Here is a 72,089-nt window from a genome sequence, read left to right as displayed (position 1 = left end):
TTGATCGGGGGAGGTGAGAAGGAATCGTCAAGTTTGGGGATAACTTGGTGCATGTGTGTTGAGGGGAGGGGAAGGAGGCCTGACCTCCAGATTGGGGGAGGAGAGACTGAGATGTTCTCTTGGGAACATTAGTGGGGAGGGTCTTTAGTGGCCTACAGCAGGTGGGCAGAACTGACGTAGGGCACCTGTAGGTATCCCAGGAACTCAGACCAGGTGCCGAGGGGCACTAGGACACGAAATCTTGCATCATCGGGACGCATGGCATGCTCCAGAAGCTGCAGAGGGGAGACCCCATTTGGGAACCTCACTGAGTGAACTGGACTTTGTAACCCTAGGAGGTAAGCCAGAAAACACATGGTTTTCAAGCAGAAGACAGCTGTACCAAGAGAAATAGGCTGTTGGTTGGCAGACAAACAAGATCTTGCTACATCACTGCCCTGTATGCCACAGAAAAATAAGTACTATTCTGGCAGTCCTGTGACAGCCGTTCTGTTATGTTGCTTGTGCGGATTAGGGGGCATCTCAGAAGTGCACCGCCATTGGGCTCACCCTTTTGAAGATCATATTATTTGTTTCTTTGTTTTTCAGTAAATGAAACCCAGGGATGTTGAGCCTATAGGGAAAGAAAACCTAACAAGGGTTGGGAGGAGGTTCGAAATAGAGGGGTGGGGGAGGTAAAAAGGGGATGATGTTAAGAAGCCAGGAAGAAAAAGTATGTTTGGAGACTGATTATGGAAGCAATTGTGCAATTACATTTGACATGATCAAACTATGGAATGATATGACATATGCATCATTGCCCAGGTTTCAGCAAATTAAAGGGAGAAAAAAAGCATTGATTCAGGAATGAGTTCTGGGCTCTCACTAAATCCTAACTCCAATTTAAGAACAATCAGTTCTTACATCATGGCCCTGCTTGGCATTCATTTTCATGAAGTGATCACTGAAAATATGGTGCTAGAGCAAAGTGTGGTGAGGAAAGGAGATGGTGACTGGCTGTCAATCAAACGAGTGTCTAGGGTAAAAGGCTTGTTTCCAAACAGGCAGACTTCTATGGGAGGAGTTAACTTAGTCCACACTGAAAAAGTACATCAGCTTGTGGGATCCAAAGATGACAATTACATAATTCAAATATGGTGAAGAGAAAATTATCAGAGCTAAAATTATGAAAACCCAATTTGGAGAAGGCTATGGAGGACAGTGGGAGCCCCAAGCCCATTAATGGAGTATCTATTCCGACCGAATGCTGGCAGATCTGCTCTACCCAAAGGCAATGTTCCCAAACAGCCTACTATCAGACAGAGACCATTATGATCCTGATTATGCGGGATCAACTTGGTATTTGGCGAGTTGACCTCCCTACAGACATGACCTGAATTTGCACTGGGTGCAAGTATCTCTCAGTTGATCCATTACAGGAATTTCTCCCCTGGCTTTTTGAATGTTGATGGGGTCTTCTCCCTCTTACGCATTATTTGTATTTTTGTCTTTATATTAATATGATCTTATCCTTACCACCTTAGTGCGATTTGTTTGTTTTCTCTGGGGTCTCCCAGCCGTGAAGCACAGGAGGAGTTGATGTGTAATGATAACTGCTACTAGGTGTTATAGGGAGTTCAGTGGTGGGGAGTGGGTAATGGGGAGGGAAAGGGGATTTCGGGAGTCAATAATGAAGGCAGGAGGGGGAGGGGAGCACTAGAATGGATTGAGATTGCACAACTCAGTTTAAAGGTGATTTAACCATGGCTTGGGGGTGCTGATGAGGGAGGCTCTAAGGTAGATGTGGTGGTGATTATACTACTTCCCTTGATATGCTTGAATGATTGAACTATTCAACTGTATGATATATAAATAACATGACTGAGGAAAACAACCCTTAAAATTATCAAACATATACAATGGAAACAAAAAGATAGAGTTGAGGGCTGGGAAATAATACAGATTGATGTAGACGAAGCACACCTGCCTGTTTAATCCATGGATTCTAAATGATAAAATTCAAATCTGAAGGAGGGACTGGTATCAGAGGTTAAAATTGTGAACACCTGGTTTGCAGAAAACAATGGATGGCAGTGGAAGCCCCAAATCCATTTGCAGGGTCCACACCTGGAGTAAGTCTTGTGTGAATTCCCTTTGATCATAGTCCAGGGCTATCAGACAGAAAGCATTATAAAGTAGATTATGGCAGATGTAGTTAAAACGTAGTACCTGATTATTTCATCTCCCTTTTTACCTATTTTAACTTTTTAAAAACTATTTTCACTTTTGAATATGTTTTGCTTTATGTTTTAGTGATATTTTTCTGTTTTGTCTTGTCATTGCTGTTGGTCTTTGTTTGATGTTTGTATGTGCTTTGTATGATTTTTTTCTGTATGTGAAATCCAATTTAGAGACAGTAACTGGATTGATAATTGCCTACAAGCATGGCAGAGGACGGTGGGGGTAACTGAGGAGCTAACTACTAATACCAGCAGGAATGTTCTGAAATTTATTGTGGTGATGATTGCACAAATCTTCTTATATTATGAATGATTAAACTGTGTGATATGTGAAGTAGATGCCAACAAAGCTATTTTAAAGACAGAAAAGACAGATTTGAAAAATGATTGCTCTATAAATGAAAAACATATTTATTGAAATTAAGAACTCAGTCAACAGTTCAAAAAGTTGATTTTATATAGCTTAGAAAGAATTAGTAAAGTTGAAAAGGGATTTGAAATTATTTTGCATAGCTAAGCAGGGAAGAAATGAAAAATACATCAGAGGAGTTAAGAGACACAGAGAAAGGGAAAGGTGGTCCAATAGATGCTTACCAGCATTCCAGAAGAATAGAGAAAGTGAAAATAGGGGTGAGAGAGTATTCAAAGAAAAAAATGGTTGAGAAGTTTACAATATTAGTGCAAGATATGAAAACTCATATTCAAGAGGTGCACAGAATATTTTAAGCAGGATAAAACATTTTAGATATCTCAGATGATTGCATTTAAGCAATTAAAAGAGAAAAAAACAATGATTTTGAAACCAGATGAAAGAAAAAGATAAATTTCCTACCAAGACATTGTAATTAGGCTAACAGCTGACTTTGTTAAGAGACAATGAAACCCAACAAAAAAAAAACCACAATGATATCTGCAAAGGACTCAGGGAAAATAATGCCATAAAATTGGATATTGAGACTCTCATTTAAAAAATAAGTATAAGCCTCCAGATTCTTGACCCATCAGGCCTAAACATTTTTGAAGTGCCCAGAAAAGGAGGAAAAGCAAAAGTGAGAATGACTTGGATTATTTTGTGATATACAAATCAGTCTAAAAAACAACCCCCCAAAACCCCATATAAGTAAAAAATAATGATAAATGCAAAACAAGACTTTTCAAATAAGATGGAAGATCTAGCTATCTGGAAAAAAGAACTCTCATTGAAAAAATTGAAAGACGCATTGAAAGACTTCTATAGTATCTTAGGAAGAAGGAAAATTATACATGATAGAAGATACCAAAACTCAATCAATTGCTGTTGAGGTGATACTGACCCAGGGAAGCCTCATCCTCATGATAGAAGGATGTGGCGCAAAGGTATGCCAAATGAACAAATGAATGAGCAAACAATAAAATAACAATTTTTTGAAAGAATTAAAATTGAATTTAATGTTGACATTAATTCCCATAATCATGAGAGAGGTTTAGCGTTCCTGTAGAGATGTTGTAGGATTCACTTGAAAATTCCAAAATGAATGTGAGCTGGACATTTTTTAATTGACCCCTTCGGTCCTTCTTGGTAATATTTGCCCACCGTTCTCTGTGCCTGGCAAGCTGCCTGGGGGAATTGCTTCATAAGTTCATTTGCTTTGAAGTTCAGTTGGCTTGGTTACAGGAGACACGTGGGTGCAAGGACTGTGAGGTTGAAGTAATGATTCTCCTGCTCCTCTGCCAGCAGGGTCGGGTCAGCTGGACGGTATCTCCTTTCCAAATTCTTCTGCTTTCTATCCCTTTTGTGAGCCCTTACAGGAACAGTTAGGGTTGTTTTTTTCATTGTAAACCTTTCTACTTCGCTTGCTCCTTGAGGCCCAAGTATGATAACAGGCCACAAATCTCACATTGCAACCTTTACTACCACCTTAGGAAATTTATTTTTATTAGATGCTCATTGACGCTATTTTTTTCCTATGAGGCCCCTTATTTGTGTAGCACAACAAAGTTGTTTCAGTTCTTAATAATTTCTGTGTTCTTTTTGATTGAGGTTTCTCTCAATTCTGAATTTTATGACATAGGAATTAAATTCAAATAAAATTATTAAAATATATATATCAATAGTCACAAAAATATAAATAAACCAATACCACCAGTGATAAGGCAAAACATAGGTATTGATTGTGGATCCAGTAAAAATATAATCCTTGACAATTTAAATCTTTTCTCCACTTTTTATTAGTTGTTTATGGGTTCAATTGTGAGGATTTTTGCTGCTTTTACTGAGGAATAAGCCATACTGAAAGCTGTACTCTTTTATCAGTAAGTGCGCCAAATGCTTTTTGCTTTCAGCAAGCAAGGTTGTCTTATCTGGGCATTGCAGCTTGCTCAAGAGCCTTCTTTCTATCTTGATGCTGTGTTAATCTTCATATAGTCCAGCTTGGCTGATTTTTTGTTTAGTATAAAGATTGAATAAGTATAGTGAAAGGATACAAACCTGACACATACCTTTCCTGATTTGAAACCAGTAAACATCCCCTTATTTTGCTTGAATGTCTGCCTATTGTTCTATGTATAGGTTCTATGTGACCATTATTAAATGATCTGGGTTTCTCACTCTTCATACCATTATCTGTAGTTTGTTATGATTAACACAAATGAATACATTTTCATAGCAAAATAAAATACAAGGAAGTATCTCTCTTGTATGCTCTGCTTTCCGCTAAGATCTACTTTAAATTAGCAATGATATCACTTGTTCCACATCCTCTTCTGAATCTGTCATGACTTTCTGGGAAGACTCTGTCAATGTAGTGCTGCAACCATTTTTTTAATGATCATCAACAATATTTCACTTGTATGCGATACTAATGATTAATGACAATAATGATATTGTTTGAAAATTTCTGTGCAATTCTGTAAAGTGGGCACAGATATAGAGCATTTCAGTTGATTTGGCAAGGTAGTTAGTTGCTCTCCAAATATCTTGGCATAGATGAGTGGGTGCATAATTTGTTTAAACATTTTAATTGGTATTTATTCAATTCCCAGAGCCTTGCTTTTTGCCAATTCCTTCAGTGCAGCTTGGACTTCTTCCTTTAATGCCATCAGTTCTTGAGCATATGGTACTTCTTGCAATGGCTGCATGTCAACCAATTCAGCTTAGTACCGTGATTCCTTCCATCTTGTTTTTACCCATAGAACCCTTCAGTGATGCAACATATAAGATTTAATTTTTTCTTCATTAATTTACAGTTCAGAATTTCCGAGTGTGGTCTTCCCTTTTAATTTTCTAGCTGCAGGTTTTTGCACATTTCGTAATCATACTTACTCTGACTGATGGCACTGCCTTTGGGTATTTCCTATTAGCTCGTTGAAGCCACTATTTCTTCTACTCATGTCAGCTTCTGTATGTGGAAGATCAAATGTCATAGTCTCTTCAGGCATCCACTTTGGTATTTCCTTTCTGTTTTCTTAATGCCCACTTACATTTTTATGTATGCATTTTTCCTTAGTATATCACACTGTTTTATTTATTATTCATTTACGGTTTCATTGACATATATTTTACATGTCTTATAATTCAATTGTGCAATCCTATTAAACTAAGTAGTCCAAACATCACCACAATCAAGTTTAGAACATTTTTCTTCCTTCTTAATATTTTCTTTCTTCTTATTATTGTTATTAGCTCTTGCAATCAACTATTTTCTTGCAAGAAACTATTAATCCAACTACTATCTTTGTAGATTTACCTGTATTGGATTTCACATAAGAAAAAATAAAGCAAACAAAAATAACAAAATAAAACAGAAAAACATCCATCAAAAAGGAGGCATGAGATATTTGAAACTAGATCAAATTTGAAGTGAGCCAAAAGGGAGTTCAAATGATACTTGTTAAATTTTAATGTAAGGACATCTTCAATAATCCACCTTCCCATAAACTCTGTCTGGTAGCAACGTTCTCACATTCCAAGTACACAGTTGGAGATGTTCAGCAGCCACCTTGTTCACTTGGGGATACTGCAAATTGATTTTGAGCTTTCCTTGCCATCCAGGGTACTCATAATTTAAGCCGTACTACTATTTAAGACTATTCACTCTTTTGTCTTGGATTTTATTATTTACAGTCCTTGGACCACATGGACTGGCATGCTTCTTCTCTGTGGACTTAGCTGATGGTTATCCCCTAGAGGGCCCTTGTTTCTGAGAAAGTGTTCAAGGCCCCGGGTGGTATGCTTCCTGAGAGATGGGCAGCAGCCTCTTTCTGCTTGACACTTTGCTTTATCATCCGTATCTTCAGTGATCTCTCAGTATCACGGAGGGACACATCATAAAAACTAATTATTCTTATATTAGGGCTACAATTAAGTGTGAGCTCCAAACCCATTCATGTATCTATGGTTTATGGGAGTCCCTGATTCACTTTAGGGAAGTCATCATCCTCTTATTGGGGAATTTTATAATCATTCCCGTGGGGCTGTGAGGACACATCTGTCTCAAAGAAGGTTATTTCTCTTCTGTTGTAAGATAAACCAGGCGAGGCAACCTGTCACTGGGAACAACACTTAATATTGCTTATAAATACCTCCACATTTAGGTATTATGTTCTTAGTTGGTCACATTTGACCTAGGTTCTATTTGGTCCTTGGTGGCCCAGGTCACATGCCACAGACCACTGGGACATTAGACTCTGTGAACAAACATCCTCCATAGGCCACATCACAAGAATCTGTTTTGGAAACTCCACTAAGAGAACTGGACTTTGCCTTTCCCTTACCTGTAGCAGATTGAAGGAGCAGAAGTACTCCCTTGGATTTAAAGCTGAGAAGCCCTAGTGTGAGAAGGGGCAGGTGACTACTGTCCCAAAGTTGTAGTTCTGGAAGTCACTGGACTTTGGTTCAGATTTCTTGTTTATTTGTTTTTATCATTTTATTGGGAGCTCTTACAGATATCATAACATTGTATAGTTCAATCATATCAAGCAGTGGTGTACAGCTGCTACTGCATGCAGTTTCAAAACATTTTCTTTCTTGACCTCCTTGATACCAGCTCCCCTTTTAGACTTGCGTATGTCCATTTGTATATTTAAGATCATTTAGTAAATGAAAGTCAAGATAAATGTTTCATCAGAAGCAGTAACAGGAGTGATGGGTGCCTGCGTGTGTGGGAAGAAAAGGGGGATCAAGGGGAATGAGGAGCTGAGAGCACTGAGTCCTAGAAGCACTCGATGGGACCAAACAACAGAATTGTATATGAATGGATATATTGAATTGTGTAAGATATGGCAAAAAATGAATAAGGGTTTCTGGGGAGGGGATATAGAGGGGGCGAAGGAGAGGATAAAGGGGAACAGATCCCTTGTTCTGAGTGTGTCCAATGAATGGTGGCTCTGGACTAGCATATATTCTATTTTCATGCTCTCTGCTTTTTTTGTTTAACGACATGTCTTAGTCCAGCAGGTTTGGTCTTAGTCCAGAAGGTTTGGTTTGGCATTTGTTCATGAGCGCTGTGGAAAATTTTCTATTTTCTTGTTGTGTGTGTGAATAGTGTCTAGTTACTTATTTTTTAATCTGTACAAGTGAACTATTCATATATTTTTGGTATATAAAGCTGTCTTATACATGCATACCTTCCTCTCTTAACTGTTTATATTCTATACCACTGGCCAAATTAGTGATACTATCAAAAGATTTACCATGTGTCTCACATATGATGTTTCTGATGTTATTTTACAATTCCTCTGGGGTTTTTTTTTGGCCAGTAGTGTTTAATGCAACACATATATTCTAGAGAAAGTGCAGGGCAGTGGCTCTTCTACTCAAAGTCTCTAAATCCCACAAAACTACCTCTCTCTGCATGGGTCTGGTAAGAAGGTGGGGGGAGATAGAGGACTCATCTGTGAGTAACTGTGAACATTTCCTGAAATGCCATGTTGCTATGTATAAATGAGCCCTCTGACAAACAGGAAGAGGAATCTTTCCACCAGCAAGAGCCAGGAGTGGAATGCAGCCTCTGCGCCCAATATCTCTGTGCAACGAACCTCCTGGACCAAGAAGGCAACTGTGCCGTCAGTGGGGTAGTAACCAAACCAGGAACCAGAGCATGGAACACAGTGGTGGGCTCCCCGGTCCAAGTGAACCCTTTGGTGCAGGAGGTTGACGCGACGCCGGTGCCGCTGGGCATGTAATTGGGGGACCTGAGCTTGCTGGTGCACAGAAGTAGAGCTGAGTGCCTTTGGGCTGAGACTCACGAGAGGGCAATGACTTTGGCCAATTAACTCAGGGAGCTGGGTTTGCTGAGCTACAGAACTTGTGCTGAATGCCTTTGGGTTGAGACTTATGGCAGAATGGCATGTCCTTTGGATATCTATTAGTATGTTGGTCCGGGTGGGCTAGAGAAACAAATCCATAGAAACTCATATGTGTAAAAGAGAGAGTTTTATTCACAGGAACAGTTGAATATGGAGAAAACGTCCCTGCCCAGTCCAGATCAAGGCCACAAGTCCGATATTAGCCCATATGTCCAATACCAATCGATAAAGTCCTCTTCAGACTCACGAGACACACGCAATAACACCGAATGCAGGATGTTCACAGGTCAGTGGGTAAAAAGCTTTTGGATCCAGTGGCGTTGTAAGCCTCTCAGTGCTGGCAGGGGTCTCTATGTGGCTTCTCCGGTTTCAGAGGCCTGGTTGCATAATGGCAGGTCTATGTGGCTTCCACATGTCTTTTTAGCTGCAAGGTCTCCCCAGAAGTGAGCAGAGAGAGTGTCTCCAGCCTCCGAGAAGGAATACAGGATTTCCCAGAATTCTCAGGAGAAGGCCACGCCACGTAGAGGCCTCATTGGCTATGACCCAATTGACAGCCAGGGGACCTCAAACTATGGCCCACGGGCCACATTCGACTCACTGAGGACATTTATCTGGCCCGCCGGGTGTTTTTGCCCCATTTGTTTTATACTTCAAAATAAGATATGTGCAGTGTGCATAAGAATTTGTTCATCGTTTTCTTTTAAACTATAGTCTGGCCCTCCAATGGGTCTGAGGGACAGTGAACTGGCCCCCTGTTTACAAAGTGTGAGGCCCCCTGGGACTCTACCCCTTCAGTCTTAATACTCTCAAGTCCCAAACTGACACTAGATTATGCAACTACCACAATTAGCAACCCCCAAAACACTTCGTAACACGTCCTGAACAACTCTGTGCTGAGCCTCTCTCACTTGCCTTGTAATATCTGAACTTCCTTAATGCACCCTTTAGTCATGAACTTAGTCTGTAACTATAGCAATGGATATTAGAACCTAGCTATAAAGTAAATACAGATGGTTTCTAAATTTAGGCCGGATCACTTAAAGTCATATTTTGTCTTTTGTGCTATTGTTTAATTATCCTTTAACTACAATCTGAACCTACATATGCATAATTGAGGTTCTGTTTCACAGTGGGCCAGTGGCCTTGTTTAGGATGATTATATTGAACTTCTATGTCATGTCTTCCCACAGATTTAATCAATTTCCAAGTATTGTATTTGGTGAGATCTACAGATAGAGACACCATTTACGTTGTTGGGGGAAAACGTATTTGCAGTGGAGAAGTCATTGGTCGACAAATTCTTCCTGTGATATGGAACATCGTTTATTTTATCAAGGCAGTGGATCCTCCAGACTAAGACTAGAAAGAAGGGTCAGGCCAACCACTTTTGAAACACTGGCCAATAAAAGCCTTATGAAAATCAGCTGAATAATATCTGATATAATTCCAGAAGATTAGCCCCTGAGGGTGGAAGGAACTGAGGAATATGACTTAGGAAGAGCTGCTTCCTCAAAGAAGAGCTGCCTTTAATGGGGCAATGCCTTGAGGACCTCCATTTGCTCTCGGGGAAGGACTCAACAGGAAACAAAGCAGCTCCAAGCACCCATTGGTCATCACAGTGTATAATGCGTGAATTGAAATTCATTGAAAATGAAAATAAATGCATGATCACCAATATCCTAGGCATTAATGAGCTGATGGACCATTACTGGCTGTTTTGTATGAAGCAATCATTTAGTTTACTATGCTGGTAATAACAGATTGAAGAGGAATATAATTACTTTTAATCATCAAAAAGAGCATTTCAAGATCTTTCTTGAAATTCAAAGCTATCTGTGACAGGATAACACCCACATTTCTAGAATACACCAGCTTCTATTACGACTGCTCAAGCTATACACCAGCCCCTAAAGCCAATGATGAAGACATTGAAGAATTCTAACAATCCTGCAGCCTGAAATTGATCAAACATGCAGTTAAGATACATTGAGAAGGATCAGTAATTGGAGAATATGACCCTGGTGATGCTGGATACTTCACAGAATTTTGCCTTTCCAGGGAGCATCGCCTCGGTAAGAAAGCGCTAACAAAGGTAGAGGGCAATAACACTGAATATTGAGAGAAAGGGGGCAGCAAGAGCAGGGTCACAAGGCCCAACGGCAAGACAAACAGCATCTGGACCCAGAGTTTCGGATGGTAGAGGAATAAGGCCAAATAGGCTTGCAGAGCAGCTGGAGATGAAGGATGAAGCCAAGCGGCTGCAAAGGCAGTGACGGTGGAATCCTTGGCGGAACTGACAGCTGTAAGTTAAAAGTTCAAGGACCCACTTTGAGCACAAAGGGCCTCTCTGAGTACAGGCAGCACACCAGACAGCACAAGTGGCCCTCTTCGAATATGGGAAGACTGTCTGAAGTAAAGTGAGTCCACTTGAAGTACAAGGGGATATTGTGCAAGGGTTGCCTGCATCATAACTTTGCTCATAGAACTGCCATGTTTGCCTGGAACGAGGGATGTGCTAGGGTTTTCCTAAAGCTACTGGTTCACAGCTAGGCTAGTCAGCGACAGAGGCAGAACCAGCAAAGAGGAGTGTGATAGTTAGGTTTATGTCAACTTGGATGGCCCATTATTCTCCCATGATACTATCTAACATAATGTGGCCATCTTCATGAAGGGATCTTCTGTGAAGCAGTCAAGCGTGTGGGAGAATGTTGCCGTTAGGTAATGTTGAGCTTGTTCTGACTTCATGCATCCCTGTGTACAACACAATGAAATACACCCAGTCCTTCACCATCCTCACAATTGTTCTCATGTTTGAACCCAAGGTTACCGCCACTGTGTCAGTCCATCTCATCAAGGGCCTGCCTCTTTGCTGCCATTCCTCCCCTATTTTACCAAGGAGGAAAATATTATTTCTTTTCCCAGAGACTGGCCGCTCCTGATAACACGTCCAAAGTATGCGACACGCCATCTTGCCATCTCACCTCTAAGGAACATTCTGGCTGTATTTCTTCCAAGATGGATTTGTTTATTCTATTGGCAGCCCATGGTACTTTCAATATTCTTCACCAGCACCATAGTTCAAATGCACCAATTCTTCTCCGTATTTCTGTATTCAGTGTCCAATTTTCCCACGCTTATGAAATGACTGAAATTAACATGGCTTGGTTCAAGTGTATCCTTGTCCTCAAAGTAATATCTTGCATTTCAACCCTTTAAAAAGGTCTTGTACAGATTTACCTAATACAATGTGTGAGAAAAACAGACGTCCTTAATCTGGTCACAGCCTGATACTATTGAGGAAGGTTTCATTCAGGGTGTGGCTTACTCTTCCTGTAAATTGACAGTGTGAGAAAGCTGGGGCGGTGACAATGGACATGTGGGAGACCTCATTTATCCGACAGGTTGACTCAGACATTTATTGGTAAAAAGAGAAATTTTTGATCATTTATTCAAATTGACCCTATACTAGGCTGTGAAAAACATAGGACATTTCCATGATTTGGATATAATGCATACCACATTCAAAGATCAAAATAGGAATAAGTTAGGTATATATTTCACTATATATCCTATATATGTAGGTTCCTTGATAGAAGGAAATAGATGATATAACATTTGTTATCCTGCCATAAAAAAATGGTTCAGTGGGGGAGTGAGGGGGGGAGCAACAGCACTAAAATGAGACCGCAACTTACAGGCATCAGAAATCATCTGATTCATAGCTATTATCCTAAACAGAAAAGAGGCACACATTTATATAAATACTGAGGACATGTTTTCAGGTCATCACTGAGGCCAAACGAGACAAAGAAGGGAGCAATAATCTTGCTGGGTAGACGAGGCAGAGAGCAGGGCTCTAAGGTGATTGAATTTGGTCTTAAGAGAGCCAGAGATGTTGAGCCACAGAGAACCTTAAATGTGACTTGAAATTCTCCAGGTCCTTGGGTGACTCATACTTGTGTGAATACGTACAAGAAAGAAATTACTATGAGACTGAGAGCAAAGTAAAGATTCTGGAGAACATATATTTCTAGGAACACATAGAACTGAAGCTTAGGTGGAGGGATATTTGGAGGAGGTCTTCATCTCTGGAACCCTCGTCGTATAGTGGTTATGCACGGGGCTGCTAACTGCAAGGCTGGCAGTTCAAAGACACCAGCAGAAAGAACAGGCTTTTCATTCCAGTAAACAGTTATAGTCTTGGCAACTCACAGGGGCAGGTCTACCCTTCCCTATAGGGTCACTATGAGTCAGCATCCACTCAATGGCAGTGAATTGAGAGTGCTTTGTCCCGGGACTGTGGTTGAGACTCCAGAGATCAGGCCTTTGGAAAAAGGATAAAATATTTTCAATAGAGCCTATGTCCTAAAAATAAACATGACACAGTTGAGTTGTTCAGCTCAACAAGATATCATCAATCTACTGCCAATAATTTAGCTATGTGTCAAAACAAAATATCCCTCTTTTTTTTGAGACAATAACATCATTCATCCACTACTTATCTGGATACCATACTGTAGTGACTTCTGAAAGCTCAGACATTGGTATTTCAAATACTGGAAAAGTCACTCATGGTGGGCAGGTTTCCGTGGAGCTTGTAGACTCCGGCTTAGTAGGAAGGAGGAGTTGGCGGTCGGATTACTTCTAAGAGAAGTGGCCAGTGCAAACCCTATGAAGAGCAGTGGAGCCTTGTCTGATCTGGGGCCCCAAAGGAGGCTCCTCCATTTGAAAGCACTAAGATTGTGAGTGGAGAACAACTGCCTCATTGAGGTAGCCAATGCCTCTCACCGTCATCGATCCTGACCCCGTGCGACCCTATAGGACAGAGGACAGCTACCCTTGTGGGTTTCCAACACTGGAACTTTTTTCAAGAGTAGAAAGCATCGTCTTTGCCCAGAAGAGAACACTGGTGGTATCAAAGAGCTGACCTTTCAGCTAACAGCCCAACATCATCAACGCTTCCTTTGTCAAGGGAGAGTAGACCTGAAGGGTGTGGACAGAGCAAAGCTTTGGGACCTCTATTTTCTGGTGTGACACAACTCAAAGTGAGAAGAGACAGCTGCAGACATCCGTTTATAATCCAAATACTGAATAAAAAAGGTGTGAAACAGGAAAAATTAGAAATTGTCAAAAATGAAATGGAACACATAAAGATTGATATCCTAAGCACTATGGAGGTAAAATGCATTGATATTGGTATTGATGCACTTTAAATTAGAAAATCACGTGCTCTACTATACGTGGAATGACAAGTTGAAGAGGAATGTTGTCCCAATCATTGTCAAAAATAACATTTCAAGAATAAACTGAAGCATTATTCTATCAATAGTGGGAAAATATCTATTATCTCATATAATTGCAATTAAGCCTAGTTTATTTGATTATTCAAAATTTAACATCAAAAGTGAATACAAAAAAATTTAAAATTTGAAGTTTTTAATCAAATTTTGCTATCTGAACTTGATCAAAAATGAAATAAAGATGCATTTCTAAGTATTGGTAATCCATGATTGGAATGTGAAGGCTTGAGAGAAAGATGGAGAACTGGAAGTTGAAAAACAGAGGCTATTGTAATAAAAACAATGCCAGATATTACATGGTTGAATTCTGTAAGAACAATGACTTATTCGCTGTGAATGCATTTTTCAACAGCATAAATGGAGAATACACATATGAGCTTGGCTAGATGGAATAGACAGGAATAAAACAAACTACATATGTGGAAAGATACAATGGAGACGCTCAATATCATTAGTCAAAACAAAGCAAGGGACTGATTGCAGAATAGAGCATCAGTTACTCATAAACAAGTTTAAGATGAAGGTGATAAATATTAAAACAAATCCACAGTTCTGCTATGGGCATGGCCTTGAGAAGCTGAATTTAGAGACTATCCCAATAATGGAATTAACTCATTGAACACAAATGACCAGTTATCAGAGGCATGGTGGGATGTCATCAAGGGCATGATACATGAAGAAAGTAAAACTCATTAAAAAGTAAAGAAAAAGGGGCCAACAGGGATACTAGAGGAGTGTCTGAAATTTACCCTAGAACATAGATAAACTAGTGAAATAAATAGGGTAAAGAATTAAAGTGGTGAGCAGAATATTTCAAAAGCTGCTTCAAGAAGAAACAATGTGGTATGATAATGAAATGTCCCAAACCTGGGACTAGAAAACCAAGATGGAAGGAAATGCTTAGCATTTCTCAAACTGAAAGATGTGAAGAAAAAAATTAATCTTCAAGTTGCAATACAGAGAGATTGTATGGGCAAATTAGTGAATGATGCAGGAAATCTCTAAGAATACTGAAAGAATAGAGAGTTACGGTACAAAAACAGTTGAGATTCGATCATTTTAAGAAGCATCATATAAGAAAGAACGTATGGTATTCCAGGAAGAAGTTCAAATTGTACCAAAGGCATTGGCAAAAGTCAAAAACAGAAGAACCCCCAAATTTCCTGGGATTGACAAAATATGAATTTGTGTGTTTCAACACTAGATGCAACACTGGAAGTGCTTACTGGATTATGCCAAGCTATTTGGAAGACAGCTCTTGGACAACTGAGAAGAAGATGATTACACATGTATTTTACACTTTCCAAAAGAGGTGTTCCTGTGGAATACAGAAATTATTGAACAAAATTATTAGTATTACATGCTAGTGAACATTTTTTGATATCTTTTAAAAAATAATGGCTTCAACAGTACATTGGCGGAACTGCCAAATTCCAAGAGTGATTCAGTTGAGAATGTAGAATGAAATATATTCCTGTTGATGCCCAATGGATCTTGCCTGAAAGCAGAGAATAACAAAAAAGATATTTACCTTATTGCCTATGTAAAGTCATTTGACTGTGTGGATCATAATATATTATGGGTAATATTGAAATTAATGGGGATTCCAAAACATTTAATTATGCTTCTGCAGACCTTGTGCATCAACTAAGAGGCAGCTGCTCAAACATAACAAGGGGGTGCTACATGGTCTAAAATCAAGAGAGGTGTTTGTCAGGGTTGTGTCCTTCACCATGCTTATTCAATCTACGTGCGGAGCAAATAATCAGAGAACCCGAAATATCTAACAAAGTACACATCATCGAGATTGGAGGAAGATCGGATATGCAGATAGCACAACCTTGCTTGCAGACTGTAGAGAAGACTTAAACCACTTAAAAGTGAAGAACAGACTACAATCGAGTATGGATTAAACCTAAGTATAAAGAAAACAGAAAGCATCACAACTGGACCAATAAGCAACATCATAATAGATGGAAATGAGACTGAAGTTGTGAGTGATTTCATTTCATTTAGAAAAGGCAAATGAAATTTTTCTTAGAGCAAATCTGCTGCAAAGGAGCTCCTTACAGTGTACAAAAGCAAAGATATCATGTTGAGTACTAAGGTTCACCTGACCCAGGCCATGGTATTTCCAATTGTCTGAAAAGTGCATGATAAGCTGGCGATTGAATAAGGAATGCCAAGGAAGAATTTACCCATTTCACTTCTGGTATTTGCAAGAATATTAAATATATTATGGATGTTTAGAAGGAACAAATTTATCTTGGAAGAAGTACAGTTAGAATCCTCTGAAGAAGTGAGTGCACTGAGACTGTTTCCAATGAAATTTGGACATGTTATCAGGAGAGACCAGTCCCCAGAGAATGACCTCATGCTTGGCAAAATTGATGGTCAGCAAAAAAGAGGTGCATCCTGAGCTGAAACATAAAAACTGATGAGGATGCCTCAAGATCGTGCAGGGTTTTATTCTGTTGTTAGTAGGTTTTCTGTGAATTGATACCTACCAACAATAACTGGTGAGACTCTGATATATTAATAATAATATGTTAAATAAAATGGGCGAATGATGGCTACAAATCATAGTATTGCAACAATTGGAATCTATAAGCATAATGCACTGAACCTTTTAGAATGGAAATGCATAGTGACTGAAATGAACAGCATAGAATTGACAACAAATAGTGCACAAGAAAAGATAGTGTTTATAAAGAGCAAATGTATTAATTACTCCTAAGGATAACAAAAACAAAGCATAATGAAAGATGAGAGAGTATGCAAGAGATGTGATACAGAGCTTAAAGATGTAGCAGAGGCTTAATTGGAATCCTGGAAGGCAAAGCAGGAAAATGTGACAGAAACAAATGTGAATAATTATACATAAATAGTTTTTAAAGTCTAATGAAAAGTTCTGGGAAATCTGAAAATATTATAGTAATCATGTATAAAGCAGGATGCAGTATCATTTTTTATGGGCACGTGTCCAATAGTTTCTCAATTAGTGCTCTGTAATGTACAGGAGAGACCAGTCCCTGAAGAAGGACATCGTGCTTGGTAAAATGGAGAGGGTACCAAAAAAGAGCAAGGCTCTCGAGGAGATGGATTGACACAGTGGCTGCAGCTGTGGGCTCAAACATAAGAACAATTGTGAGGAAGACACAGGACCTCGAAGTATTTCCTTTTATTGTATGTGGGGTTGCTATGAGCTGCAGCCAAATTGATTGTTCTGGTGGCGAGAAACTCACAAGATTCTTTTTTAAAGTGTTGATTTAGTAGCAAGTCTAGACAGAGAAAAGAAGAGACATAGGAACGTTCTATTTATTCCTATAAAGGAAACTTCCTTCTTAGGTTGTGAAACTGAAGATCAATTTCATGTATTTTATTTCATTACTAAAGCAAGTAATACATTTTAAAAATGGATACAAAGAAATCCTTGTAAATTTAAAATGGTAATATCTTATTAATGTTTAACATCTAAACTCGATCAATTGTGCTTTCTACATAATAAAGAATTTTCACATGAGCTATATAATCCTGTTCACATTAGTTATCTTTCCCCAAATAAATACATCTCACTGTTTACTTAGTCAATTCAGATTTCTTCTAATGAAATGTTAAATTTAACATTCTTTTCATTCTACTTTTAAAATTTGTCTAAATAAGCCTCTTTTATAGGGGAGTTTAACATGCTAACATTAAATGTATTTTTCAAAATATTTTCCATTGTGACCATTTTTGTGTTTCATAAAATCATGAACTCAGTCTTGCACGCACCACAGACAATGAAGCCTCATGCTTCAATTGTCACAGTGAACACTTGACATTATTCTCACATTTTAATTTTACTTGTATGACTCATCTCAGCTTTTATTCAAACTCAATTTTGGGGGCAACCTGGGGAAGAGAACGGATCACTGGAGTGGGATTCAAAAGAATATTCGATTCCCAGCTCCTTCGCTTACTGGATGATCATGGTTATGTCCCTTAACCTCTTTGAGTCGTTTTTTCGCTTTGTTTTGTCTTGGATTTTTTTTAAATTTAAAAATAAGTATATCAGGTGTATCCTGCATAAAGTCCGAGGCAATTATTTTGACCAAATGTGAGAAAACAAAGATGTGTGCAAATGTACAACGTGGTTATAATCACATCCCACAGAGGTTATTTCATGTCCTAGGTAGATTTTGACATTACAAACTGCAGATACCCTATAACTAAACCGGAGTTCAAATTTGTGTTGCTTTATTGGAAGTATTTATACATCAGTTCTTTGTTTACCTGGATCTCTTTGCCAAAAGTGATACTTCCTGGTACCTGGTTCATCTCCAGAGGAATCTGCCAGTCCCAGGGAAAGCCATTGCCCTGCAAACCAACAGCTGGGCTACTGTTCATGTTTTATGACTCCCAACCACCTGCTCTTAATGTCGTGTCTTTACTCAGCGATGTCTCGGAGGTCATAGTGATTCCCTGAAGATTAACACTCCCGAATTTGTTTTTCATCCTTAAAATTACTGTCTTTATCCATAAAGTAAAATATAGAATTATGACAATCATAGAATCTGGAACAATAACTTAAGTGATGCACTTATAAGCTTAAAGCGACTTTGCTGATTCAGCCCTCAGAAGTCCCGGAACAAAGTGCCTATAGCTATCATCCTTACCAGTTCGATAGGTCTGGGAGTGGTGGTAAAAGTGGACAAGAAGAATCTCCTTTGGAGGTGTCTGGGTGGTTTGCATCAGAAATGGAGAAATGGGCTCAGGGAGGGTTTGCCTGAGGATCACATGACCTTACCCTTCTTCATCCTAGAATTCCTCTTTGAGTCAAAGGTGCACACTGATAAACTGGGCAGAACTCCTGGGAAAAACAATCTTAGTAAGTCAATGCATGGTAGTCATTGGGCCTGGAGCAAGTAGAGATAAACATACTGGTTATGACAGTAAACAGATGTATCTTTTAAAAAAGAAAACAAAATTTTTGAAATTATAATGTGTCTTTGCAAAAGAGAAAGGCAAATAAAGTTACTGAAAGTGGGCTATCACTAGAAAACGCACAAAAATGGAACTCTCTACAAAATAATGCCCTCTGAATCTAATGAGTCATGATACAACCTAGTTGTGACATCTGTGATAGCGTTGGACCAGCTCACCTCTGAGCAGGGGTCCCCCTTTTCCACAATGGCCACTAGGGCATCTTTCAAACGGGGGAAGGCCTGTACTTTGGTCAATATCCAATCTAGTCATGACCTATAATGTGGCTATTTTTGTTTTATCAATGTTCTTGTTGTTGAGAACATACTCAGCAAAACAGGCACCAAATCAACAGTTCCACACACACACGATTCAGTGATGCTGATTACATCCTTTTAGTCCGGCAACACCTCTCACTGCCTTTTACTAAATTGTTCCTTCCCCATAATCATAAATTCACCCCCCTAAGGTTCCGATCTAATCTTTCCAGATGCGTATAGTTTAGGCTCAGGGAGATGGCATTTGGACTGAGCTAAATGAAGGAAAGGATATGCCTCTGCTTGGGGCTTCTTTTTGCTCAAGTGGTGTGGAAGCACTTGTGACTTTTCATTAATTCCAGGACAAAGCAAAAGCAAGCTCTCCCCTAGAACACCAAGGTCGCACATGGTGATATTTTTCCCATTCTCAGTCAAGGTGGCTGGGAAGGCAGATAATCAAATACACAACTGGATCCTTCTGAAATGAGCTTCACGAACTCACGACTTTCTACTCTATGAATATGGATTAACCGAGGCAGGCAATGCCTGTGAAGCCACATGGCCCCCCTCACTCTTCACAGCACAGTGCCCACTATGCAGAAAGACCTGTGAAACTGGGTGCTGAGGGGAAACTGACCAGCTCCTTAGTCTTAGTAACTATGGAAATTTCATAAAAGGAAGATCTTAAGAGAATTACAAAAGGGGTAAATTCAGGATTCCCATGAGGGGAAGGAGGGTGGGGTAAGTGTAGGATGGGGCGTCTTACTGAACTGCTAATACTGCCTTAAGAGAGCAGGAAGACATTCTTGGCATTCTGAGAGGAGCTGTACCCTGCACTAGGGGGCACAAGCAGCCCATTGCTCCTTGGTCAAGGTGGGAAGGGGAGATGAATGAAATCTGAAGACTCCGCTCACCTCCTATCCTGTACCAGGAGCCTTCCATTGTCTGGACCCTAAAAGAGTCTTCCAGAAACAGAGCAGAGGGAAGTAGGAGTTATGTGGGGCATATAAAGGATACCCACACTCCTGGCTTCACTATGTCCTCCCCAAAGCTGGTGCTCTCATCTGCATTTCCCATTCCAGTCAATGGCACCCTCATTTACTTGGTCCCCAAAACACTCGAGCCTCCTCCTACTCTCTAACTTCCATATTGTAACTCTTGACAATGTGACTTGACAATGTGATTTCCTGGATGACTCTCAAAATCATTGTGTCCTCTTAATCCTCTCAGCAGTTACCTTGATTTAGGGTTGAATCATCTCTCATCTAGAATAAAACCAATTAACCATCCCTTCTACTGAACAATCCTGGCTGCACAAATCCCCTGAGCCATCCTCATGCACAAATCCAAGTTTTTCTCTTCGCAGCACCAGGACAGCCCTATAAACTCTCCAATTTGTTTGTGGCGGGGGTGGGGGGGGTTAGGGGGGTGGAGGGTGGGGGTGGGACTTGTCCCGTCCAGTCTTCAGACCCACCCTCCATGGGGCTCATCTTAATGAAACTAGATGTGTGTTATGCTGTAAACCAGTTTAGCCAAATTCCAATGATGAAGTAGCAAGGAAAATAATTTTATGGTGGGGGGTCACCACAGCATGTGGAACTGTATGAAAGGGTCGCGGCGTGAGGAAGGTCGAGCCCCACTGCTGTAGACACTGCAGGTATGTGTGCTTTCATAGCTGGATTCTCCATTCCTTTTCTTTCTGCTAGAATTATGCTTCAAATCTGACGCTCATTTCTGTGTCCTTCTACCACGGAGATGGTCTTCACCTTCTGTGAACTAATTCTGCACATGTGCTTGATATGCTGTTTATCATTGCCGACGTCGTTACTCCTCTCAATTTCCAACCTCGGGCTAGGCAGAGTTGAACACTGAGTTCTTCAATCTGTGGATCCTATTAGATCCAGAGTTTCAAGAGAGGTCGTCTGAGGTTGATGCTCCAGATTTGACACCACTGTAGATAATAGGGTTTCTACCAGGCATTTCACAAATCACACATCTGAGTGTGACACTGTTGCTCTTATGCTGCAATCTAACGTCTTCAACACACTGATGAGCCTACTGTTAGTTTTCTGTTAGATTGTGCTTGCCTCGAGTGCCAGGCTCACATACCCTCTGCTCCTTTTCAGTTCACAAGTATGCCCAGTACCTTCCCACCTATAATCCTGTAACAGAAACTTCCTCCAAAGGGAATCATAGCCACAGGCATAGAATTCAGAATTATAATGTATCACATAAGGAATTATGACGAGAAGGACCGTATTAATTCACTATACCTTGGCATCTTCAAAGGACACAAGTTGTATTTCTTTTTACTTAAAAAAATCATTTTTTGGGGAGCTCTTACAGTTTTTATAACATTCCATGGATCAATTGTATCAAGCATAGTTGTACATATGTTGTCATCATTTTCTAAACATTTACTCAGAAGTTGTATTTCTTTAAGTGGTTGTGTGTGTGTGTGTGTGTGTGTGTGTGTGTGTGTTTGGGGAGTCAGAAGAAGTCTGAAGGGTCCGTTGCAGGCCGACAGGGTGGACAGGGTAAAGTTCCCAATGACATTATTAAAGGACAGCCCATACAAACCTCAGAGACTGAGCAGAAGACTAGGGTGGGGGTGGGGCCGGGGACTCCTCAATGTCATTCTCCTGGCCCTTTTCTCACCAAAGCAGTTTTAAACAAGCTTAAACTTTGCACGAAACCCTTGTAATTTCCCTGTCTTTGAAAAAAATCCATCAAGATTACCCCTTAAAAACAAAATAAAACACAACATAAAACCTCACTGCCATCGAGTTGATTCCAAATCACAGGAATCCCTCCTCCGAAAACAGTAGTTGCCACAACCTTCTGAGCTCGCCTCTCTCCTCCAGCAGGACGGGCCTGGCAGATTCCTCAGAAGCCACCGCTCTGATCTGAACTTTGTATTTGAAGGCACTAAGACAGGTATACAAATGAGGAACGGAGAGAACTTGTCTGTAATCGTCCCCTGAGCCCAGGGACTTGCTTCCAGAGACATATTTCCAAGCGTGTTGTGTTTGGGAGAAACCTGTACATGTAGAAACACTTTTAAATTTGCCTTCATGTTTCGTGTGTACTGTTTCAGTTGTTTCTATGTCCCTCCATTGTCTACGCTTGCATTCCCTAGTCCAGTCCAGTCCCAGCAAACCAGGCTCCACATAAGCAGTTATGCTCAGTGTACAGAGACTCAAGCCAGGTTCCCCTGGCAACCAGAGCAGGGGAAGCTTCTTCATTTAGGCTTCATTTCCTTTCAGCCGTTGATTTGCTAAAAATTAAAAATAAAACAGTAGTACTAAAATGAAGCAAAACTACTTTTATGGTAATTAACATTGTTTTACCTTAAAAGAACTATCTTAACTGGTCTAGGTTTCTTATCAAAGATGAGAATGATAGCATTCTTCCGGGCTGAGTACATCTAGCTTTAGTTGAAGAAGCATTTTTTCAATACAATCCCTTCTCATTCATTATAGATAAGTGAGAAAGGGGAATTGGGAATTTACATTGCTTGAATTGTATCAAATTAGAAATCTCTTGAATGTTTTTTTTTTTACTGCTTTAAAGCTTTGCCTAAATCTTTTCAAGCAATAACTTTTTTCCTTTCTTATTGCACGAAAGCCTTCCTGGTGTTCCTCAAATCTCAGTGCAATGCAAGACACTGTGGAAAGGCTGATGGTCAACTCCCCTTTGAAATGTAAGTGTGTTCAAAGAGATATCAAACCTCAGCTGACTGTCACTGACTGAACATAAGCCATGTGGCTCCTTAGGTGAGGCATGGAGTCTTGGGCGATGATCACCATTAATAAACGGTTACAATTCTCAGGTTGTGGATTTGCATCCACCCAGAGGTATCTTGAGCGAAGTGCTTGGCGATCTACTTTGGAAAAGGAGCTATTGACAACCTTATGGAACACACGTCTCTGACATACATGAAGTCTCCATGAGTCAGAGCCAACTCTCCTGGCAGCTGATTTGGATGAGGCGTTGACATGAACTGGTGGGAAGGGATGGGGTGCCTGTACCTTTGTCGCAGGAATCTATGTGAGAAATCCAGGGGCCTAGGGGTTTTCTCCCAAACTTTTTGCCTCTATTACCTAATTAGGGAAGGGGAATTCACCTCTTCTTTAGCGACTGAACTCTGGAGGGAAGCTGAACCCGGGCTCGCTTGTGCTTGCATGTTCTCTTTCCTACAAGTGTATTGGGAAGACCAAGCCATCACTTTGTCACTACTGATTTTCACATTTGCACTGGCAATCCAGGTCCCTCAGGACGTTTCCTGTTCCCCCAGCAAGCAGACTCCTGATTAGCGATCCTGCCCTAACCGGCAGAGTCAGAGGAAGAAATAGTGGCAACTGAATTTCTCTCTGGGGTTCCAGATTCTTGGAAGATTGTTAGGGGAGTCGCAGTGGCCTTGAAATTAAACAGAGTAGCTATGTTAACTCCTGGGATCGGCTCTAAGACTTGGGGGTGAAACCGCTTTTACCAGATAGAACAGGAAAATCGGCCTGCTGCGCCTGCTGCGGCCCGCCAGGCAGGGGGACTGAAAGGAACAGAATGCCCACAAGTATTCTTACGGTCTCAAGTCATTATTTTATGCGCTGCTCGTGTTCTCATTAGATCATTTTGCCGGATTTTGCTTGGTGGGGCCCTTCCGATCAACAGAAAGCTGGCGTTTTTTTCCTCTCCAGAAAGAAGCTGTGTCCTACCACCTATGCCCACACTGAGTTCTAGACAGGAGAGACCTCTCCAGTGAGAGACACTGGTTTGGGGGCTTTTGTTAGGTGCTGTGGAGGCATAGCGACTCCCCATAGCGACCGAGGCAGAGCAGAATGCAACAGTGCCGGGTCCTGCGCCATCCTGCCAAGCGTGCCTGTGTTCAAGCCGCACACATGCAGAAGTGTGCAGACACGCGCCGAGCAGGCACACCCTCCGTGATGATGAAGTCTAAGCACTCAGGGGGTTGCTCAGAGCTGCAAGAAAAGTCACACGGGCTGGGAGACAGAGGCTGTGGGCAGGCGGGCCCGGGGCTGGGCAGGGGCCCCGGCAGGGACAGGGATGTGCCATCTCGCTGGCGGGTCGGCAGAGCCTGGCTGGGCGGGGAGGGGGGGGGGGCGGGAGGGGCACGTCGCCACGCGAAGCTGCCGGGCCAGCTGCAGCCGGTCGGTGGTGTGCGGAAGGCTCCCAGTGAAACGGGTGGCTGGGTCCCCTTGCAGGGCACATAGAGGACCCCCAGGGCAGCCCAGCCGCTGATCGCCTGGAGCAGGAGGTGAGAACTCCGGCCCCCAGAGAGCCCTTCTCGGAAGCCCTTGTCCTTGAGAGCTCAGACTGGGTCTGGGGGGAAGCGAGGGGATTGTACGCAGTGATTGCTGACCCCCAAGCGGTGAGAAGTGAGTTTTCCTCTCGCCCCCTTCCCCGGGGTCGCACGGCATGGGTGGGAGACCAGGGCCCTGGGCTCGCGGAGCCGCTGCCCCCACCCCTGCGCGCGGAGAAAGTTTGCGTGGCGTCGCTCAGTCTGGCGGACACTCCTTCTGTCCCTCTGCTCCATAGGTGCCGCCCTTCGCCAAGCGCCGCTGACCACCATGGAGCCACCGGTGCAGATCTTCCGCGAGGACCCGGTCCCCACTTGTGAGGCCAGTGCCTGTGTGCACCCCAACAGCAGCGGCTGGTTCCCGGGGTGGTCCGAGCCAGCCGGCCCTGGAAATGGCAGCTCGGCGGGCACTACAGAGGAGCCCGCGCAAATCTCTCCTGTCATCCCCATCATCATCACGGCCGTCTACTCCGTGGTCTTCGTGGTGGGCTTGGTGGGCAACTCGCTCGTCATGTTCGTGATCATTCGGTGAGCACCCTTTCCCGAGGGCAGCGGGGCAGCAGCTAATGCTGCGGACTAGGTTTTGGCGGGGAGAGGAGATGATTTCCGTGGAGAGAATTGGGGTGGGAGGCTTCCAGGTGTCACCTGGTGAACCCTAGCTGCTAGAGGCATCGCCTCGGTAGGCGGAGTGTAGAGGGACCTTCTGCTCCCAGACCCCTGGTGAGCACTGAAGAGACAGAGACTTACCAGGGTATGGGGCGAGGGGGGGGATGGGGAGGACAGGATCAATTTGATGGTCTCTTGGGGGTGGGGTGGGGGGATGAATCATTTTGCATAGCCTTTATGCATGATTGCCTGGGTCACTTAGAAGCACTTTGCCGTTTGCAAGTATTTCCTAAGATAAGTCTTACCTCCACTGAATGCTCTGAAAATACTTCAAGATGTCCTGTGATTCATCAGTTGGGTGATATGCAAGCACACGCCAATGTACTATTTAGCATTGTTGATATTCATGCATGAGCCTTTTTTTTTTTTTGCACTAAAAGGGAAGGCTGGTGGAGGAATGGTTAAGCCCTGGGCTTAGAAAGGCCAGCTGTTGAAGCTGACTAGCTGCTCAGTGTGGGAAAGCTGGGACAATGTGCTTCCAGGAAGGCGGGAGGCCTAAGGAGTCCTCTACTCTGTCCTTCTCAGCCACTAGCAGTCAGAAGTCACTTGATGGCAAAGGATGGGTTTGACGTGGGCTTTGTGTGTGTTCCTTTCGTTTTTTAACTAAGTCTCCTCATGTTTTCTTTTAAGCATGGTTTGTAGAGGTTTTCAAAAAATTTCAAAGATTATCTTGTGGAATTTTATTGAAGTTAACTTCCAGTCGTAAATACATGCTCATTTTCTGGTTTTGGAATCTAATTTCAGGTTGTGATCATAGATTCTGATTTTTAACTTCTTATCTAAAAAAAAAAATTCAACATGCTCTTTCATCCCCCAACATCATTGCCTCTATGGTCCATATCTTTGGAAGAGTTTGGAAGAGTATACCATAAACTTGCACATGTTTGATGAATAGCTGAAAAAAGATAACATCAGAAAATGACATGCTGCAAAATATTATTAAAGTACAAAGATGTGCAAAGGAGGAATAAAAGCAGGTGGCCTTGTATCTTTTCTCATCCTGATTTTAGTTTTAAACGGGTCATCTATTTATTATGAATTTTAGGAATATTATCTACTGTAGGATGAGCCTTATTCCTAGGAAATCACCATAATAAAAATTTACCTTTACTTCTTTGTGCGTGAGAAGATCAGATCTTTCTCCTCCCTCTATGCCCAGATATTTAAATATACAATTTAAAACTCGAGTTCGTATTTTAAAATGCGTGTTCACCTCTCGTTAGTGTTTGTAGCTTGGCACCTTGTTTTCCATCATTGCTTGAGGAATGTTATAGGAATCCTCTCAGTGATAAGTAAAGGCTGCAGAAAGGAAATATCTCAAAGGCAAAGTGTTTGCCTCAGTGGTGATCTCCAGTACAGAAAACCAGGAGAAAATATCACGGTTATTTAAGTTATATTTATAAATACTGTGGCATGTGCAGAAGTATTCTTTAAATATTCTTAAAAATAAAAATATTGGCATAAAAGAGTGTACAATTAATAAAAACAACTGTTTTTGCTCATATTGTTTAGAGGCTTGAGTAAAATCATATTATGCTTGATAGAATACCTGAAATCTTAAGTTTGAGAAGAGTTTCTTGGACACTTTGCAACTTATTATGTAATTCTGAAGCTGTGATTAAAATACGGATCCTTATATGTGTCGAAAGAACTCAGTAGAGGACATTAGACATATTAAAGGAGGGGGAAGTCCATGTGGATTAATAAGAACTTTTTATTGGGGTTCAGTAGCAGACGTATTGTTTTTCATGGGGAAATCTAAGGTTCCATTACAGGCCAATGTACTCACCTCATGATCAGCCACCTATTGGTAAAAGCATTCATGATGTCATAAGGCCAAACAGATTTCAACAGGTTCCAGAATAAAATAGAATCAGAAGGAAGGTCTAATGATGTATATCCAACAAACCAGACAATGAATACCCTGTGAACACTGCTCTGCCTGGTGTCTTCATGAGTCAGGGACTGACTCAATCTCAGCTAACCATACTCTACAAGAGAGATTACAAAAAGGTCATAGCAAAATGGAATTTTAAAATAATGACACCCCCCCACAAATCTTTTGTGACCCCCTGTCATATCCCTCAAAGATATCCAGGATGAAAATTTGCTAGAGGGAAATAAATTTGGCTTAAAATAACAAATAAATTAGAAAAATAGTGTTCATAACAATAGCCTTCTGCTTCTCACCACTCTAATAGTTGGGTATTGTTAAATGCTAAGCAAATTTGTTAAATTAAAATAGAGTTTGACTATTATTTTTAAATATGAATGTATTGAAGTGTTTAAATCTATAGCTAAGATGGTTAAGGAATACTACAAATTTGTTCAAACTGATAGGCAAACAACTGAAAATTAAACCTCAGATGGAAAATTAATGGACTTGGGTTATTGAGAAAGGATTGAAGATTGGAAAGAAGGCAAAATCTAGAGGCCCTTAGCATGGCTGGCGACACGTGCTAAGAGCAGAAAAGGAAGCAGGGGATTCAAGGTCAGCTTTTAAAAGTGATGATGTTGAGGCTGCTTTGTAATTGCTGGAAGAGTTGGAAGATCACTTTTAGGAAGGACGCCATTTTTAAAGTGATATACATGGCAAAGGGCTTTAGCTCAGCCCAGTCATATAACATTCTAGAGAGCATTTAAATGCTCGGGTGACTGGGAAAAAGAAGATCTGAGATCGTCTACTCCAACCCGAGGAGAAGCTAATGGCTAGTTTTAGGCCTGCCTAATTTTGTTGTTGTTTTATAAATCATTTTATTGGGCGTTCTTACAACTCCTAGAACAATCCATACATCAATTGTATCAAGTACATTTGTACATACGTTGCCATCATCATTTTCCAAACATTTTCTTTCTACTTGAGTCCTTGGTATCAACTGCTCTTTTTTCCATCCCTCCCAACCCTCCCACCCTTGTGAACCCTTGATAAATTGTAAGTTATTATTATTTTAGTATCTTACACCAGTCTGTGTTTTCCATCTTACACCACTTTCACTTGCGTTTCTGTTGTTTGAAGGCTCTTATCTGTACTAGTGTACATACTCTTCAGTCTAGCTGGATTTTAAGGTAGAACTGGAGTCATGATGGTTGGGGCTGGGGAGGGGGGTTAGCATTAAAGAATGTTGTGTGTTTCATCGGTGCTATTCGACACTCTGGCTAACATGTTCCTTGTTCCTTCCTTGTGACCCTTCTATGAAGGGAAGTCCAATTGTCTATGGATGGGATTTGGGTCTCCACTCTGACCCCACTTGTTCACATCAGTGTTTGGGGACTTTGATGCCTGATACCTGACCCCAGCAGCACCTTGTGACCACATAGGCTGGTGTGCTTTTTCCATGTGGGCTTTGTTACTTCCCTGCTAGATGGCTGTTTTTTATCTTCAAGCCTTTATGATCTTAGATCCTATATGTTCTAATAGCCAGGCACCATCAGCTTTCTTCACCACATTTTCTTATGCAGCCCCCTTTTCTTCAGTGATCTTGTCAGGCAGGTGGGCATCACAGAATGCCAGGATATTAGAACAAAGAGTCTTTGCATTGAGGGAGGGCTTGAGTAGAGGTCCAATGTGCATCTTCTACCTTAATACCTAAAATATTAATGTAAGCACCTACATAGACCTATATCCCTATCATTATGTATTAATATAGTTACATATATACATGCCTATATTTATACCTCTCAATGAGGCCTATTCTAGGCCTGCCTTATATTTACCTTTTCCTACATTGGCCACCTAGATTGCTGCTCGTTTTTTTCTGAAGATTCTAGCAGTTTTTAGGGTTCTCATTATTTTCAATGTATTGACAGCAACCAAAATATGAAGGAATTATGGCAATCAATGCACCACTGCATACTGCCTATTCACACTCAGATCTAGACCCAGATGCCAGGTCCGACTCTGACATCTCATAAGTACATTACCTCACACTCACCACAACCTTCTGCACACACGGAACCTTACACTCCATTAACAAATTAAGTGCGCTTCAGTGAGCATTTATTTTGTGCCAGGCAGGTAAAACTAGCTGCTTCATATGAATTCTTTTATTTAATTTTCACAATGACATGCATATTATTGCTATACTCATTTAGCAGGTGACAAAACTAAGGCTAAGAGAGTTTCTTTCTTTTAAAAAAAAATCATTTTACTGGGGGCTCATGCAATTCTTATCACAATCCATCCATCCATCCATTGTGTCAAGCACATTTGTACATTGTTTGCCCTCATCATTCCTAAAACATTTGCTTTCTATTTGGCTTCAGCTCCTCATTTTCTCCCTCCCTCCCCTCATCCCCCTCCTTCATGAACCCTTGATAATTTACAAATTATTATTATTTCGTCATGTCTTACACTGTTCAACATCTCCCTTCGCCCACTTTTCCTGTTGTCCGTCCCCCAGGGAGGAGGTTATATGTAGATCCTTGGAATCAGTTCCCCCTTTCTACCCCACCTTCCCTCCACCTTCCAAGTATTGCCACTCTCACCACTGGTCCTGAGGGGTTCATCTGTCCTGGATCCTGTGTGTGTCCAGTTCCTATCTGTGCCAGTGTACACCCTCTGGTATAAGGCTAAGACAGTTTTAATGAATTGATCATGGCTCGAGTTGGCTAACGAGTGAGGGACACCAGTGGCCTCACCCCAGAGTCTGGGCCTTTGACCACCATGCTATTTCATTCCCACTACCCCAAATCTGAATTTCGACACTTCTCCCTGGGTGCTCTCCATTTCCTTCCAGATTATTCTTTATGTTTAAAACTTTATTGAGGTATAAGTACTATGTCATAATACTCAATAGGTCAATTATATCAAGAAGGATTTTGCAAGTATCATCACAACAACTTTGGAATATTTTTAATTCGTTGGGATTTAGTACATATCTCACAGTGTATCATTCCATATTTCAATCATGTCAAGCGGAATTGTACAATTGCCACCACAATCAGTTTCCATACAATCTTTTTCTACATAGACTTCTTGACACATCTCCCTTTTACCCACCCCCACTGTGCCCAACTCCTCCCACACCCCTTATTCTACTTGCTGTCCCTGTAGCTTCATCAATCCTGGGTTTCATATAAGACAGCTTCAAATATAAACAAAAACTGGAAAAAAACAAAACCAAACAATACTACTTGTATCATTTGAAGTTACCCCTCCATTTCCACCACTTCTCCCCTCCTGTGCCCCCAGGTAATCATCAATCAAGTTAATGTCTTTGGAAATACACTCCTCCAGGTTTCTTTATACAGATAAACAAGGGCACACAACAAGCATATACCCAGCAACAATGACCATACAAAAGAAAGACCTCAATGTAAGAGAAAGCAGAGAATATTAAAATTTTATAATAAATTCACATTTGGTCCAGAGGGAAATCAAATGACAAAGTATTACATTCCAGCCTATACACGGCTGCTAAAATCCACTTTACACAGCTCTTTGTCTGATACTAGGATTGCTAACATTGCTAGTCTATGTGCATTGGGTAGTCACTCTGCTCTCCCTCTATGTAGGGGCCTTGTACATGGATTTCTGACTACTATCGTCCATAACTTTCCACAAACCAGCTGTTTAGAATTTAGGCTTTGATATCGTCTCCTCCTCCGGGCTTGATCTCATTATTTACAATCCTTGATTTCACAGGCTGGTGCAATTCTCCATGAGGACTTAAGCCTGACTTTTAACTTATATGGTTGCTTATTTTGAGAGAAGCTTGTAAGACCCCAGATGCTCTTTTTTATAATAGCTGTGCACCATCTGATTTCTTCACTACCTTGGTAGAGCACCTACGTGGTCAGTGATATCTTCAGGAGGGTGTGTACCAGGCAGGCTCATGCCATAAAAACTATTTGGACTAACATTAGGCCTGTGATTTTTCTTACATTAGGCCTGTGATTAAGTGAGAGCTCAAAATCCATTCATGGAACTATGATTTCTACCAGTCACACATAGAGTAATCATTTTCATTTTATTGCAGTATATCAAAAATCATCTCCATGAGGCTTAAGGAAATTCTATTAATAGTAGCATTAGTTTAGTCCATGGTAAAGCATGTTGAGCAAAAGATTTTATACTGCGTAGGACTTCTTATTACAATCCAATACATGAATTATTAACTTGTGTCTCTTTGAAACATGGTTGACTGGAACCTGGTTACACATTCCGTGAGGGTTGAATGTACAGCAATACTTTCAGTAACAGTCGTCTATGAAGGCAGAGCCATACCTGATAACACACCACATGCTACAGAAAAGGCACATAGCATGAGACAAATAAATATATGTTGGCCCCATCCAACATTCATTGGCTACCCTGTCTGTTCTCATCTCCCCTAAGTTCGGTGAGTCATCATTTCAGCACTTCTCCGGACAGTACCTCCAATTGCTCCACTTTCTTAACCTTCTTGTATTGTCTTCCACCAAAACCTTTACTGTAGATCCAGTCAGTAATTTCTTTGCCTTATTGTAGGACGTTGCTAGACAAGGTCAGTTTTATCTACCATCATAGACAATGCTCTCATCTTCAGCAATATCTGACCTGATATCTGCCTACGCATTTGTTTCTGTCCCTCTATTTCTCAGGAAGAACCAGATCATTTTCTTACTTCCCATAAATATAAGTTCAAATCTGCATGATTTTCAAACTTCTATTTTCTTTTATGAGCAGCCGGTGGTCTTCCCAGCTGATTCACTGAGACAATGGGGTTCTCCCTCTCCTTCCCTGTCTCTGTTTCATCTCAGAGGAAGATTCTCTTCCTTCTGTCCTATATTTTGAATCCCATTCTGCCTGCTTTCCTGGGGTCTTTTGTGTGTCCATTGCCTTATCTTGTCACTGTGCATGCACTCTGTCATTTCCTCTCTGACTAGTCCCTTCAGCATATGAACAGATGTGTTTATTATCATAGACCTCACAACACAATATCCATGAAATCCTCCATTTTTTCTGATTTCTCTTTAGCTAATGTTCTTCCTCATTACCCATCTGTCAGTTTGATGTACTCCGATATTACTATGATTCTGGGAGATATGCCAATAGTATTTTAAATACTAGCAGGGTCACGTGGTGGATAGGATTTAGCTGAGCTTCCAGACTAAGACCAGGAAGAAGAGTCTGGTTCTCTACTTCCAAAAATTAGCCAATGAATAAAATCTATGAATTTTACAGAAGATAAGTCTCATGGGTTGGAAGATACTCAAAATAAATAGTTTCCTTAATAATGGACTCACACCAAGAATCATGAGGACCAGGCAGGACCTGGTAACATTTCATGTACCTTGGGTTGCCATGAGTCAGAGCAGAACTGGCAACAGCTAACAATGAACCATTCTTTAACACTTCTCTCCTCCGTATGAAGTCAGTGCCCTTTATTCCTACCGAATTGGTGCTCCTTCTTAAACCCACTACGCCAGGACCTCCGGCACGGATGCTCCTTTTACAGTGTTGTGCCAGGACTGTTTCTTTGATCATTTTAGGCCTTCTACTTCTTAACTCCTCTGAGGGCTTGACATGCTGCCTACTACTTCCTTCAATTTCCCACTTTCCCTTTCTCCTCCTTTCCTAACTCGTCTTACCTTCCAAATGTTAACTTTAGGCGAAATCTCATGATTTGCTCACAAATGATTGATGTTTTCTAACGAGTGTGTATGTATGTCCCTAGAGCTAAAAATGTTCAGGGTACAGATTGGTCTATAATTGGCTGGAATTTGAGTTCGTTCTGGGCCTGAACAGTGATTGAAGGCCATCGTTTTAGGAATTCCATCAGTCTTCATCTGACCAATAAGCCAAATTTTTATTGCTCTGAGTTCTGTTCCATATTTTCCTCCACTCTATTTGATCTAACTTGATCCCTCACAGTGGCTCCGCTTCAGCACCGTCCCATATGACCTTGGGATGCTCTTGTCACCCTTACAAAAAAGTTTTCTTTTTAAAAAATTTACTTATATAATTCATTAATTTTAACAGTTTTATTGGTACATAATTCATAAATAATATGTTCAGTAGTTCAACTATATCAAGAAGAGTTGTAGAATTATTACCTCAATCAATTTTAGAATATTTTTTCCTTTTTGCACTCATTATCAGCTCCTCATTTCCCTCCAGTCTCCCCTACCATAACCCTAAGAAATCACAAATTCAGTTATGGCCTTCATAGATTTACTTATTCTGGATTTCATAGACAGAAAAACATGCCAACAACTACAAGAGCAGAAAACTAGTAACAATAACAAAGTAAAACAGGAAAACCTCTCAGTCCACAAGAAGCAGAAACATCAAGAAGTAGAACAACTCTAAAATGGGTCAAACGGGAGAGCAAATGATAAGGGATTAAATTTTAACCTGACTCTATCTGCCATAATCCATGTTCCAAATGGTCTCAGCAAGACAGCCAGTCTAGTCACATCCCTGGTCTGTGGTCAGAGGGAACTCACTGGAAGCTTCATCTGTGTGTAGACCCTCTAAGTGGATTTGGAGGCTTCCATTGTCATGCATATCCTTCTGCAAACCAGGTGTCCACTATTCTAGCTCTGACATCATTCCTTCCTTTCGATTTGGATTCCATTATTCACAATCTTTGGATCACACAGACTGGTGCGCTTCTTCGATGTGAGTTTAGTTAAGACTCCAGATGTTATTCTTTCTCATAGCCAGGCACCATCCAGTTCCTTCGCTAAATTTTGCTGTACCACCCATATCATCCGGGATCTCTTCGTGAGGGTGTATATCAAGCAAGGCCATGTCGTAAGAACTAATTATTCTAAGATTGGAACTAGGATTAAGTGAGAGCACAAATGTCATTCACATATATTACAGTTTATAGAGACTTCTTTGTCATTTTATGTCATCTCCATGGAACATAAAGTCATTCTGCCCTTAATTTATCTCATGTTAATGCATTTGAAACCCAATTGAGAAAAAGGAAATTTAACTAGTGTAGGCTGGCTGCAAATCTCAATACATGGATTGTTGGCTTGTGCAGATTAAATCCTTATGTGACTAGGCACTGTTTATACAATGAGGATGGTGGTAAGGCAAAACTTAAAAATAATATTTAATGACAATGGCAGAACGAGGACTTCTAGATTAATATGTATCTTAATAAAGTTAGTAGGGCGTGGAGTAGTTAGTATATGGTAGTCTGCCGACTGCCAGTTCTGTACTCTTGGTATAGCTGTCTACTGCTTCTTCACACACCATGTAGCTTCAGCTTTGGGTCCAAAAGCTACAGGGGCATTTGAGGTAGAGCCCGGTTCACTTAGTAGCATTTCCACCTTGAGTCCTTCTAGTATGGCCTATGAAGGATATTGTGTACCTTGAAATCACAGGGTCTAAAGTCCCAGTAGTCAATTACAAATGGCCTAGGGCCCCAGGCACTGTATAGGAGTTAGGTCTAATGTTATGTATTGGTAGCATAGTACCAGGCATAGTGTCCCCTTGGGATCCTTGTGTTAATGATATTTTTCCTGTTGGGAAGTTGATCCTCCCCATTTTACTGCCAGCAGAATGCACTTGCCTTTCCAAGATGTGAAAGCTTCCCTCCCCCTCTAGACTTGATGTTCCCACCAGGATCCATTGTCACTCCGGCAGGAGTGTCTGCTGCTTTGGGGTGAGTGACCTTCGCACAATTTTGCATGGCAGCAACTAAATGATCATCCTCTTTTCCCTGACTCTTTATTTCTTTCCTGTCTTTTTAAAGACCTTTCCTTCCTTCATGAATGATGTTCATTATGTCACCCCACAGATCATCACTAGTCTTCTGTCATTAGTCTTCAATGCATCAAATCTAATCTTGAAAATTCAGGTGTGAGACTCTAGGTTGTATTTTGGCTCTTGTGGAGTTGTTTTAATTTTCTTCAGGTTTAACCTAAACTTATATATAAGCAATTGCTGGTATGTTCACCAGTCAGCCTCTGACCTGGTTTTAGCTACTGATGTTGAGTTTACCCGTTGTCTCTTTCCACAGACATAGTCAACGATCTGTATTACATCTGGGGAAGTTCATGTGTATAGTTGCCATTTGTGCTTTTGAAAAAAAGACATTTGCTCTGAACGTCATGGGTCTTCCAAAATCATACCTTGTGTTTTCAAGCTTTGTTTCTCCCTTGAAGGCACTATTTTCCCATTATTGTTCCTTTCTCTTTATTTCCAACTTTGGCATTCCAATAACCAACTATCAGTACATTTTGATGACATGTTTGGTCCATTTCAAACAGAAGACATTTGTGGAATTCTTTAATTTCGCAATCACTAGCTTTAGTGGTTGATGCATACATTTCAACAATAACTGTGTTAATTTAATTTCCTGGAATGCAAATAGATATAATCCTATCACCGCTATCATTTTACTTCAAGACAGATTTGAAATGTTCTTTTTGGCAATGCATGCAATGAATGCTATTCCACTTAGCTGTCTCATTCCCAGGTTAGTAAATTCTATGATTTTCTGATTCAAAATGACTGGTACCAATCCATTTCAGTTCGGTAACATGTAGGACATTTATCTTTATGTGTTCCATTGTAAATTATAGAATCCAAAGCCAAAGGAGGGACTAGTGTGAGAGGTTGACCTGTGAGATTTTGGTTTACAGGAGGCTATGGATGACAGTGCAACCCAAAATCCATTGGTGAGATCTACAAAGGAATTAAACCTCGATGGTTTCCCTCTAACCGTAATTGAGGGATGGCATTACACTGGTTACCAAGCAGAGCGTATTGGAGAGATGACTGTACTAGATCCAAACCATAAACCTGACTTAAACTATGAAAACCCTGACTTTTGTTCTCCTCTGATACATTTTGCCCTAGATCTGGATATATATTCCATACTTAGGTTTATCTCTGATGTATCTTGTCATTGTGGGTAGCCTTCTTGAATTTTCTGATGTGTTTATCTGTTTTTCATTATCTGAAACTCAGGGTTGATGAACCTATAGAGAAAACCAACTAAAATAAGGGTTCCTGGAGGCTACAGAGGAGGATGGGGGGTGGGGTTGGGATGGGAAATTGATATCAAGCTGTTCAAGATGGAAGAAACTGCTTTGAAACTGTGCTAGCAATCATATGATACTTCTTGATGTGCTTGAACTATGGATTATATGATGTCTGGATTAGCTCCTAATAAGATAGTTTTGGAAAAAAATAAAATGAAGTAAAAGGAAGCATATTTCTGGGAAATACTATAAAAAGTGAAGTTTAAAAGAGTTACATGGAAACTATATCAAAAATAAATTATATTTGTTCATTTCTTGTTTTAAGGATACTCAAAGCTTCATCTTAAAAATTAAACATTTAATATAAATTCAGATACTTTTGAAACATATGAACAAAATATAATAAATAAAACATCCATATCCTAGATTTTAAAAGAGCAACAAAGAAGGGAAACAAAAATCTTCATAGCTTTTATGTAAGATTTTTGTCTCTACTTCCAGCCGTCAGGGTCCCCTGCCTGGTGTCACAGTCCCTGACTTAACTTTTTTCTTCTCTGTGTTGTGAAAGCTCCTTCAACTTGATTATATTTGAAGAGCACACAGCTTGCTAGAGCACTCTGCTGGGGTGGTCTTCGGATGAGGTATGACAGGGGCGGCATGTCCTTGCCCACTAAGTCAGGGGGCACCGCTTTGCCAAGCAGGAGCATCACTAATGTTGGCATCACTCTGTGTGTTAACTCATGTTGTCATCTGCCCCTGTGAACCTCCTCCGAAAGCAGAACTTCCAGTCGCCTTCATGATTTTTGTAATCAATTTTGATCATAGAATAATATGTAACTAATTTTGCTGTAACTTGCTTTAATGTAATAGTTCTTAGATTATATTAACACTAAAGACTCAATTGTTTACTGAAATATTTCTACATTGAATGAAAACATTATTAGTTGCAACATGATTAGCAACGGAGCTGGTAGTAAAAGCCTTTTAATTTTTTTCTCATTTTCCTTTACTTAGTTTACACACAAAAAAAGTTATTGAAGCAAGAAATTGGAAGCAGTCCAAATACCCAACAATGGAAGAATGAATAAAGAAACTATGCTACATACACACAATTGGATACTTTTCATCCCTAAAAAACAGCGAGGAAAGCATGAAATGGAAGGGCCTGTAAACCATTATACTGAGTGAAGTTAGTCAATCATAAAAGGACAAATATTGTATGAGTACACTGCTATAAGAAGAAACGCCAATTAAGCAATTCTTAGAGACCAATTGCCAAACAAGGGGGCAGAAAGTCTGCCCACCAGACATGAAGCATACATCCTCCCCTTTATGCGCACTTCATAAGAACAGCCCTGAAAGAGGAGACCTCACATCAGCTGAGGTCACTCCTTGAAGAAGCGGGAAAGGGAAAAGACCACCCACTTGATGCTCTACAGCACCGAGACAGGCTGGGACAAATCAGCAGGCCTTCCATGGGAATGACAGGAGAGCAGTATTGGAAAATTAGGTTAAGACCAGGGGAGGGGAGCATCAGCACTGCAGAGGAGGTACTTGCTCTTCTGTTGGTGGGTGTGATGGGGAAATGGGGAAGAGCTAAACAACAACTGTAGGGAACCTAGGGCGGGAATAGACCCAGTTCTATGTCCCTGGGTAGACATTTTGAATATGTTGCCACCCAACCCTTCATGAATGATGCCAAGGACAAAGCACTATGCTAACCTTAGATGCTGACCTTACAGGGAGCATGGCATCTCCCCAAAACCACACCAGAAGGACTTGACGTGGAAGCCCAACTGTACTGGGTTCTACCTCAAAACTCCCTGTAGCCCTTGGACTTAGGACTGAAATTCCCTGATGGGAGAGGAAGCAAAGGATGACCACCCCAAGACCATTGAAATGGTGATCATTGGACCTTGAGTGGTGCCCTGGCTTAGTGGACATCCAATGAAGGAGGACCCAGCACCACCATAGATTGATTTAGTGTCTCAGTGCTCCCCTTGTCTTAATATGGCAGGTATTAATCTGATAAGTGAGAATCTGCCATTGTAAGAAATGTTATAGTAAAATTTCCCCTAGCACCCACTCTGATGGTCAATGTAAACAGAGCTCAGCCAATTAAGAAATCAATCTGTGCAAAGCAACAGTTCATGGATTGCAGCTATAGTTGAACTGTGCTCAGATAAATTCCTCTTATCAACAGTACCTTAAATTCTATGTCACTGGGTAAGTTATTAATGTTATCAGTGCAATTGCCTTATACGCCCAAGAGGATGATCGACAATGTTTTTCTTTTTGTTTTTTAATTTTTGTTCTTGTTGTTGTCATTGGTTTTGGTTTTGTGTTTGGTCACAAATTGACTGCCCAAGTAAAACAGAGTCCTTCATAACCCATGGACAAGCAGATTCTGCACTCCCACTTAATTCTAGCCCCAATACAAGATGAGTTAGTTGCTGTAACATGGCCCTGATCATCATTCACCTTCATGAAGAGATTACTGAAGATTAAGGTGTTACAGCAAAGTGTGGTGAAGAAATCAGATGGAGCCTGTCTATCAATTGGAATAGCATCTGTCTGGGTCTTGTAGGCTTGTATTCAAACAAGATGCCATGTAAGTGAGGTGTCAACTAAGTCTACATTGAAAAAACACACCAGCATGTGTGATCCAAAGATGACAATAAGAAAATCCATATATGATGAAAGGAATTTTATCAGAGTTTAAATTGTGAACACCCAATTTGCAGATGGCTATGGAGGACAGTGGGAGCCAAAAAGCCATCAGCAGAGTATTTATTTCATCAGGGGGACTTGGGCAGCATTACTATCAATCAGAGGTTATTGTAAACAATCAAATTGTTTGTAAGCATCTGACTGATAGTAATGTTGTCCAAGCCCCTCGATGGCCAGAGGAGATCAGTAAGAGGCTTAATTTGACTAGATTAAACCTAACTGCTACCAAGGGCTCAAATAGAAAGAAAATGTTTTGGAAATGTTGATGGCAACATATGTACAAGTGTGCTTAATACAATTGAATGGTGGATTTTCATAAGATTTGTAAGGGTCCCCCAATAAAATGATGAATAAGAAAAATTGGATAGCAGTGACAGCTCTGATGAAAGTTTATTAGAAGATTAAAATAATGAACAGTTTTAGCCTTTTTTACACAGTTGTTATATTGATGGTTAACAATAATTACCAAACATTAACAAAAGTTGATGTTAATATTAATTAACATTAGCCACATAGTGTCACCTAGTGTGGACTTTACCCCCTGTACCCTCCCTGGTGACATCACTGCCACCAAGCAAGCCCTTCACCATCCCCACATCCCCCACAGTGATGACAGGTCACCTGGTGGTGGCAGTGCACCTGGGCTTTCGTGGCTGCCTTTCCCTGCCATGCCTGCTCTACTCAGTCTCCAGTGCACATCCCATTGTTGTTTGTATAGTCAAGTCAGGATGGGGGACAACCCACGGACTTTGCTTGTTAAGTGCCATCTGCTTCTGGGTGTGTTTGCTGAAGAGTCTAACTCCCTACTCGTCTCTCCTCCAGCTTTTCGATGAGAGCTAGAAAGTCTCACCCAGATGGCTGCCATTTTACTTGAAGTACTTGTGCTATTTTTTCTAACACTGTTTGAATAAAGCAGAGTGTAATCTCACATCCTATTGCAGTATGAGAAATAACTTGAATTTTTGGCAGTGGACATGTAACACAAAAAAGACTCTGTTTGGTTTGGGTTGCATGCAAACAGTGTCCAAATTCTCCGTGCCATGGAGAATGACGGTTGTGTCGTATATGGATGTGATCCACGGAAAGTCTGGCCTAGAGCCCACAGGGCTGTTAGAAAACACTTATGGCACTCAGAGTTTATTTGTTATTTTTAATTCTATCTTTTTATTTCTCTCTTCCAGGGTTGTAGACTCAAGGAGTAAATGTCCTTGAAAACCTTGAAATAAGGGTTATTTCCGATCTAATCTTTCTAAATTCTTCCACAGATGTGTCAGCCCTGTCTCTGTTATTCTCTGGCTCAGGGACAATTCATACAAACTACTCGACCTCCCCAAGCCTCATTTTCTTGATGAATATTTGAGGGAAAACAAAGCGTACGTCTCCTGGGTGTGCTCAAAGGGGGCTGCTGTTAGAAAGAGCTGAAGCTCATGGAAATAAAAATACGGGGCTGGGTAAATTATCAAGTGTTGGGAGGTGCAAGAATCTGGGAACTGGTACTAGTCATATCTGAACTTGATTCTGTTATGGTTCTTATACTTACACCCCTTTAAGGATTGTACCCACAGCCATCAAACTGATTCCAACTCATCGTGACCTTTCCTCTGGTTTCTACCTCTCTGCATCTAGATGGGAACAGATAGCTTCATCTTTCTTTATAGCCTCATCTTTCTCCCGAGGAAGACTTGCTGAGTCTGACCTTATGGTTCAGTCGAGCACTTACCCAGCATGCACTCCCATCATTCTCATTTACAAAGCAGGCAGATAGAATGCACAATACTGACTTTAGGTGATTCTAGAATAAAACGTTATTTTTCCAATAGTTTTATTGAGATATAATTCGCTTACCATACACTTCTATAATTCAGTTGTATTTTACAATAGTTGCATATACATCACCACAAACAGTTCTACTTCACTCTTCCCTTTCCTGTATTCATTATTAGCTCCTCAATTAGCCTCAATGTCCCCACAATATCCCAGATAAGTTATTATATCAATTATCATCGCTATACATCTTCTCTCTATATACATCTTCTTCTTCCGTGCTTCATAAACTGGGAACCACATTGAAAACCAAACAAATGAAAGAACAAAACAGCCTATATTCTTTTTGCATATATAGGGAAAGCAAAGACCATCAGCGATATTAAAATAAACCAGAGAGAAAACCTCTGTCGAGAAACAAGCAAAACATATTTGAACTTAGAGGGAGATCAAAGGACCAGATATCATGTAGTTGTATATCCAGAATAATCAAATTTACAATCACCTCTTTCTGATGACCAGGCTAGTCTCTTCCCTCGACTTTGCTCAAGGGGATCTGCCAGAGGCTTAATCGGCACAGGTCTTCTGGAGATGGGTTTTAGGCTCCTGCTCACTGTCCTCCACGATCTTCTACAAACTGGCTGTTCCCAACTTAAGCTCTGATACCTTTCCTGCCATCATATTTGGATTTTATTTGTCATCTTTGCATAGCAAAAGCTGGTGTTCTTCTTCCATGTGAAGTTAGCCAATGATTCACTTAGATGGCTGCTTGTTTGGGCACTAACTTTTAAGACCCCAAGTGCTATTCTTTTTGATAGCTGGGTGTCATCTGCTATCTTTACCACACTCTGCTGTAGCACCCAGCTCTTCAGTGATCTCTTCATGGAGGCGATATCAAGCAGGACCATGTCATATGAACGAAATGCTTTTGTATTGGGGCTGGAATTTAGTAGGGGGCCAGAATCCATTCACTTGTCCATGGATTATGTACTACTTTAGCAGTCTCATTATCATTTTATGGCAAAGAACATTATCAGTTATCCTCTGTGTTAGTTTGGGTAGACTAGAGAACCAAATTCATAAATATGTATATATGTATAAGAGAGAGTTTTATATGAAGAACCCAGTCCAGTCCAAGCCCATAATTCCAATATTAGCACATATGTCCAATAAACAATCTATAAAGTCCTCTTCAGAATCATGAGACACATGCAATGATGCCAAATGCACATAGGCCAGTGGGTAGAAAGTTTCTTGGATCCAGTGGCATTGTAAGCATCTCAGTGCTGGCAGGGGTCTCTACATGACTTCGACTTCTCTGGCTTCAGAGGTCTGATTGCCTCATGGTAGGTACATGAGGCTTCCAGAGCTCAGGACACTAACTTGGTTCTATGTATCTTGTCAGCTGCATCATCTCCCAGGGAGTGAGCAGAGAGTCTCTCCTGCCTCCAAGGAGGAAAAACCAGATTTCCCATAATTCTCTGAAGAAAGCCATGCCCACACAGAGGCCTCCTTGGCTATGATCCAATTGACAGACTAGACTCCACCCCTTCACTCTTAATCCTCTCAGGTCCCACATTGACACCAGGTTATGTAACTGCCACATCCTCCGTGGGCACCATTGATAGTGTCATGAATTTATTCAAGGGCATAGATTTCAACACACTGTTAAGAAAAGGAGGTTATGCAAGTATAGCCCAGCTGCAAACAACAAGCTGTGAGTTGTTGATTTTTACAGATGAAATTATTAAATGACTGAGCTCTGTTTACATTGACCGTGGGGGATAGTGCTAGAGGACTGTTTTCAGTAACATTCCTTCACAAGGGTAGAACATTGCCTACCAGATTGATACAGGTCTTTTTAAAACAAGGACATCAACATAGTAGATATATGGTGCTCCTAGGCCACCTTTCATGGGACTCCAGTTAATCCAGGGATCGTAACCAAGTTCCAACCACCCCCAAATCCTCAGTCTTGGCATGGTCATCATTTGTTTCTTCTCACACTAGGAAATTTCCGTCTTAAACCAAAAGGTTGCAGGGCATTTTGACGTAACGCCCAGTTCATTCAGTGATGTTTTCACTTCGAATCTTTCTGGTGTGGCCACTGAGAGATGCTATGTTCCCCAAAAGGACAGAGTCTCAGGTCATAATAGCACATAGCCCAGGGCGTGGTTCACTGAGGGCTGCATAGAAACGAATCCAAAAGTATCCAACCACTACTGGGTTTTTTCTCCCCTTGCATTTTCTGTAGTTATTGTTGAGTGTCCCTTCCTGATATGAAACTGATCCTCTCTATTAACACACTAACAGAAATATACCCCACTCTGAGATTTTGAGGCACCTCTCACCACTCTCCCGCCAGCCCCCAACACGGGGGTGGGGGGGGGGGCTTGGACAGCATTACTATCAGTCAGAGATTATTGTAAACCTGATTGGTTTTTGCTATGAATAAGTGATTTATTTTCAACATGTACTTAGTCATCGATTTTATCTTCCACTGTGTGTAGAGTCCAGCAGTAGCACTACGGTTCTCAGCCATAGCCAACATCTCTAACCCATCTCCATGCCCACCCAGCAAATCCTGACACCTCGTGAGGTAGTTAGTTGATTGTGCCAACCTGGCCGATAAACACATGTGGGGTTAATTGAAGGACAGAGAGATAAATGGCCTCCTGAGGCTCGCCTTTAGAGTTCTCCGGTCTCTTGCTCTCTGACGGTCGGACCAGGGTGCAGCTGCCTTAGCAAGTTCCATGCTTCACCTGGCAAGGCTCACTTCATCAAAGACATCCCTGAGGAGAAGCCACATGGACCTACCCCAATGCAGTCCTGGGTGCTGGCGCAGCCACGTGGAGACGCCTGCCAGCACTGAGATGCTTACACATTCACTGACCCGGCTTTCCTCCTGCAGTTGACATTATTGCGTCTGTTTCATGAGGTGGAGGAGGACTTTGTGGATTGGTGTTGGACACATGGGATAATGGGTTAAGGTTGGACTTGTGGGCTTGGGCAGCACTGGGTTAGGATGTTTTCTTGACGCACACTTAACCTTTATACAAAGCTCCCTTATACATGAGTTTCTGTGGATTTGTCTCTCTAAGTACCCAGACTAATACACCATGGTACCTTGGGAGTGGGGTACTGGAGAAACAAATCATAAAATGGAGAGTAGATATTTGTTTGACTTCTCCCTCATGGTAGTTTTTTTTCCCCCTTTGTCTAGCCAAAGGTCAGATAAAGCCACATTTTACTCTGTTGTTTTCTGGGAAAATATGGGAAGTAGGAAAATAGAAAGTTTGTAAGCCCACATGCTTTCAGATATTAAAATTTGATCTTTAGATGGGTTTAGGCCATGCCTGCAAAGAAAGCTTTGAAAATATATGCCCTACCCAATACTTTGGAGTACTCAAGAACTAGTAGTCTTTGTCAGAAGCTGGAAAAAATCTGGAACCATGAAGAAAACTCCTCTCTGGGACTGAATGTTAAAGGGAGCCTGAGAGCAGGCTGAAATGCTTGCTAGGTGACCACCTGGATCTACTTGTTGAGTGGAAGTGGGAGAGATGCAGCAATAAAGAGACAGGCTGAGTTTGGCCACTGACACCTGTGGACTTGGTTTACAGGAAAAAGAGAAGATGAGAGCGGGTTGACTGGTCTAAAGTTCATGACCTAGCATGAGGGGGCTAGGCTTGTTGAGTATTGGTGAGAGCCCATGGTCTAAAAGCAAAGCGACCAGTGGGCACCCTGTGGAGGTGTTAATGTTGGACTTGTGGGTTTGGGCAGCACTGGGTTGGGATGTTTTCTTGATATGCAGTTACCCTTTATATAAAACTCTCCCTTATACATGAGTTACATGGATTTGTTTCTTTAAAGTACCCAGACTAACACACTTCGCCTTCTCAAGACAGCTCACAGAAATCTTTCCCCCTCTCTTCACCATTCTGCTAGTGCCACAGCCAATGGGGGTGCTGGGGGGTTGGGGCGGGGGCGAAACACATGTTCCTTTTAGAAATAACAATTTATTTCTGTCCCCAAAGTTTATTAACATGGGATTCCTTTGTTCGCTCGTGCGCTCTCTGACTTTTTTCACCTACTAGCGTGGCCACATGTCCGTCCCTCTGTCTTTTCCTCTCTCTAGCTCTTGCCTATACTCTCTTGACTCTGTTTTCCAATCTCCCCTCACCCTGCCTCCTTTACTCTCATTCCAATCTAATACCTGGGCAGGTCGTTAACTCAAATAAATCCTGCTAATTGAAACCCACACTCTGGGTCCTATTTCTTTTTATTCCCCTTTCTAACAGTGTGATTATGTATGCCCTGCTGTAGGGCCCTTACGATCCCCCAATCTTCTCATTGATGACTCCTAAAGCTCTGAGGTTTACATTTAGATCTTTAATCTATCTTGAGTTCATCTTGGGTCATAGGAAGGGATATGGGTCTTGTTTCACTCTTCCGCTTCTGGAGAGCCTATTTCTCCCAAACCATTTGTTTAAGAGGTGATCCTTATCCCATTGGGTAGTTTGGGTCCTTTGGGGATGATCAGTTGCTTGTAGGTGCGTGCATTTATTCTGAGTTTCTCTTTGGTTCCAGTAGTCTATGTGTCTGTCAGTGGACCAGTACCAGGCTGTTTTGACTACTATAGCTATGTGATAGGTTTTTACATCACATAGAGCAAAGCCTCCTGCCTGGTTCTTCTTTTTAAGTTCTTTGCTTATCCTGCGTCTTTTCGTTCTCCATCTGAAGTTGGTAATTATTTTTTCCTGTTCTTTGAAGAAAGTATGTGGGATTTTTATTGGAATTGCATTGTATCTGTAGATTGCTTTAATTAGTATTGGCATTTTCACAGTATTAAGTTTGCCTATCGATGAACACAGGTTACTTTTCCATTTATGTAGGTCTTTTCTTGTAGTAGTATTGTATAGTTGTCTCTGTATAGGTCTTTTGTTTATTTGCTTAGGACTATTCCTAGGTATTTAATCTTTTATGAGGTTATTGTGAATAGTATTCTTTTCTTTATGTCTTTTTCTTTGCTCTCTTCATTGGTATACAGGAATACAATTGATCTCTGGTTGTAACATTTTAGCCTACTACTTTGCTGAATTCCTCAATTGGTCCCAGTAGGCTTTGTGTGGAGACTTTGGGGTTCTTTAATTTTGGATCTTATTGTCTACAAATAACAAGAATTTTACTTCTTCTTCGTCTATTTGTATTCCCTTGATTTGTTGTAGTTTTTGATGTTAAATAAGAGTGGTGATAGGGGGCATCCTTGACTGGTCCCAATTTTCAAGGAAAATGTCTCTAGTTTTCCCCATTGAGTATGATGTTTATTTTTGGGTTTTTGTGTATGGTTTTTATCATATTGAAAAATTCCCCTACTATTCTTATTTTTTGAGTGTTTTTTAATCAAAAATGGATGTTAGATATTGTAAATGCCTTTTCTGCATCTATGTATATGATTATGTAGTTCTTTTTCTTGTTTATGTGGTGAATTAGATGGACTGTTTTTCGAATGTTGAACCATTCCTGATATGAAATGAATTCTACTTACTCATGGTGAATTTTCATTATTACTATTGGATTCTGTGGGCCAGAATTTTGTTACCCGGGGCACCCACCGATCAAGGGATGTGCCCAGGACCTGGACCCTCTAGAGGCTAGGTTGTAGGGTTCAAATCTGGTGGGTAAATTAATTATTTCTAGTCCATGAGCTCTGCTTCAGAGAGTGGTAGGCTTATCTGGTTTCTCCTGTCCCTAATCATGCTTGTACTGTCGTGCGGCTGGTGGAGGAGGCCTGAGAACAATGCAGGTGGGGGAGCAGAGGGAGGAAGCAGGAGGAAATCAGATCTTTCCCATTGCTTTAGACTGCCCCAAGTCAACCTTACAAAGTCGTGTTGCCTCTGAGACCAGGGAAGTGACTGTGTTGGGTGGGCTTGGAGCTCCCCCAGTTTGTGTGGAAATTTTCGTTTGTTGACCGTTTATGTCTGTCCCGAGCTGTCCAGCAGAGTTATCTTCCCAAGGCTCAGTAGGTTGTGCTGCCCACGTACGTGGAATGCCTACGTACGTGGAATGATGAACTGTGACTGAGCTCCCGTGGCTTGTGTGAAGAGCTAAGTTTGTTTGGTTTTCGTGTCTGCCCCAGGTTCCTCATGAAGCACCATATCCCTTCAGCTGGTTAGCTCTGGAATTGCCTCTCCAGGCGCAGCATTCTCCTGGCTTGAGGGAATAGCCTCTAACAGAACAGTGTTGCTGGTTCACTTTGAGAAATTTGTGTCTATTTATCTTTGTATTGAGAAGCTCATGGTCAGATGTGTAGCACATCCCCCTCAGGGACCCTTCTCTGGTGGTTTCTGCAGAGACCTTCCAATGTTTGTCATCTGACAGTGTTCTTCTCTCAGGTTATTCTGAATAATCTCAAAAATAAATCAGGATGATGCCTTCCTTGAACCTGGGAATGGCCTGGATCCAGGGGGCCTGGAAGTAGGAGAACATGGGTGGTTCCCAAGCCCCTGGCCTTCTAGGGTTATGACAGTGATAACTCCCACATGAGAAGTCTTGGCAGAGCAGCCCTGGGAGCAGGGAATTTGGGGTTTGGGGTTTTTTTTTTTCCTACTGGTGGAGCATCTGTTTCAGGCATCTGTTTGTTATAAATATTTTTGTGAAACTGAAAGGAAGCTATCCTTGCACACTTTATGATTATTTAAAGATGCATATTTCATTTCATTGTAATTTGTGTGTCATACTATCTATATTTTTGCAGTATTTGTGGCCCCAAACCATTTTGAGGCTTACTTTTATGTGGAGGCACAGTGGGAGTGAATTTGACACAGCGTGTTCATTAGGAACAACATTCCACTCTGCTTCCTGTGGTAATGGGCAAATGTTACCTGTAGGAAAGAGGGAAAGGGGCTGGGGAAAGGCAATAAATGATCGTGCGTTCCTTGGGCCAGGTGCATTCTCTTAATTAGATCAGGAACTCTAAGCATTATGTTTTCCATTTTGTAGTGGGAGAAATTGAAGTTTAGGTTGGTTAGTGACCTCTCTAAAATCTTATTAGTTGGAGCAAAATAAGTTTATAAGGCAAGGAACTAACTTCATAAGAAAATAGGTCACAAAAATACAAGAGTAGTAGTTAAAGATACTGCCTTCAGAATATCTGCTGGAGTCAGAGAATTTATGGGAGGAAGATGAAAGAGTGTGGTGTTGCTGGGTAAGCTGCACTTTCAAACACAAAATCTATTTTTAAGAAGATAATCTTTGAGCGATCGCTATTGTGGAGGTTTTGTGAAAGTTTTCCAGTAATCGGTTTGCTTATTTGTCTGTACTTTGATACACCTGCTACTCAGAGTGCTTCACCAGGCACGTTTAATCAGTTTCTAAAACTTATCACCAGTTTATCAGTTGCTATTAAGTTGATCTCTACTCATGGAGGCCCATATGAGTTAGAGAACTGTATACCCTGGGACTTCTAGTGACTGGTTTTTAACAATGTATTAAAGACTAAGTTTCTGAGCATTAAGTTTGCACAAGGCTATGGTTTATAGGGTAAACCCTACATCCACCTAGGCATCTTCACATAAATTCAACCTCCATTGGATTCCTTCTGACCTGGCAGATTGTGCTGGAATGTGGATTACTGTCATGGCCCGAGCCAGCTCCAGGAGAACCAGCCAGGCTTGGAGGACTCTCTGGCTGTTCCTCTAATGTAAATTGGGGTATCAGGGGCTCACAGCCGGGAATCACATCCTGAGTGCTTTGGATGGAAGGTCAGGAACCAATCCTGTAAGTTGTTCTGTTTGACATAATGTATGTCTCTCGATCGTGGTCCCATCCACACTTCTGTAGTCCCACCTGTAACTGAGATGTATTGACCTTCTGCCATTCATGCCATTGCCCTCTTGTGTCCTTTTTAACTCTCTAAATCGCTAAAAACTCTTGGATACCATTATGACCTTATGCTAATGTTCCCCTCATCCAGGTGACGTGTCTTTGTCTTTTCCTGTTTAAGACATAGTAAACGTTCTGCTTAAATTATATTTGAGATTTAGGGTCTCTTTTGTACCTTAGAACAGTAGAATTTCAGACTTTCTCCAGAAGCAACTTTGGATCTGAGGTTTCAATATTTTGATTAATGGTTGAGTGTGCTAACATTTTGAACATCCTAAACCCCATTTTTGGCACTTAGGGCATTTAATATTTGAGTAAAAAGTGCATAAGCAAAATATATTTTAAAATAATTTTTTCACTCTCCAGATAAAAGCACTGTTCAAGTGACAGAACTTCAAAATTTGAGACAAGGATATTGGTTCTAGTACAAGTATTTCCAATTTAAGATGTATTCAAGTTACTGTGAATGGCACTTGGAACCAATCTTTCTCTCTCTTAGTAATATGCACTATATACAATGTTGCAGTGTGGTATTTGATGATATTTTTCTCAGGTATTCACTTGCAGATGTTTAAAGTTATTATTTATAAGGCTACTGATAATCAAGACATTAATAATGGAAACAACGTGTATTTTCAATGAACTTACCATGGCATCATGGGAACTGAGCGTCTCATAAATAGGGGAATGTCTGTGCCAGTGTTCACAATGCCTTACCCTCTAGCCATTCAAAGTCAAATCCATTTCCTACCAACCGGAGAAAACCGGGGAAGTTTGGACATGGGCGGAGGAAAGAAGGCTCTGGAAGGTAAGATGTAACCCTGCGCATCAGATCATTTGAGCAGGGTGATGTACACCTTAATCTCTTTTACGGTGAGGCAGATTTTATTGCCATATATCAGGAAATGAAATTCTGAAAGGTGTACTGATAATGTAGGGCAAGTCAGGGGCTCAGACTCAGCACTAAGTCTTGTCATGAAATTTCAAAGAAAATTTTCATATGATAGCTTGTATATTGATGACAGAGACGTTCCCAAACTCAACCCGAACCTACTGCCATTGAATTAACACCAATATATAAGAACACTATTATTCTGGGGGTAAAAATAATACCCCAAATGCAAACATAATGTAGAGGCATCGTTGATAAATTTTTACCAGGACAAAACAAATCATTAGATTGCAGGAGACTATCAGCACAAGGCTGTTATGGTGTCCAAGCATTCACAGAAACATGACCACTTAAATAGAGTATGGAGAACGGGAAACTGTCGCTAAATTATGATTGGTAGCAGATCAGTCATCACAGTTGTGAACAGAACTACAAAAACAGGAAAGCAACTATGATTTGTATTTGTACATTTTTGCAGATAAAAAAAGACTACAACATTGGGTTAGGGCCCTCAGACCAAGACAGGCAGGGTATGATTCATGACTGTGTAACCTTACCACCCCAATTTCAATCAAGTGAACACTCACGCACACTCCTTCCCTGAGATGTCTAGGGATGAAGGAGTGATCCAATTTGTCCAAAGGCAAGTCTTTTCACATTGCTTGTTATTAGTCAGAAAGAACTCAATAGAGCTTGAATCTATGTGGACACTCAAAGCTAGATTTGGGGCTCCCGCTGCACAGTGCAACTTTCTACCAACTTAAGGCTCAGAATTTAAACTCTAATATACTGTATAGGGTTTCCTAGACTGTAAACCTTAAAGGGGAGAGACTGCCTCATCTTCGGTGTCTGGGGAGGACCACAATAGACACCTACTAAAACCAGATCCACTGCCATCTATATATTCTAACTCAGAGCTACTGTATTAGGGTTTCTGGAACTATGAGCTTTATGGGAGCAGACAATCAAACCTATTTCATCAGTAAATAACACCGATACTCCCCTACAGCTAAAGAATATGCCATTTTCTAGAGACATCTATTATAAATATTCCTTAATAAAGGTCAGGTCCATAACATGATAGAAGGTAGAAGTCCGACTCCTGGCAGGCGCCTGGGGGCACAGCTTCATTAATTGTAATACATGCAAATCTGAGGTAGTATGTAGAAAGCACTTAACAATACGAGTTTTACGTATTTACCTTGACCATTCTTTCAGAGTTATGGTCTTAAAGAAAAAGAGGAAGGAAGAAGAAAGTAAAAGTTATAAAAGTAGGCATAAATATAGATATGTGTAGATGTAAATATATAAATATAGGTGTATTTGCCCACACACATATATATATATGCACACAAATATATATGGACAAATACACACATGTGTATATGTAAATACCACAAGGAAGCAGATGGACTTTGGGCTTCTATTAAAATCTTATCTCAGTACAAGCACGGTTTCTTCTAATAATGTGGGATTGTATAATATTCACCTTCCTGACATGATAGCTGAGGACAAAATGGGTGCATGAGCAAATATGTGGTGATGAAAGGTGTTGATGCCCAGCTATTAAAAGATATAGCATCTGGGGTGTTAAAAGCTTGAAGTTAAGCAAGCGGTCATCAAGCAGGGAAGCAACAAAGTCCACATGGAAGAAACACACCTGTTTGTGTGATCATGAGGTGTCAACAGGAAAAGGTTCCAGAAGTTCAAAAACAAGCAACCAAATTGGTGTGAAGGGGTGTGGATGTAGTGGAGACCCCAAACCCACCCATAAGATAATTGGACAGTCCCTCACTGAAGGGCCACTCCAAAGGGATACTAAGTCTAGGTCGTGGTATAACACTGAGGAAGCACGTAATGATCCTCTAGTTTTTTAATATTTCCTCTCTCACTATTATGGTTCTTTTTTTTACCTCATTCATCTTGTTAGACATGATTGGTTCACTAGCATAATTAAGATCGTTTGGGGCATGAAAGCCAAGAAAGATAACCCTTCAGAAGCAGTAATGGGAATTACGAAGGGTACTGGAAGTGGGGGGAGGGGGAGCTGACAGCAATGATGACTGTATAATCTCACGTGAGGGGAATGAATAACAGAATTGTAGGTGAACTGACATTTTGAGTGGTGGAAGACACAGAAAGTAATAATACCGTAAATGCTCAAGTATAAGTCGAGTTTTCCAGCACATTTTTAATGCAGTTTTGTGGTAAAATTAGGTGCCTTGGCTGATATTCAGGTCAGCCTATACTGGAGTATATATGGTATATAAGATAAAGATAAGGGCTCCTAGGGATTAGGGCAGTGGAGGGAGGGGTTAAGGGGGAGCTGATATCAAGGAGTTAACTGATGGTGGCAGCAATTGTAAAATTATGCTTGATCTAATTGAATTATCACATTATCTGTAAGAGCTCCCAGTGAAGTGATTTTTACAAAAAGAGAGTTATAGTTTTGGAAATCCACAGGGGCAGTTCCATTCTGGCCTATGGGGTCACGATGAATTGGAATCACTCAATGACAGTAAGAGAGCTAGAGCCCCTGGAAATTACTGGCATGCTGTGAAGCCTTCAAAGCTCTAGGCTAGTCTGAGGAAGCATTCTATAAGCAAAATAATCATTTCCATTCCATTTTTGTTGTAAATGGGAGTTGTGAGAAGGAAGGAATAATTTAAGCTTGAAGGAAATCCTTCTGACCTACTTTGAAAATTCCCTTTAGTTGGAAGATGAAACAAATGATAAGTTCTCATGATTAGAGAAAGCTCATGTCACAAAAATGTATTACCTGCGGTACCAGACTATATTTGGTGCTGTGGTGCTTAACAAAAGAATGCAGCCTACTTGTCTATCTAATGCATGTAGACCTGCGTTAATAAACAGAAGCCAGCAAAACTAATTATTTTAACAATTGTAATCGTAACAATTAAAACTTAAAAGCCATTTCTTCATTTTGAAAAGGCATTGCAATTATTGATTTCCCAAAATAATCCTGAGAATTTGAGTATGTTTTTCACAAGTGAAAGAAAAAGTACTGTAAAAATATTTAACACCATCAATTTTGGGTAAAATTAAAAGGGCAGAGAAAAACTGACACATATATATAAAGGTATCTATATTTGTATGTATTATCATTTGTGTCTTTTTCACTTAGATATTTTATGCAATATTGGTGATGGTTGCACAATATGGGTAGCCAATATGGTGTCATGAAATTGAGCAATAAAAATGTTGAATTATGCAGATAGCTTATAAGAATAAAAGCATTTCATGAGTAAAACACTAGAATATAAACTAAATAAGGTCAAGTGTTCAGGACTGTTTTTACTATTTCTCCTATCCTGCTGCATATTAAGCATCAAAATCAAGTTGTTACCATAAAGTCAATTCTTTCCTAGTACACCAGACTTTTAGTGCTATTAGAAAATAGTGTGCATAGACAAGTGTTACAGACTAGAAATGCCACAGAATAGAAATGACTGTAATCTTTAAGAGAGTGAATCAGACTCAGACTATTTGTGCCACTCACGGATCTATTTATATTTTAGAAACTCAATATATAAAATAGATATCTTAACTGTCAAGAAAAATCCTTTGTTTATATCTTTTCTTTTGTTATCATTTCATTGGGGGTTCTTCTAGCTCTTATAATAATCTATACATCCTCTGTGTCAAGTACATTTGTACATATGTTGCCATCGTTCTTTTCAAAACCTTTGCTTTCTACTTGAGCCCTTGGTATCAGCTCTTCATTTGTCTCCTCCCTCCCCCACCCTTCCTCCCTCACGAACACTTGATAATTTGCAAATTATTATTTTATATCTTACACTGACTGCGTATTTATTTCTAAATAAACCAATTGTTTATTTCTAAAACAAATTATTTAACTTGTGTATTTGATGGAAGATGGAGAAATGATATTTCTTCTTACTTTTAGATACACAAAAATGAAAACGGCAACCAACATTTACATCTTTAACTTGGCTCTGGCAGATGCCTTAGTGATGACAACCATGCCCTTCCAGAGTACGGTCTACCTGATGAACTCTTGGCCATTTGGGGATGTGCTATGCAAGATTGTCATCTCCATTGATTACTACAACATGTTTACCAGTATCTTCACTTTGACCATGATGAGTGTTGACCGCTATATCGCTGTGTGCCACCCTGTCAAGGCATTAGATTTTCGCACACCCCTGAAGGCAAAGGTCATCAACATCTGCATTTGGCTCCTGTCATCATCTGTTGGTATATCTGCAATAGTCCTTGGAGGCACCAAAGTCAGGGAAGGTAAGTAGTGATGTACCAGTCTTCATTAAGCATGAACCAGCTATAAACTACAATAAGATATACACAGTAGAATGGTGCGACAGGCATAGAGGGAGAAAGAAACCATGATAACTATGTTAGACTAGAGAAACAAATTCATAGACACTCGTGTGCATAAGAGAGAGCTTTATATGCAAGAGCAGTTGAATGTTGAGAAGACATTCCAGCCCAGTCTAGCTCAAGTCCATAAGTGCGGCATTAGCCCATATGTCTGATACCAATCGATAAGGTCCTCTTCAGACACACAAAACATATGCAATGACACCGAATGCAGGAAAATCACAGGCCAGTGGGTGCAAAGTCTTGTGGATCCAGTGATGTTGTAAGCATCTCAGCGCTGGCAGGGGTCTCCATGTGGCTCCTCCAGTTCCCAGGGCCTGGGGTCTTATCAGCATAGTGCCATCTGTCTTGTCAGTAGAGCGTCTCTCAAGGAGTGAGCAGAGAGAGTAAATGTCTCCCTACTCCAAGAAGGAAATACAGGAGTTCCCAGAATCCTCAGGAGAAGGCCATGCCCACACAGAGGACTCATTGGCTATGACCCGGTTGACAGATTAGACTCTACCCCTTCACTCTTAATCCTCTCAAGTCCCAAATTGACACCAGATTATGTAACACCCACAATAACCCAAGCGTACTTCCAGGTTGGCCATCACCAGGTGAACTGACTGCTGCTGTGCAGAGTGATAGGCTTGCTTGGTGTCTTACTTCGGAATAAGGATTTGGGTTGTCATGAATCAAGTTGGAGGTGTCTTACGTCAAGTTTACTTAAGGACAATTGACAACAGGACACGCACATCTAGGAGAAAAATAAGGAGAAATATAATACCTAAAAATATAATGCATAAAAGATGAGGAACAAAATGATCCCATATTTCTATTTGACACAAAGTAGGATTATGGAATTACTAGGATTCTGATACCCAATCTATATCCTGCTACTGAAATGCTACTCAGAATCTAGAATGGGGAGGATGAAGAGGGGGGCCCAATCATATGTATTTTCAAAGTACAACCTAGTACAACAGTCTAGATACTTATCCCCCTTATTTATGCCTAATTTGAGCCCAATTCATTAGAGACTTTTATTGACTCTTTCCATCTTCTTCTTCTTCAGAATCACTATCTTAACAGCTTCATTTGACTGGTGTTGTTGTTGTTCTAACTAGGTGCCATCCAATTGACTCCGAGCTCCTGGTGACCTTTTGCAAAATGAAACAAAATGCTATTTGGTCCCCTGCCATCCCATAATCTGCTGAGCACTGGATTGCGGTGATCCATAGGGCTTTCATCGGCTCCTTTTCAGAAGGAGAGTGCCCTGCGTTTCTTCCCAAACTGTTGTCTTAGCCTGGAACTTCGGCTGAAATCTTTTCAGTCTCGTAGCAACACCCACTTTTCTATAGAGAGGAGCTGTGGCTGAGTATGGAGTGCATGGTCTGGAAAATGAGCCACGATCTGTGGCGTGGAGGCAAGAAATCAATCAGTGAACCACCAGTTCCTCCTTGATTTGACCGCTGTTGTTAGGTGTGCTGTGGAGTCAGTTCCAACTCCTAGGGACCCTGTGTACAACAGAAAGAGACACCAATTGGTCCATCCTCACAGTGGATCTTACGCTTGGGCCCATTGTTGCAGCCACTGTGTGAATCCATTTCCTCGTTTTCATTACAACTACTTTACCAAGCATAATATCCTTTTTCAGGGACTGATTTACCCTGATTTTGTCTTAAGTACATGAGACAAAGTCTTAGCCATTCTTGCCTCTAAGGAGTATTCTGGCTATAGTTCTGCCAAGACAAATCTGTATGTTCTTTTGGCAGTTTATGGTATGTCAATATTCTTTTCCATCCCATAATTCTAATGCATCAATCATTCTCAGGCATTCCTTATTTATTGTCCAGTTTTCAGGCACATCTGAGGTGATTGAGAAGACCATGGCCAGGGTCAAGAGTACCTTAGCCCTCAAAACAACATCTTTGCTTTTTAACATTTCAAAGAGTTCTTTTGCACTAGGTTTCTCAATATTATATGTAACTTGACTTCTTGATGGTTGCTTTCATGAATGCTGATTGTGAATCCAAGCAAAATGGTATCCTTGACAACTTCCGTCCTTTCTCGGGTTACATGTTGTCTTTTTGTCCATTGGTGAGGCATTTTGTTTTCTTTGAGTTGTAATCCATACTGAACACTACAGTCCTCTATCTTCATCAGCGAGTGCCTCCAGTCCTCTTTTCTTTCAGCAAGCAAGGCCTTGATCTGCATATCACAGGTTGTTAATGAGTCTTCCTCCAATCCTGATACTGAATTCTTTTTCATATGGTTCAGCTCATTGAATTATTTGCTCAGCATACAGATTGAATAAGTATACTGAAAGGATACAATACTATTGCACACCTTTATTTGACACACGCAACAATCCCTGGTTTTGTTCCAACGACTGCCCTTGGTCTCTGTGCAGGTTCCTCAAGAGCACAAGGAAGTGTTCTGCAATTCCCATTCTGCCATTGTTGGTTTTGGTTGACAGTGCCTAATAGCTTTGTATAGTTAATAAAACAGAAGTAATGCTTTTTCTCAGTTTCTGCTTTCAGCCAAGATTCAAGGGCTTGCCTTCTGGGATTATCTCAGACAGTGTGTCTCTGGTATTCATAAGATTTTCAGTGGATAAGCCCTCAGAAGTAGACAGCCTATGACTTATTTCAAGTCCGTACTTAGTCTGGATACTCTGTTGAAATAAGTTCACCATGGATGATCCTGCTGGTATTTGAAATTCCTGTGGCATCGGTTCCAGCAACAAAGCAATGTGCAAGCCAGCACAATATGACAAAGTGGCATCAAATTGGCCTGTTCTTTAGCTGTCAAGAAATGCCACTGAGGGATGATTCTGACTCATTGTGCTGCTATATTTTATTATGAGCCGTATAAAACTGGTTGCACAGCTAGCTGGTAGTCACAAGTGAACAGAAATGTTACATTTGGGACATACCAGTTCTTGTCTTTCCTATGGGAATCTGTGTTTTTCCTTGTATTTCTTGGGGGAAAGTCTCATTCTTGACTACACATAAGAATCACTTGGGCACTTTTAAAAGAACTGCTCTCTGGGTTCCATCCCTGAAGAATCTGATTTGACTGATCAGAGCTGAGCCTGAAGATCAAGATATTTAAGTTTTCAGATGATTCTAATATAGCAGCCAAGGCAAAAGCTACAGTTCTAAGGGATTTTCTTTACTGTTAGATGCTACAACACAAACAAACAAACAAACAAACAAACAAACAAAATACCCAACAACAGCAAAACACAAGCCCATTACTATTGAATTGAGGTGATCTATAGAGTTTCTGAGACTATAAACCTTTGTGGGAGCAGATTGCCTATTGCTCTCCTGTGGAACAGCTCGTGAGTTTGAACTGCCATCCCTGAGGTCAGCAGCCCGATTCCTAACCTGTAATGCAACTAGAGCTCTTTGTTGGATGATAAACCAAAATCAAACTCACAGCCATTGAGTTAATGCCAGCTCATATTGACCTTGTAGAGCAGGGGAAAACTGCCCCTGTGAGTTTCTTTATACGAGCAGAAAGCCCCCACTTTCTCCCACAGAAAAGCTGGTGGTTTCGAACTGTTGATCTTGCAGTTAGTAGTTCAGTGTGAAACTATATGCCACCAGAGTTCCTTTTTTAGATGATAAGGTTGTGAAAAGATTTCTGATCACAATATAAATTCATTGGAGCAGAGCAGCAACTTTGGACTTTATAAATGTTTGTTTACTGCTCCAATAGAAATCTAAATGTTCCAATTTATTAGGAAGACTTGTGATGCCTGTGATTATACATAGTTGTAAACATACAGAAAGGGTCAAAGGGAAAGTCCTAAATCCGCAGCTTTTAATTTTTATATTTTAAAATGAAAATTTTACTTAAAAATGAAATATATCTTTTTCTCCTGACACTGAAAAGTAAATTCCAACAGTCACAGCAGGTGTACAGCTATAAGAAAAACAATTGAACTCCCTGTCATCAAGTTGATCCTGTCTTATAGCAACCATTTATGACAGGGTAGAATATTGCTCCTGTGAGTTTCTGAGACTTTAAGCTTGACAGGAGTAGAAAGTCCCATCCTCCCGCCCACAGCAGCTGATGGTTTTGAACTGCAGATCTTGTGGTTAGCAGCTCAACAAATGACCATTACCCCACCAGGGATCCTTAAAGCTATAATCATTGGTATTTTTGAAGGAATACCCAACCCTTTTCTATGAGATAAGTATCCTTTAATATGACTAATCACATATGGAATTTGGATTTTTCATGTTTATAACGAATTGAATAAAATGGACAGAAAGTGCCCCGAGGATAAAGAGTCTGTGCATAATCACTCAGATTTAGTAGGAGATGCTAGGTCTCCACCAGGAGGATGAGAAGAATGGGCATAGCACCCAAAAGAAGTTTTTCCCAAAGGAAATGATGAATTGGTTTTTATACTCCATGTTATACTTTTGGATTTAACCGCTACTTTTATTATCAAAATGGCAGCTGAGGAGAATGGATTGAAATTAGAGTTTTGAAGAGGAATGTGTGCAAATGCAATGGAAGAAAAGATGAACCATGCTGGCAGAAGGTTATTTTGTACTACCAGAAGAGTAGACAGTGTGAGAAGATTGAAATAGTGCTGTAGGGGCCTCTGTCTTGGCTTCTGCTTTATTTTCTAAAGCAGATTTTGTTGGTGTAACAAGATGTCTCAGGACTACTGTTACATACACCGTGGAGTGCTGCATACCTGAGTGCTTCGATTCCTATGCCACCAGGAAAAGTATTTCACATCATATTTGCCTCTCAGTTTTGATAGTTTATAATCTCACGCTGCAGAAACGCTCACTGTTTTAGTGCCCTGGAGCTATAACAAAGCACCACAAAGCGTGCGGTGTAAAGAACAGAAGCTATAGTCTGAGTTTGGAAGAGCGAGAGTACCAGTTGGGATTCCAGCCGTGTTGATTCCTTCTGAGGCACCGACGTGAAGAGCTGTTCCACGCCCCCTCCCAGCTTTTAGATCCTTACCGTTCCTTGGCTACTTGTAGATGTATCATCTCTTAACCATTACTCAACATCCCTGTTCCCCTTTTCTATGGCTCATTTACCAGATACCCCCTCAGAAGAGATTAGGGCTATATCCCCCTAGTGTAGCATGACATATAATACTTAAAAAGAAAAATCATATTTATAAATAAAGTCACATTCACCAGTGCGGGAATAACACATCAAGATTTCATTTTGGGGTGACACCATTCAATTCCTAAAACACACGGAAATAAATCAAGCTTGCCTAAAGCGGCCTACGGTTGAATCCTGCCTTTACCCTTTATCAGCAGTGGCACTTTGGGGAAATTATTTTGTACCCCCAGATCCTCATCTGCAAGACCAGGATAAAACCGACAGTGTTTTGTGGATCTAAAGAGTCAATAGCAGCCAACTCTTAAAACAGTGCCTTTAAAAAAAAAAGAAAAACAAACAAAAACAGTGCCTAATACCTAGTAAGCAATAGATAAATAGTGACGGTCATCTCTGTCCAACACGAGGCCTTTAACATCCGCTTCATTACATTATGCTCATCAACAACTGCCAGGTATCTGGGGGGCAGTTGTATCTGTCCACTTTGCATTTTATAAAAGTAGAGTGTTAAATAGAATAACTTTATATTATATATGTGTGTATTATTTCTTTTGGGAGTTCAGGGTTTGCTTATTATTATGGTTGTCTTCTGTTGCATTTCAGTCAGCTGACTCACGATGACCCTATTTGCTATCTTCAGGGTAGAGCGGAGTGCAGTATTGTAGCCATTGCATAGCTTGAGTGCTTTATAATGGAGAGGGTTCATCTTCCAGCAGTACAGCAGGCAACATGCTCTTGTGATCCATAGACTTTGCAATGGTTTCATTGTAGATACAGACCACTCGGCCTGTCTTTCCAGGCTGTTCAGTCTGGAAACTCCACTGAAATGTGCCCACCACATGTGATCCTGCTCATATTTGAAATACTTGCGCCATAACATCCAGCATCACAGCAATAGGCAAGACACCAATTAGGAAAACTGACAGAGGTGGTAGATTATTATAGTGGCTTCTAATAATGGTGATAGCAACCAACAGAAATACTTATTAATGAAGGGAATACATTCTTGGAATATTTTGATTTAGGTGTTAATTATGACCATGAACCTTAGGATATGTATTAAAGGGGACTATGGCCTTTATTTAATGACAGTGGTTTTGGGGTGAGTTATCCACTACTTTTACAATAAAGAAGGGGTTGGGGTGGAAATTCCTTTTGAAATGAGGCAATTGTTGACTAATTCAGCATTTTTTAAAAGTCCCATTTCCCCTGAAGTAGAACATTTAATGAAATGTGCTGTTGGATTTGAATTTCAATTATTGCCTCTGCTCTCATTTCCTTTCACTTGTGTTAAGTTCAGCTTCACTGATGTTTGTTGAGATTGTCACCGAATGTTTTCCAGTCTCGGTCATTGATTATTTCATCTAGTCATCAAATATTTACTGAGCTCCTACTCCATTCCAAACAATTTGTTCAAGAGAAAATTGATCCATAGAGTTGGAATACTTACTCAAATTAAATGCCAACTACTGCAAGATCTTTATTAACATAGCAGGCGACTCTTCAACAATAGCTCCAGTGACCAGTCCATATCTTCAAGAGTTTGGTATCCAGGTGGTAATCGATTGTAACTTATTTAACACTTTATTTGTTTTAAGCATTATACTACCCAGGCACTATTCCAGAGGCCACGAATGAAACGGTAAGACTGGTTCCTCTCCTGATTGGTTACATTTCAGCTGGAGAGAAGAAGAGTGGGCAGAAAGTTAATGGAGTCCTACGGTGATGTGATGCTAATGGTTAACACACTTGGCTTTGAAACAAAAAGGTGGAAAGTGAAGTTCACCTTCAGGCACTTTCAAAGGAAGGCCTGGGGTCTGCACTCATCCACTGAAAACCCTATCAGGCGCAGTTCTGCTCAGACACACATCAGGTTGCTATGAGTACGCATTGATTCAGGGGCAAGTCGTTTGGTTTAGTTAGTGTTGAGGAGAGCTAATGGAGTATCACTTACAGAGAGGAGGATCACTTTAAGTAGACTTTAATCTGAACCTGTATGAGGTAACCTTTTAGCTGAATCAACCATAAAAGAGAGAGAAAGGTGGGCTATACAAAAGTTAGTTGGAATACACAAAAGTTAAGCAGAAAAAAAACTCCACCCATGTGGCTTATTTTTAATGTAATTATTCCCGTTAACACGAAAGCAAAAGTTCAGATGGTTGCTTGTTTCTAGAACAAGCTGCATAGTAAGTGTATTTTGAACAAAAGACTTTTTAGGGAATCAGAAACTACAAATTAACCTGGGCATTTTTATTGGCCATTCAATGTTTGGGCTGATATGGAACTAACAACAGAAATGTTCTAAGACTGTCAGTGATGCTTTGCGGTCCTGAGTCAATACCCACGCATAACAACCCTACAAGACAGAGTAGAACTGCTCAAAGGTGGCACAGCAATGAAGTGTTTGACTTCTAACCAAAACAGGTCTTGGAGCCTACAGCTGCTCTGAGGAAGCAGATCTGTCGGTCGGCTTCTATAAAGACTGGGAATCCTGTGGGGAAATTCTACTCTGTCCTACAGGGTACCCTATCTCTTAAAAAAGAATGCTTTAGAAAATATGAAAATATGCCATCACACTATTTTAAAAATGTTTTCCTTGTATTATTTGTGAGGCAGACGTGTCTAATGTCAGAAGAAAATATTTTTTGCTATGAAGATTACATGCATTTTCTTGCTCAAGGTTGCTTTATTGGTTAAGGAAGATCAAGCCAAAGAGAGCGTTATTGGCTCGGAGGAAGTAGGGCGTGTGAACTGGTTGATGCTGAGGGAAGGGAGAGAAACCTGGAGACCAAGGAAGGGCTGGACTTTCCATTCCATCTCAATGGTGATCCCCTATGGGGTTCCACTAGGACAGCGAGCCTCATCTCCTGTGGAGTGTCTGCTGGATTTGAACCACCAACCTTATCATTAGCAACCCAAAGCTTACCCAACAGTACCACCAGGGCTCCTTTCACAAATACTTAAAAGTTAGTCGTCTGGGGTTCTTGTATTAACATCATTCCAAAAAGAATGCTATCCAGAAGACTGAAGCAGAATATAAAAAGCAAAACAAGTATTTAAGTAAACAGACAAAAATAGTCATTGTGTCTGAAGTTCATGGTGACACAAAGACAATTTGTGCCAGATTTATTGATAATGTCCTAGCTGGTATCTAGGGCTGCTAATGATCATTTTCCTCCTCCCCCTCCCCTTCCTCCTCCCCCCATCTTCCTTTTCTTGTTCTTTTCCTGCAGTATCTGCTTCCCCTTCTCCTCCACCAGTGATGCCCAGTTTCAGTACTGCAGTTCATCACAATGAGCACTATTGTCTCCATTAATTCACAACACTTGGGCTATAGTCATATAAAGTTTATACTCATCTTTATTGATTTACATAATGATTTATTATAAACCTATTTTTTTCAGACAAGTTGTCTCTTGTTAAACGGAATGGCTAGCTTTGAAGTTATGTATTATGTTCTGCAAACAAATAATACCTTTTGTTGCCAGAGTTTTAAGTATGTGAATACTATTAATAAATGAAAATACAAATAATCGTCAATGCTATAAAAGAACAGTTTTGCTCTTCTCAAAACTAGTAACATCAAACCAGTTTCTGAAATTAGATCACTCATACGGTCAGCTAATTCTAATAATTTATTTTTCAGCACATGCATGTTGCCAGTAAAGAAAACTTTGGAACGTCATTGCTCTATATACAAAAATAAGATGATATTAGGACATAGTATTAACTTACAATTGAGTGATCTGTTGAAAGTAATAACTCACCGCGATGGGGCACTTTCTGTCAAAGATTTAAAAATCCACATTTAAAACACACTGTGGCCATGTCAATGATACTAATGGGTTTATGTGTATTGGTCTTTGTGTTGGTCACCTCCTCCAGATGTGGACGTCATCGAGTGCTCCTTACAGTTCCCGGATGACGACTATTCCTGGTGGGACCTCTTCATGAAGATCTGCGTCTTCATCTTTGCGTTCGTGATCCCTGTACTCATCATCATCGTCTGCTACACCCTGATGATCCTGCGCCTGAAGAGCGTGCGGCTCCTCTCAGGCTCCCGCGAAAAGGACCGCAACCTCCGAAGGATCACCAGGCTGGTCCTGGTGGTGGTGGCTGTCTTTGTGGTGTGCTGGACGCCCATTCACATCTTCATTCTGGTGGAGGCTCTGGGGAGCACCTCCCATAGCACCGCAGCCCTCGCCAGCTACTACTTCTGCATCGCCTTGGGCTATACCAACAGCAGCCTCAATCCCATCCTCTATGCTTTCCTTGACGAAAACTTCAAACGCTGCTTCCGCGATTTCTGCTTTCCCCTTAAGATGAGGATGGAGCGCCAGAGCACGAGCCGAGTCAGAAATACAATCCAAGATCCTGCTTACATGCAGGACGTGGGGAGGATAAACAAGCCAGTATGACTAGTCGTGGAGATGTCGTCTTACAGTTCTGTGGAAAGGGATGGGTTCAATGATCTTGGTTCAACTCAGATTACAACCACACCCTAAGGCGGGTAGAGCACGTTTTAAACACACTCTCAGAAATCGTGTGGTCTGAATCATGTGCCAGATCAGTGGAAGCACAAGGCCAGCGGGGCTGAACCAAAAGATAGATGAAGCAAATGGTAGGAAAGGAAGCCCGGCTCTATTTTCTGAAGGAACAAAGAAACAAATCTCGTTGCTCTAGTTCCCTATGTCTAATTCAGCATCCCTCTGCTGTGGCCTTCCTGTGCTACGTGGTTTCCAAAGCTATGTTTAGAACAAGAAAATGTTGATTTCAGAGTGTTGTGGACATCCAGCAATGATGTTTAGCATTAACTACAGCACCTGCAGGAAGAGAGATGATAATTTCTGAACTCCTCACAAGCTTTGTGCTCTGTGGGCTAGCATTGCACGTGGCTGTGTGTGGAGAATTCTGGCTGATGTGTACCTCAGACACACATCTGATGTCTCTGATCTTCCTGTGTAATAAAATAGCATCTTGTTTTCATGAAAATATTTAAGCATGCTAACGGTGGTTTCTAGCATAGTTTACTTTTTTTGTGGTTACTACTAATGTATGTGTATCATGTTATTCTCATCAGTAATCTCATGATAAAGCATGTACTACTGTCAAATGACAACGTGGTTTAAATATGATAGTAATTATCTCTAGTCTATTCTGTAAATGTAGTATATAGGCGAATAAAAAATTGACTTTCTTCTAGCCAGGCCATTTCGTAGGTTCTGCTAAAGATCTTCCTGATATATAGAGAGCTGAGGTGTAATGTTTTCCACTCCCATCAGCTATTTCCTGGGACCTGATCATCCTTAGTGCTTTACCACTGTGTGTAGCTCTCATGTTCATGTGTTCAACTCACTTTGAGGCTTCAACTCTAGACAGAATCTAGTTTATTTGTAGCATCTCTTTATGAATATGGGGATATTGTATAGATCTTGGGATATTATTCAGTTGCTTTCAGCACAAAGTAAAATTGTTCATAAATGCAGGCAGAATGAGGACATTATACCTTTTACTTTGCAAGGACATACCTTGACCTGTGTTCTGCAAAGAGTACACCTGCTGAGGATAATTCCACAAACAGCACATTTAGCGTAATTTTGCTAAAATCCCAGATGACATATAAATCTTTGCCCACCCCTTTTTATTTCTCTTGAAACATATGGTTTCAGAGTTAATGGCTTTTTTGGATAATTTGTCTCAGCCGAAGAAAGGGATAATTTAGAAATAAACCCATCCCGTCTTAAATTCTCTGTTAGGTGGGTACCACTCTCTAGAACCTAACAGGAAAATCAAATGTATAGACCTTTGTAGTTCTCCATCGTGATATCGGTTCAGTTTTGTTCACTTGTGCTTTCTCTCTCGTGCATATACTATTTTTGAAAACAAAACCTTGCATCAAAGTTTTTTTTACATATTTCTGGCACCTACCATAAATGACAGCAGGTCAGATGGCAAGGTTTTACCTGATTGACTATGACAGGCTCTTTGGGCATTTCTAAAATTTCCTTAAAATTCTTAGATGTCATTTGATTCATTGAATTAAATATAAATAGAAATGATTGAAATATTTCTCAACGTTCACATCATGGTTAAAAACCCCAGCTACCATATGAAAGGAATCTATATACCGGGAGAGTAGTACCAGCAACAAACCCTGAGGGAACCCTTATGCAGCAACAAAGCCCAGGAGATTTGCTGGGTGGTTTCTTATGCCAAACAAAAAGTTAGCACGGATACAATAGTGGAGTAAAATTATAGTAATGTGTTCTCTGTGGTACTCTACATGACTTCCTAGGATTAATTGCCCTTATTGGGTCTGACCTTTTGCCTGATCATCTTGGTTTTCTCCTCCTGTAAACTTTTAGCCAAAGAAAAGAGAGGCAGAGTCCATGAGTGCTCATGAGAGATAATCTAAGCTTCTTTGTTGCTATTACCACCTGTTCCCCAAAACATAAACAAGGAGAGTAGGTGTATCTATTTTTTTATATCACTACATTAGGGGAAAAGAGCTCAAACATAAGAACGATTGTTTGGATGGCACAGGACCGGGCAGGGTTAGCTCTATTGTACATAGTTGGCTATGAGATGGAACTGATTCAATGGCACCTAACAACGACAATATTAAGGAACATGGTACTGGAATACACTGAATGCAGTGGACCTCATTGCGTGAAATACACAGTGGGATACGATGATGGAAAACTCAATATGAGTAGTCAGAAAAAGGACAAGGCTGACTATGGTATCACCATGAATTGCTCAAATTTAAGGTGAAAAGTGAAAAGTCCAGGAAAGCCAAAGACTAACCTTAAATATATCACACCTGAATTTAGAGTATCTGAAGACTACATTTACCTACTGAACAATAATGACTTTATATCAGATGAATTGTGATATGACAACAAGGATATCACACATGGAGAAAGCAGAAGTTCGTTAAAAAGACAGGAAAGGAAAGATTAAAACATAGATGCCAGAAGAGACTGGAAACTTGCTCCTGAACATAGAGGAACTAATGTGAATGGATAAAATCAGTAAAGGAGCTGAACAGAAGATTTCAAAGCATGGCTCAAGAAGGCAATGTGTTATGAAATGTGTAGGAATCTAGAGTTGGTAAACAGAAAGGAAGAGCATGTAGCATTTTTCAAGCAAAAAGCAGAAAAATATTTTTAAGCTTCAACTTGCAATATTGACATAGCATTGGGCTGCTACTCTCAAGGTCAGTGGTTCAAACCCACTAGCTACTCCACAGGAAAAAATTAAGGCTCTCTGTTCCTATGAAGATTTAATATCTTTGGAAGTCCCACATAGGGTCACTGTGATTTTTAATTGACTCGATGCTTTGGTCTGGCTATAGGAAAAATATTGAATGATGCTGGAAGCATCAAAAATGGAAGGAATAAACAGTCACTATACTCAATATAATTAATCGATGCTCCACCATTTCATAAGGTAGCATATGATCAAGAACTAATGACAGAAGGAAGATGTCCTGGCTTCACTAAAGGCATTGATGAAAAACAAGACTTCAGGAATTAACAGAATACCAATGGAAAATTTCAACAGATGGATGTAATGCTAGAAACACAACTGTGTCTATGCCAAGAAATTTAGAATATATATATATATATATCTCCAACGGACTGGAAGAGACACATTTGTTTCCAGTCCTAAGAAAAAAACAGCCCAATAGAATGTGGAAAATCCATCCAAAAAAGATGTAACCCATTTGTGGTAAGACATTTTATTTTCTCTTTGAAAAAAAACATATCCATGTTTGAATGTTTTACCTAATGTGTGTTGTTTATATCTTGAACTTTTAGATGATAATTGTACATTATACCCATTATTGTGTGCCTTGCAATAAAACAAAAATTGTACCTGTTAAAATTCACAGCCAATTGAGGTGAATCTTTTTTTTCGTGGTTTCTCTTATGCTGCACTTCAGGGATAACAATGTTAAATTTCTCTTGAAACTGTTTTTAAAATTACTTTAGCTTTCTACCTATGAAAATATTGTGGGTGATTAAGTGATATACATAAAACATGTCTACACTGTTCAGTCTATTCTGACTCATAGCAACCCAGTAGGTAGGACGGACTAGAGCTGCACCCCAGGCTTTCTAGCATTGGAAATCTTTATTGCAGAGCAGCTGGTGTCTGCCGACTGATGTCCTCCTTGTTAGCGCCCAATGCTTAGCCCACTAGATTAAGAGCAAGGAGCAAACATGTAGGAATCGAAACAATGATTTTAAATTTCCAAACTTAAGAAAATTCATCTGCTTTTCACAGTATTGCTGTTAGGTTCCCAGAATCAAAACTGTATATCCTTATCAATAAATAAAATACTTCTTTTTCCTAAACAACAAAATACCCATGAAATTCAAAATCTGTCACATGAATAGAAGTATAAAGAAATCACTCATTAACTGTGTTAGTCCAGGTTGACTAGAGAAACATATTCATAGACCTGTGTTATAAGAAGAAGCTTTATATAAAGAAGAAATTATATATTGAGAAAACATCCCAGCCCAGTCCAGATCAAGTCCATAAGTCATATATTAGCCCATATGTCCAATACTAGTCCATAAATTTATTTTTAGACTCATGCAGCACATGCAATGATGCTGAATGGAGGAAGTTCACAGGCCAGTGGGTAAAAGGTCTTGTGGATCCAGTAGCAGTGCAAGCATCTCAACGTTGGCACAGGTCTTCATATGTCTCCTCCAGCTCTCTGAGTGTCTCAACAGAAGAAAGGGGGAGGCAGAGAGTCTGTCCCACCTCCAGGGAGGAAGACAGGAGCTTCCAAAATCCTCAGGAGAAGGCCATGCCCAACAGAGGCCTGATTGGCTATGATCTGATTGACAGGTGAACAACTAAATGTGTAACCACTATGCCATCAAGGCTCCTTCATTTAGCAAAAGAGGGAAAAATAAATTTGGAAAAGCCTATGGAAATAGGATTTAGGGAGTTTGAAAAGGAATGAAATGGTGTGGAGGTGGCATCTGAACACCTCTAACTTCAAAGAGGGAGAAGGAAAATCAGCAACAGCATTAACCGCCCAAAGTCAAGTCCTGTGAGACTAAGGTTAGATCTCCCAACTTGAACTTTTCTTACCAATTGGTACATCAACATCAACTGTCTCTCCTACCCTCTATTTTTCAAGTGGGTTTGATAATTCATTGCAGTGGCCACTCAAAATTCACAGACAATACAATTATGGGATTTATTAGGGAAGTTAACAGGTTACAATTCAAGTAAAAAAACATGCAGGACACAGTTGCTCAGGAGGGATAGTTTTGTCACTGTCATGCCATCACGTGGTCCTCCCTCAACTTAAGCCTAAAGGCCTGACTTCCACCCTGCTTGGACAACATTACAAAGCTCATTTATGGTTGCTGTGCCCAAAGGGCAGGCCATTCCTGCTGTAAGCTTCAACTCAAAGGCATTCAGCTTTAGCTCCTGTAGTCAACAAACCTAGATTTTCCAATCAGGTGCCTGGAGGTACTCCACTCCACAAACCAGCCGGCTGCCCCAAACCATTCCACTTTACTTGCTCTATGGGCTGGGAATTGCAATACGGTCTCATGTTCTGTCCCCCAATGAAGGAAGTTCAATGCGAGAGATCTTAGGGTCCAAGAGACATATTCCACTCCTGGCTCTTCTCTTTTGCTGGTGGTGAAACTCCCAACCCTACTTCCTGCTTCTGAGATGGTTTTATTGTCAGCAGGGTGGCAATCACAATTAACCCTATTATCAATATCTCACTACTGAATCATAAAATATAATCAATATCTTTTAGCCCAGACCCACCAGGAAAATGAAGGCCATTTGGTGAGAGCAACAAAGGCTATGGGTAGAAAAGCCTTATTAAATAATTGATTACATTCCAGGGAACAGTTTTTCATTTGAAACACATTTCTTTCCTTGAGTTGGATTCTGTGTACAAAGGATTATATATGAATATGTGGTTAGAAAGTTATTTTTTAGGAAATTTTTAACATACTTGCCTGAGAGGAAATACGGTTGTGACATATTTTATGCTTTATGGTATTTTCTACAGCATATAATTAATTTACAGCATTATATATTTCTGCAGATGGTATCCAGGTTTGTGGAAACTAGAAATAACAACAAAATAATATTCAAATATTAAAACTGAATAATTTTTATTAACTGATGAATATTGTGACTGTTCATATTTGTACTAGGGACTATGTTAGATTCTAGATAGAGTGTAGTAAACAAAATATACTTTTGGCAAGATATAGCATCTGGGGTCTTAAAGGTTTGAAGATAAACAAGCGACCATCTAGCTCAGAAGCAACAAAGCCCACATGGAAGAAGCACACCAGCCTGTGTGATCATGAGGTGCCGATGGGATCAGGTATCAGGCATTGAAGACCCAGAACAAGAAAATCATATCAATGTGAATGAGGGGCATGCAGAATGGCGACCCAAAGCCCATCTGTAGGCAACTGGACATCCCCTTACAGAAGGGTCACAAGGAAGAGATGAGCCAGTGAGGGTGCTGTGTAGCACTGAGGAAACATACAACTCTCCTCTAGTACTTTAATGCTCCCTCCCCCCGACTATCATAATCCCAATTGTACCTTACAAATCCAGCTAGACCAGAGCATGTATATGGTACATGTACAGATAAGAGCTGGAAGCACATGGAATCCAGGACAGATAAACCCCTCAGGACCAATCATGAGAATAGAGATACCAGAAGGGTAAGGGTAAGGTGGGGGACAAAAGGGAGAACTGATCACAGTGATCTACATATAACCTCTCCCTGGGTGATGGGCAACAGAAAAGTGGGTAAAGGGAGACATCAATCAGGGTAAGACATGAAAAAATAATAGCAATTTATAAATTATCAAGGGTCCATGAGGAAGGAAGGATGGGGGAGTGAGGAAAAAAGATGAGGATCTGATACCAAGGGCTCAAGTAGAAAGAAAATGTTTTGAAAATGATGATAACGGCAAATGTACAAATGTGCTTGACACAATGGATGGATGGATGGATGGATGGATGGATGGATGGATGGATGGATGGATGGATACAAGAGCTATACGAGTCCCCAATAAAATTATACACACACACTCTTTTGGCACTTACAAGAAATTATAGTCAATTCCTATTGGTAGATGCTGTCAAGGTAGCTCTGATCACAGGGGCCCCATAGGCAACAATGAAACACTGCCCAGCCCCGTGGCATCTTCTGGGTTGTTACTGTGTTTGCAACCACTCTGTCAATCAATTCCTCTAATGAAGGGTCTTCCTCTTCCTTGCTGGGCCTCTTTGAAACTGTTTTGTCTCATTTTGAGTCCTGCTGTACCAGAAAATGGAGGTCCTGAAAGTTTTCCTTTCCACATCATTAAGATTGACTGCTTTGGCCACCTTTCAGCCTGAAGGGTTTACCTGCCGGCGCTGCATCAGACAAGGTTTTGCTGCTAATGAGGTTTCAGTGGCCGGCCACTCAGAAGCACACCATCAAGCCTTCCTTCCTAGGCTGTGGTTAGTGTGGAAGTCATGGGTGAAGTGACCCTGCTGGTATTTGAACACAAAGCTTAGCTTCCAGCACCACAGCAATATGCAAGCCACGGCAGCCAACAAACGGACAGATAAGCGTTAGTGATCGATTATGATAGGACTATAATTGAGTAGGTTGTACTTATTCTACTGGCTCTATCAAACCCTCTATCTAGAAGTCTCTGGATGGTATAAATGATTAAACTCTCAGCCTCTAGCCAAGGGGTTGGGGATTTGAACCTACTTAGAGGTGTCCTGGGAGACAGATTGGTGATCTGGTACTCACAGTCACAGCTTTGAAAACCAAACAGATGTATGAGGAGGTGCCCCCCCACTCTCTAAACAATGGGGGAAAAATAACATTTTTTCCAAAGCTATGTATTTAATTTTTTTTTTACAAAACAACCTTATCTTCAAAGTACTCTCCATTATACTTAACACATTTGTCGAATTTGTGATTGCATTCTTAAAGACATTTCTCAAACTCACCTGTTTGGATGGTTGACAGCCTCTCCCTCGTTTATTTCTTCACCTCTTCTTAGTCATCAAATCGTTGCCCTTTCATGTCCTTCTGCATTCACAGAAACAGAAAGAAGTTGCATGGAGTGAGGTCAGGTGAGTAAACTCCCCCGCATACTCTGTAAACATTGGTTGCTGTGAGTCGGGCTACAGCCTAAGCAACTGAGGACAACGTTCATCTGTCTAGATATATTTAAAAATTTACCCTTGTCTCCATGATATACTTGGGTCTAATAGAAAAGTTAAAATTTATTTCAATATTTGGAGATCAATTGATGCAGCCAGCAACTACTGATAAATATTATGTGGCTTACGGGTACTTTAGTTTTAATCAGAAAGCCAACAAGTTAGCAAAAGTAATTCAGGAGCAATATACTTTTGTGATCAAACCAAGGGGAGGAAACACTGATAATCACGAGCTGTGCTTAAAGGTATATGTAAATTATGGACAGGGCTATATGGCTTGGGGTAGTTGCTTTCAATGTTCTTAATGGAACCGTTGAGGCAAAAGTTAAAACAGCTGGACTGGAAGCCGGCTTCCCTTTGTTGGGAGCCCCTCTTCAAGAAGAGTGGAAGTAAAGTAGCTGGCTGGAAATGTCCTTGTCAGCTGACCCTCTAATAAGTCACGAAGGTTGCTCTGCACAAGGTAATTTGTTTTGTAGGAAGTTCTAAACAGGAAGTCCTTGGCTAGGCAATTATCGATCATAAAGCTGCAAGTTTATGGTTCTAGGGGGTATAAAATAGATATGTTTTATAGCTTAAATGCTGCTCCTGATGTGGAAGGTAACCTGAATTTTCAACTACTCTTCAGGGAACAGGAAACACATGTATATCTTTTCCAAGGAAACACTCTTAAAGCTCTGGACATGTTTCTAGTTCATTTAAGATGTGGCTTTTAGCTTTTCTGTATCCTTTTCACTGATTGAAATCATCAATTAATTTTTTTTCATAGTGCACCTCGAGTAGAAATTCTAGCACATAAAACTGTGCTATTGAAACCTGAGAATTATTTATCAGCTAAAATAACAAGGCTGTTACTTCTAATACTAATCATTATAAGCTTTCATTTATTGCTATTTTAAGTGTTTTATATGTTCCAAGTTAATACTCTCAAAAATTCTATGAGGGTTTTCTAAATAATTTACACATGTCAAGTTAATTTGTTAAGGTCATATAGCAAACTGCAAAAAATAATAAATAAATTGTATTGCTACATACCAAATGATGGGACATCTCAGAGTCACTTGGTTGGCAGTTGATCAGCTGCCAAAAAAGATAGAGCTATGTGCACAAATGTATGTGTTTGTTTAGAGGAAAGGGTTGGGAAACATTATTTGTATTTGCACCTCATAAAAT

The 72,089-nt window shown here is 40.6% G+C and overlaps 1 protein-coding gene across 2 annotated transcripts; it reads left to right on the top strand.

Annotated features, from left to right (window-relative positions):
• The first annotated feature begins 24,614 nt into the window (after nt 1-24,614).
• Nucleotides 24,615-63,286, top strand: OPRK1 (opioid receptor kappa 1). Of its 2 annotated transcripts, XM_075550678.1 has the most exons (4): nt 24,615-24,700; nt 24,743-24,871; nt 53,134-53,486; nt 62,562-63,286. In XM_075550678.1, the coding sequence occupies exons 1-4, from the start codon at nt 24,615-24,617 to the stop codon at nt 63,092-63,094; spliced, it is 1,101 nt and encodes a 366-aa protein (XP_075406793.1). In that variant the 3' UTR covers nt 63,095-63,286. The 2 variants fall into 2 exon arrangements, with proteins under 2 accessions (XP_075406793.1, XP_075406792.1); XM_075550677.1 differs by having other exon boundaries at nt 24,615-24,871.
• The last annotated feature ends 8,803 nt before the right edge of the window (nt 63,287-72,089 follow it).

Source organism: Tenrec ecaudatus, chromosome 5 (genome assembly GCF_050624435.1).
Source record: "Tenrec ecaudatus isolate mTenEca1 chromosome 5, mTenEca1.hap1, whole genome shotgun sequence".
NCBI lineage: Eukaryota > Metazoa > Chordata > Mammalia > Afrosoricida > Tenrecidae > Tenrec > Tenrec ecaudatus.
Note: the sequence above shows the minus strand (reverse complement) of the source record. Positions and strands in the feature narration are given on the sequence as shown.

Bases quoted from the DNA above. Each gene is read 5' to 3' on its own strand.
- OPRK1 (XM_075550677.1), top strand. From the start codon at position 24,615: ATGGAGCCACCGGTGCAGATCTTCCGCGAGGACCCGGTCCCCACTTGT. The intron at 24,872-53,133 runs GTGAGCACCCTT...TCTTACTTTTAG, and splicing joins GTCATGTTCGTGATCATTCG to ATACACAAAAATGAAAACGG. The intron at 53,487-62,561 runs GTAAGTAGTGAT...CACCTCCTCCAG, and splicing joins AGGCACCAAAGTCAGGGAAG to ATGTGGACGTCATCGAGTGC.